The sequence below is a fragment of the Podarcis liolepis genome (assembly GCF_965112155.1).
Source record: "Podarcis liolepis genome assembly, chromosome: 16".
NCBI lineage: Eukaryota > Metazoa > Chordata > Lepidosauria > Squamata > Lacertidae > Podarcis > Podarcis liolepis.
In genome coordinates this window covers 10789889-10852180 of record NC_139567.1, presented here as the reverse complement: position 1 = coordinate 10852180, position 62292 = coordinate 10789889, and the positions used below count along the sequence as shown (strand labels likewise).

At 46.2% G+C, this 62292-nt stretch overlaps 2 protein-coding genes and 1 long non-coding RNA gene across 7 annotated transcripts; 1 reads left to right on the top strand and 2 right to left on the bottom strand.

Annotated features, from left to right (window-relative positions):
• The first annotated feature begins 10896 nt into the window (after window positions 1-10896).
• LOC310695698 (matrix metalloproteinase-17-like) lies at window positions 10897-36097 on the top strand. 3 transcript variants are annotated; one of them, XM_083480526.1, is made up of 11 exons: window positions 10897-11088; window positions 13412-13865; window positions 15831-15963; window positions 18575-18752; window positions 19728-20011; window positions 21725-21901; window positions 25772-25862; window positions 27893-27975; window positions 29981-30133; window positions 31524-31781; window positions 33354-36097. In XM_083480526.1, exons 2-11 carry the CDS (start codon window positions 13674-13676, stop codon window positions 33650-33652), a joined length of 1848 nt encoding a protein of 615 aa, XP_083336652.1. In that variant the 5' UTR covers window positions 10897-11088; window positions 13412-13673; the 3' UTR covers window positions 33653-36097. The 3 variants fall into 3 exon arrangements, with proteins under 3 accessions (XP_083336652.1, XP_083336653.1, XP_083336654.1); XM_083480527.1 differs by having other exon boundaries at window positions 10897-11092; XM_083480528.1 differs by lacking the exon at window positions 10897-11088 and adding an exon at window positions 11477-11643.
• Window positions 12290-27304, bottom strand: LOC310695843. Of its 2 annotated transcripts, XR_014520276.1 has the most exons (4): window positions 26816-27304; window positions 26543-26592; window positions 25728-25890; window positions 12290-12578 (listed from the first exon to the last, which is right to left on the bottom strand). It is a non-coding gene; the product is annotated as an uncharacterized lncRNA (long non-coding RNA). The 2 variants fall into 2 exon arrangements; XR_014520277.1 differs by having other exon boundaries at window positions 26543-27302.
• Window positions 36098-36321: 224 nt separating the features above from the next.
• Window positions 36322-61735, bottom strand: CAPG (capping actin protein, gelsolin like). 2 transcript variants are annotated; one of them, XM_083480716.1, is made up of 10 exons: window positions 61444-61735; window positions 55340-55373; window positions 52717-52889; window positions 51866-52020; window positions 42594-42761; window positions 40229-40378; window positions 39304-39396; window positions 38631-38763; window positions 38234-38322; window positions 36322-36493 (listed from the first exon to the last, which is right to left on the bottom strand). In XM_083480716.1, exons 2-10 carry the CDS (start codon window positions 55360-55362, stop codon window positions 36428-36430), a joined length of 1050 nt encoding a protein of 349 aa, XP_083336842.1. In that variant the 5' UTR covers window positions 55363-55373; window positions 61444-61735; the 3' UTR covers window positions 36322-36427. The 2 variants fall into 2 exon arrangements, with proteins under 2 accessions (XP_083336842.1, XP_083336841.1); XM_083480715.1 differs by having other exon boundaries at window positions 61265-61721.
• Between the last annotated feature and the right edge of the window lie 557 nt (window positions 61736-62292).

Here is a 62292-nt window from a genome sequence, read left to right as displayed (position 1 = left end):
TTATATTGTTTTTCTAAGTGAGGTCTTCACTAAGGTAAACTCCCAGGAATTTAAAAGAAGAGACTCTCTCCACACAACTCCCCCGATATACAACAGGCTAGTTCCCCTCTCTTCCTCCGAAAGTCCAACACCATCTTCTTTGTCTTGCTAATATTTAGGTGCAAGTTATTCTCTAGGCACCATGCAAATACTTTTTGAACCTCCCCCTGTACGCTGATTCATCTCCACCTGTAATTAGACCCATTATGGTAGTATCATGTTAATACTGTAATGCATTGGGGTGCAGTGTGTCCGCCATTAATTATCTTTGGCTTTCTGGAGTCTAGTCTTTGTTTCTATCAATTGGAGGAATCGTCCCACTGTAATTGCTTCATCCCTCTCAAGTGCTTCTCTGAACAGGCTCTTCACATTTTTCTGCTACAAAATCAAGTCACCGCATAACAGACAGTGGGGTTACTTTGTGTAAGGACAGGCAAATCAAACTGTTGATTCTCCCCATTTTACATACCCTAAACTTAGCATTGTGTGTAAGCATTCTCCTTGTGATAGAATTCCCAAAGAATCTCATCTTGTGAATGGGTCTGCCATGCATTGGATTCCTAACCCACCGTGCAAAGGGTACTTGTCACAAAGTAACTGCTTGCATTTAGATCTTTTTCTCCCCCCTCCCTAATAAACACATGAAATTAAGTTTGCTTATTGTAAGGTGGTCCAGAATCCAAATGCAAATTGGATATATTTTCAATACTAACAGCCAGGTTGGCTGGAAAAATCACTTCGCTAGGCGATAGTTCAAAGCATCCTTCCACAACCTGCTGTCCCTTCAGATATTTGGACTACAGCTTCCATCACTGCTGACCTTTAGCTATGGCATGATGGGGCTGACAGAAGTTGCAGTCCAGAACATTTGGAGAGGACAGTGGTACCTTGGGTTAAGAACTTAATTCGTTCTGGAGGTCCATTCTTAACCTGAAACTGTTCTTAGCCTGAAGCACCAGTTTAGCTAATGGGGCCTCCCACTGCTGCCACACAATTTCTGTTCTCATCCTGAAGTAAAGTTCTTAATCCAAGGTACTACTTCTGGGTTAGCAGAGTCTGTAACCTGAAGCGTCTGTAACCCGAGGTACCACTGTACCAAGTTGCCTAAAGCAAATCCTCTGTGAGTGTTGTCTGCTTATATGTTCCTCTTATTCCTTGCCCCCAAAGACTGCCTGGACTTCCCTCAGCCTCATAACAGAGATCTGGGGAAACTGTTTGCCTTCTGGCATGTTGACCATACACGAGACCTCTTGCTGATAGCCAGAATGCAATCTTTTTTCCTTCAGAGAGTGGACCAGTTGATTACAAAGAAAAAAGGTTGTGCATGGGGATGGTAGCAGCTGTGATGCGGGATCGAGTTAACCGGGTCAGGCAGTCACTGGGAACAGTGGCAGAGACACGAGATGGATAATCGGATTGCAGTCTGGACCTCAAATTCATTTCCACTCTACCCCATTCCCTTAGCTCGTCTCCCCTGGGACCCTCTGCCACCAGCTGAGGAATCATTTGTCTTAAAATATAGCTGGCTTGGCATGTGCATCTCCACACAAGCTTTTCCCCCTTGCTTCTGAAGCATATTTAATGCTATTTGGAAAGATTTAGTAATGTTTCCCCGAGGGGGAGCAGTAATCTCTTACTTGTTCCAGGTCCCCTAGAGTGGAGGCAGCTCAGGGGCAAGTAGGCATTACACTGCATGGGCCAATCCTGACAGCTGCCCCTTGTTTTCCTTGCACTGTAGTATTTAGCCTGCATTTACAGTGGACGTCTTCTGACCTGGAAACGGGGACTTATTTTGAGGGCTGTTGACCGATGAAGGACTTAACTACAGTGCAATTCTAACCATGTCTCTTCAGAAGTAACTCCTGCTGAGTACATTGGGGCTCACTCCCGGAATAGGATTGCAAACTTAATTAACGGTAGTCCATCATTGCATACTGTAGGAGTAAAAACCAGTTATGAACCTGAAAAGCATACTTTATTTTTAGGTGCCTCTGTATTTTATTTATTTTTGCATTTCCGTTAGTTTGTTTATTTATTTATCCCACCTTTCCTCCAAAAATTCAAGGTGATTTACATGGTCCCCATCTCATTTTGTCCTCACGCAACTCTGAAAAGTAGTGACTAGTCCATGGTCACGTGGTGAGTTCTGTGGATGAGTGGAGCTTTGACCCTGAATCTCGCTGGTCCTTGTCCTGCATTAACAATCATGTTATACTTCTACTTACTCGGCAAGCCCATTGCACCCAGCATTCATCTTTATAAAAGGTAAAGGATCCCTGGAACGTTAAGTCCATCAAAGATGACTATGGAGTTGCAGCGCTCATCTTGCTTCCAGGCCGAGGGAGCCGGCGTTTGTCCACAGACAACTTTCCAGATCATGTGGCCAGCAGGACTAAACCACTTCTGGCACAGCGGAATACCATGACAGAAGCCAGAGCGCACGGAAACATCATTAACTTCTTCGCCACCTATTTATCTACTTGCACTGGTGTGCTTTCGAACTGCTAGATTGACAGAAGCTGGGACAGAGCAACGGGAGCTTACTCCATCCATCGTGGGGATTTAAACCGTGGGTGGTTCTATGGTCTAGACCACTGAGCCTCTTGGGCTTGCCAGTCAAAAAGTCATCTGTATGAGTGTCTGTTGAACCCACCTTGTAGGTATCTTAAATGGCATAAGAAGAACCTACTGAATCACCTAGCCAAGCATCCTACTCTCACAGAGGTCAACCATATGCCTATGGGAAATCTTCAAGGTGGGACCTGAGCACAGCAGATCTCTTCCCTGCTTGTGATATCCAGAAACAGGCATGCTGCAGATGTGGAACATAACCACTGTGCCTAGTTTTCTGGTAACTTAATGGCACACTTCAATCATCATCATCATCGTTGTTGTTGTTTATGTATTTATTTATACCCCGCTCATCTGGCTGGGTTTCCCCAGCCACTCTGGGAGGCTCCCAACAGAATATGAAAAACATGATAGAACATCAAACATTAAAAACTTCCCTAAACAGGGCTGACTTCAGATGTCTTCTAAAAGTAAAATAGTTTATTTCCTTGACATCCGATGGGAGGGCGTTCCACAGGGCGGGCACCACTTCTGAGAAGGCCCTCTGCCTGGTTCCCTGTAACCTCATTTTTCTCAGTGAGGGAACTGCCAGAAGGCCCTTGGCAGTGGACCTCAGTGTCCGGGCTGAACGATGGGGGTGGAGACGCTCCTTCAGGTATACTGGAATCTTCTGCTTTAAGATTATTGTTTTCGTCTGCTCCTGACTTTCAGCCACCCTGAAATTTTGCATTGAGGATGGATTTATAAACAACATAATAAATCACTTGCGACAACCTGTTCCTTTGTAGCTGGAGCTCTTGCAGAACGAACCTGGAAACCTTCTCTTGCAAAATACGTGCTCTGGGCTATGCTGTCTCTCCCCATCCCACCCCCAGTTTAAAGATTCATTGGTCAATGAGTGACACGTCCCCTCGGGAGTCTTCTGCCCTCCTGCTCAGCTGGGGCCAGGGCCTAATGAGCCTTTGCAGGAGGCGGCCGTGAAATCATGTATGTTGCGAGGCTTCCTGACACCGGCTCTAGAGCAATCCTCTTAAAGGGATGAAATGGCATAATCCGGCGGGGGCGGAGAGGGAGGGCAGTGCTCCTCAATTGTGGGGGCTCAAACATCTGGGATGAAATTGTAGTTGTGAGTCACACAGACCGGGCTATTTTTATTAGTAGGGGCAGAAGGGGGCACCTTTTTGCATTGAGTCTTTCTCAGCTGTCCGTCGAGAGAAGCCTCAGTCTCCGTCAGGCCCTCTGCAAGAAGATGGTATGTCTCAAAGCTGCTACCATTGCTTCATTAATTGCGTTACTTACCTTTTGGGCTGATTTGAGTGGAAATCCAGAATGCCATCTACATCAGATACACCAGTTTTCACATCCCTCCTGTGGCCTTTCCTGTTTTCAGTCTATCCTTCCCCCTCTCATTTATTCTTTGCTCTCCCCCTCAACCACAAACAAGTGATTTGGATACCCAAATCTCCTGTCCCGGGAGGAACTCTGGGCTTAGAATCATAGAATCATAGAGTTGGAAGAGACCACAAGGGCCATCGAGTCCAACCCCCTGCCAAGCAGGAAACACCATCAGAGCACTCCTGACATATGGTTGTCAAGCCTCTGCTTAAAGACCTCCAAAGTAGGAGACTCCACCACACTCCTTGGCAGCAAATTCCACTGTCGAACAGCTCTTACTGTCAGGAAGTTCTTCCTAATGTTTAGGTGGAATCTTTAGCTTGAATGTTTAGCTTGTATCTAGGCTGCCTTATTTCCCTTTTCTCTGTGAGATAACCTGCCCCCCACCCCAGAAATTATATATATTTAGTGAACCACCTTTTGATATTCTGAATGGTCACAACCTTGTCTATCTGAGGTCAGTGTTCAGATAAACTCTTCTTCTCTGTGTGCAAATGGGCTCCTAATTTTCCCTTCTGTGACTCTTGCCACCATCCCATCTCCGACTTCTATGCTGGCAACTGTGACCACACAATCCTTCTCCGGCTGCCTCTTTCTTGAACTGTACATACTATATATTTAAAGCACATGGCTTCCTCTGAAGAATCCTGGGAACTGTAGTTTACCCCTCACCAAGCTGCAATTCCCAGCATCCTTAACAAAATCTACTTCCCAGAATTCTTTGGGGGGGGGGAGTCACGTGCCTTCAATGTCCGGTGCTTATGCACCATTGATTTCTTTTTTTAGGTATAAAGGTAAAGGGGCCCCTGACCATTAGGTCCAGTCGTGGCCGGCTCTGGGGTTGCGGCGCTCATCTCGCTTTATTGGCTGAGGGTGCCAGAGTACAGCTTCTGGGTCATGTGGCCAGCATGACTAAGCCGCTTCTGGCGAACCAGAGCAGCGCTCAGAAACGCCATTTACCTTCCCACTGGAAGGATACCTATTTATCTACTTGCACTTCGTGCTTTCAAACTGCTAGGTTGGCAGGAGCAGGGACCAAGCAACAAGAGCTCACCCCTTTGCGGGGATTCGAACCACCAACCTTCTGATCAGCAAGTTCTAGGCTCTGTGGTTTAACCCAAAGCACCACCCGCGTCCCTTTTTTTTTTTTAGCCGTCATATAAAAATGCAATATAATTCAAAACAAAACTGATTGATTTAAATAGCAACAGTAGAAATGTTTAAAGAGAGAGGCTACCTGTTAGTTAGAACGGAGACTTCCATAACGTGTTGGTTTTCTTCTTTGTTGTTTTATTCATATGAAAGCGAGGTCACGCCATTGTGGTTAGTGTCAGACTGGGACCTTGGAGACCAAGATTCAAATCCCCACTGGGTCATGAAGATCACTGGGGAATCCTTGGGCCAGTCACCATCTCTTAGCATGTCCTACTTCATAGGGTTGTGAGGATGAAATGAGGAAGAGGAGAACCATGTACATCACCCTGAAATCCTTGGAAGATAAAGGTAGTATATAAACGTAATAACTAAGTAAAAATAAATTAAGAGTTGAGGTCCATCTACCCTTCTGTGGAGCAGGTGTTCCATTCTCTGGGGGCCACCACATAAAAGGTCCAGTCTCTATTGCCTGCCAACTGAATCGACCTTATAGGCAGGCACTGAATTGACCTTCTGACCTTCATTTTTCCACAGATGCTCTCTCTTTCTCCCTCCATCACTTCTTCAACTTTTGTGCTTGCTTGCTGTAGGGCAAGAGCAAATGTATTTCCTTACTCAGCGCAAGAAGCAACTGCAAAACACTGTTCTTTTGGGATAGCCATGGCCCCATCCACGGTATCCAAATTCCGAGTGAGCAGTGTCATAAATGCACACACATAAACACACATCCTGCTTTGGTGGTTTGTGCCTCCTCTTCCCAAAACATCAAAGGACGTTCCTTAGGTTGTGCTACAGCTATAGTAGTTTATTTGAAAGCAGTGCCAACTGGTGCTCCGTCAGTACAATGAGATTCGAGAAATTTGGAGGCATTTCCAAACACAGGCCAGATGTACCGTATATTTTCCACTACATCCTCACCCCCCTCCCCATGAGCTTGGCTTCTGCCTTTGTTAATAGCACTCTGCTAACATTGGCATGCTATGCTGTAGCAAAATATGGGTACGATGGAAGTGACTCATATGCCGCTTATGTCCTGGGCATTTTGCCACTTCCTTGTCCATTCAGTTTTCTCTCCTGCAGCTCCTTGAGCAATGCACAAGGCGTAATAAGGAGACGGAAAAGAATTTGCTGTAAATCTAGTCAAGTGCTCTGTTTTCCTACAGCAACTACCTTCAGAGCGCTTGCACAAGATGAAAGGTGGTCTGTTGGTCATCTCAAGGAATTGTGCGCTCCTCGATATGGCATGCTAAAAATGTCATAATTTTGGCGATTTACTGATCATATACTCTTCGTCTTTGACTTCTTACCCAAAACAGGAGCAATATGGCATCACTCAGGGCTCTGTGTTCCTGCATAAAGTGTTCAAGGTTGTCAAAGTATGAGGCATTTAGTTTGGCATTTCACGATCCAGTGAGATGAGATGCTGGGAGATATTTTTTCTTTTAATGAGAATGATTAAGAATAAATTTTAAAATCCAGAAACAGAAAAGTCCAGGAAGGGGCCCAAGACCCCTAACCCATGGCTATACAGTGGTACCTCGGGTTAAGAACTTAATTCGTTCTGAAAGCCCGTTCTTAACCTGAAACTGTTCTTAACCTGAGGTACCACTTTAGCTAATGGGGCCTCCTGCTGCCGCCGCATGATTTCTGTTCTCATCCTGAAGCAAAGTTCTTAACCCGAGGTACTATTTCTGGGTTAGCAGAGTCTGTAACCTGAAGCATCTGTAACCTGAGGTACCACTGTATCCCTGCCTACTGTGGTCCTTCAGTCAGTCTCCCTCAAAAGACCACCCAGTTTACCACAATCTGGTACCACCCAGTCTGATGGTACCCAGAGGCAAAAAGCAAGCCCCCATTTCATCGCTTCCTCAACAATCTGCTTTAAGAATTATTTGGTGGTGGGTTTTGTGTCTGCCCCTTCCCCGCGCTGTCGAGAGCCCAGTGAGAAATAAGAGCCCCATAGTCTCGGTAACCATGGCCACGACCCCCAGTCTAGCTTTGCAGAGCAAGCCATCGAGCAGATTAATGGCTGCTTTGTCAGTCAGCATTGTTCTGCGGCCGAGCTTAGCGAGGCCCCGGCTGACCCTGTCACCCAAAATAGCAGCACCGGCCCCATCACTTCCTAAATAATCTCGCACACCCCAGCCGAGTCTCACTACCAGGGCACCCGAAAGGCGTCTGCTCAGTTGCCATGGCATCCTTGGGGATTAATGTGTGTAGCCAGTAATGGAAGGGAAGGAGACAGGACAAGATGATGGAATTTGTGTAGCTGGCTGATCTCACCGGGAGAATCCGCAACCAGAAAGAAGAGGACTACCAAGAAGACTGGAAGAAATTTAAAGACTATTTGAACAAATACTCTAATATTAAAGATATGTAACCACTTGAAAGAACCAATCAGGCCTAGGATTAAATTAGATTTAAATATATAAATAAGAAAATGTACTGTAAGAAAGGTAAAGAAACTGGAATACGACTGTAATATTGTTTTATGAAATAATGATATTGGAAACGGCTACATTCAAATTAAGAGGAAATTCAGATGGAGGAGATTAGAGGAAGTCAACTAAAATGTTTATGAAAATGGATTTTAATTAATTGAGTTTCTTTTTTTCTGTTTAGGTATTTTAAGTTTCTTATTCTTTTCTCTTCTTTTTTACTTCTTTATTGTGTTGTTGCATATTTTCTTTTTTGTTATGTCATGGGAAATTAATAAATATTATTGTCAAAACAAACAAAAAAAGGAGACAGGACAAAAGGGACACCAAAGTGCTCTTCCTGTAACAACCGATTCTGAGGTTGCATGTTCAGAATGACAACTCCAAGCACTGAGGAAACTGTCTGGACATCCAGCCAGTGGCTTAATTTTCAGACGGGGCAGAGGAGGAGAAAAGGAACGAGAAATGATATACGTGGATTGGAAATCAATACAGCTTTTTATTTTTAGGTGGTGGTGATGATGGTGGGGGAACTCAGATCATTTTAGAACAAAGATTGCCGATTTAGGAAGCTAATATAATTCATCACAATCATCTCTCTTTGTGAACATAATCAGCATGGAAATTTAAAGGAATTTGACATGCACATGTTCTGTCACTGAAAGAGCATGAATGAAGCATTTTCTCTTTCCTCTCTTCCTTCAAATAGGCAGATTCCTAGAACAGATTGTGGTACCAGATTGTGATAAACTGGGTGGTCTTTTGAGGGAGACTGACTGAAGGACCACAGTAGGCAGGGATACAGTGGTACCTCAGGTTACAGATGCTTCAGGTTACAGACTCTGCTAACCCAGAAATAGTACCTCGGGTTAAGAACTTTGCTTCAGGATGAGAACAGATTCCCAAGCTGTGGCCTTACAGATGAGCTTCATCCAGGTGGAGTGTATGTTAGGAACACTTACAATTTGAGCACTATGGAGTTCACAGTGTAATACAAAATACAATATAAGAAATTAAAGAAGCAGTTAAAAATAACACAGCATCTTACACAGTGTGTTACAATGGTTACAACAGGCAGAAAAAGATCGTTATGTGGCCCGCCAAAACTGCTTGCAATTTTGAAGGGGTCCATGCAGGGGGAGTTTAAGAACCACCATAAGACCCTAAGGGCAGTATATAAATAATAATAATAATAATAATAATAATAATAATAATAATAATAATAATATGCACTGTCCTAGAAGACAGCAACATCTAGGTTCGAGGATGTTGATATCTAGGTAATTGTAGTGGTTGGGAGTTACTCGTCCGTAATCCTGCTCCGTTTGAGCATCGGATTGCCTGGTTAAACCCTCCAGACTGCGCAGCCCATATTAGCGTGGCTGCCCTTAGTCACTCGTAGAATCTGTCTGTGGGTGTTTCTTAAAGCGTTGCCAACATAAGAGTTGTTTGACGCCCAATCATCTCCGCCTCTCACTGCGCGGGAGTCTCCTGCGCAGGGTGGGCGTGGGCAGCGGGGTGCTTGGGCTCTCCTCGCTAACTTCCAACGAAGAGTCCTCGAGCCCCTGCAGCTCCCTGTCCCGTTGCTCTCCTGGATCCCTGGTGTTACACTCATTCTCTTCCCCTTCTTCCCAGCTGAGTCTCCCTCTTGCGCTTGGACCTTACCCTGCAGAATCAGAGACCCTCTCCTTCTCCCGTGCCTCTGATGGCAGTTCCCTGACAGTAATACACCCAAAGCATCCATCCTAATGCTCAGGGTGTGTCTAATATCTTAATCCAGGAACGACCAACTGCCCCCCTTTCCGATTCTGTACAGCTTGTGTCCCAAATTCACCCAGGAAATGATGTCACCGCAGGCTGCATCTGACTTAGCCAGTGCAACTCCTCATATGATGTAAGAGCACATCTTAGATTGGAATCAGTGCACCCGTTCTCTTGTATGGTCAATATCTCATTCGCAGATACATTATTTCCTCTCTTTCCAATGTTCAGAGGTGATTGCGGTTTCCTGTGTAGACAAAACAGTACCATTTGTGCACAAGGAGGAAGTATGAGCAGATTTGGGGGAAATCCAAAGTATACAGAATATTTAGAAAATATTTAGAAGAGGAAGAACCTAAGGAAGACATGCTCCGTGGCCATGCAATATTGACTGACTGTGTGGCTGTATACCTGGAGAAGGGCACGTCTGACCGACTGAAGTGCTGAACTGAGCACTCTGCTGCAACATTTTGTTACAGGCCCAGTGCTTTTTTTTCTTGGTGTACTCAAGAATACGCAGTACCAGCACCATTGTGGTTTTTTAAATTAAAACAAAAAGGTTAAAAGTGTGGCATTTATTGCAACAACTTCATGGTGAGTACCGGCACCCTTTTCTCTCTTTTTCTTTTTTAAATAAAATCTCTGTCTTTTTTTTTTATATATATAGAAAGAGCACTGGAGAGGCCCCACTTATTCTAGTGTAAAGTCCAAGTTCAGTCCTCAGTATCTCCAGCTGAAGGGATGAGAAGGCCTCTCTGTTCAACCACCTCTGCAATCATGGTCATGTTAAATGTTTATTGCGACCCTGCATAATATTTCATACAATTCAGTTAGTTTCTAATGCTTAGCCTAGGGATGGGAAACCAGTTAGCCTTCTCAAGGATGCTGGACTCCCATCAGCCTAAGCCAGCATGCCCAGTGGTTAGGCCTGAGGGAGGTTGTAGTCACACCCCCCCCATCAGCCCTAACCATTGCTTTACACTGTGATTGGGATCTGCTTTCTCATCTGAGTTTCCAAATGAGTGGGGGGTGTTTTGGGAGAGAGGCTTCCTATTTCTCAAGGTTTGAGGATCAGCAAATGTGGGACTGAGTAGCTTTTCCGAACAAAAACCTCAACAAGATCACAGAGGATCTTTTTCTTTTTTCTTTTTAATGATTAACTGCATCCTTTCAGGATGAAGAGCTGGTGCTTTCTGATGCTTTCAGAATACTCACCCCTCTCTCTGTGTCCATTCATTTCCATTCATAAAATACTTGACCATTTAAATAACCACAAGGAACAGAACATGAAAATAGCCCCTGACAATATTAATCTGAAATACGCTTCCTCTGAAATCTTCCAGCATCCCATCTCTAGGCTATTAAGGAAGCATAAAAAAAAACCCCGAACGAGGGCGAGGGAGGGAGTCAGCAGCCAGAGGCAATAATAGTTAAGTGCAAAGGCAGGAGATGCTTGCAGCTGTTTATTAAGTTGTGCAAAGCAGATTACAGCCGCCGCCAGAGTCTCTGCAGAGCTAGCTGGGCTTGGCTTGGATGGAGTGGGATTGGATGGGGAGGGGTCTCAGCTGCTGAGATTTAGCCCCACGCTAGGAATGGGTGGTTTGAGCAGCCCTGTTCCAGAGAGCATCAGCCGGCAGATTCCCTCCACTGAAGGCAGAGCAGAATTGGAGCAAAGTTCTTCTTGGGGGACCAGTCAGGAGGAGGGGAGCGTGTTGGCACTTCTGAACACGTGAGTAACAGCTCCCGTTTTAGGATCTTAAGATGGTAACTCCTGCGAATCCCCAAGTGCTTCCAGTTGGAAGAGGCGAATTGGAAGCCGGAGAAGACAGAAAGAGAGGAAAGCTAATTCTGTGGGGATGAGGGAAGGGGGTTGATGAGCCTGAATGGCAGTTTTGCTTCTTGGGAAATGATAGTCACACACCCAATAGCAGGAGTGATATTTCTGGTCAAGGTGGAGGGGAAACATCCCTCTCTAATAGACAGTTCCTTAAGAGTATTGGCAGGGTGTGTACCAATCTCTAATGAATGAGGCGAGCCCCTGTGTATATTAAAAACAACAACTACTATATATGTAAAAGTCTCAATAGGTTTGCCTTTGCAACAAGCCTGTGAAATCAGCCATGTTGCTGTTTTTCAGATAGGAAACAGAGGCAGACAGATAGCGACAGGGACTCCTCTTTAGATCTCCTAGATGCATGGTCCATGAATCTGCACTGGAATTTCTGGCCTTTATGAACAGGGATGATTGTTTCAGAATGGTGATGACCCATTGAAACAACAGCAGGTACCTGTAATCCCAGAGAGGGAAAAACCAGGGGCAGCTAGAGGAGAGCTGTTCAGATATTGTTGCCTTACTCTAGCTCCCATTAGCCCCACTCTGCACTGCCAGTGGTCAGAGATGATGGCAGCTGTGGTCCAACAACATCTTGAGGACTCCATGCTGGCTGCCCCAGTGCTCAGTGCTTTGCCCACCCATTGCTAAAAGCTACAGGGCCAAACTAGGTGTCTTTGTGTGGCCTCTAGTTCTGTTTTCTTGTAGTTGGGGAGCAGAAATGGCAAGGATTGGTAGGCGGGCAAACAGTTTCTGCCAAGGATCAATTCACCTGTTTTTTGGGACTGGCATAGACTGTGCAGAGTTGGCCCTAACAATTCATTCACTCATAATCTTTAAGTGTTTGTGTAGTTGTGTGTGCACGACTCTGCGGACACAGTGTGGGCACTTTCAGACTTTCGCTTATTTGTCGTGGGATTCAATTACATCCTAGCAAATTCAAATTGCTCGGTTTTTGGATTGTGCAACAAATGTGCTTCGCATAAGACGGGCCTTTTTAACACTTAAGAAAGGTGTTGGGGAAATGCGCAGGACTGTGTTGGAAACCACTTCCTTTGACGCAATCTCATCTAACCTCCCCACAAACAAATCAGAGCAATTGCTCCCTGACTATTTAATGCCATCTAATCTCTCTGCAAACAAATCAGGATGAATGCTCAGTAAACAGGTTGTCTGGGAGCATGTGGGCACGCAGATAGGAAGGGGTCTCAGCTTCCCTGCCCACCACACCCTGAATCTCATGGCTCCAGCCTCAGTCTGTTTGCCTTGTCTCCGGCTTTCTCTTTGTCCATCTTTGCTGGTGCGACGGCAGCAACAGGCAGAACAGGACAAAAGCAAATCGCTCTTTCTTCATACGGTCCTTGTTGACTGTGGACCTTCCCCAAACTCTAAAAACAAAACAAAATAAAACCAAAAGTGAAGGTTTATTGGCAGTTCTTTTTTGCAACCTAAAAAAAAAATTTTTTTTAAGGGGCACATTGTTGCTTTGTAAAATAAGCTAGTTCTAACAACATTTAGTAGACATAAGAGAGTGTGAAAAGCACAAAGGATTTTGTTGTAACCGAGTCCTGATATTTTATCATGTGTTGTTACTCGATGCTGTGAAAAGTCCCAGTGCTGCTGGATAATATGCTAAGAGCTGTGCTGGCACCTCTGACTAAAATTTCCTTGCAGTTCAGCAGCTTTCTCTCTTGTAGTTTTCTTCCCTTATAAATCTCCCCTTTCTCTACACGCTACCCAGTCCAAGCCAAACTAAGCACTCTGCTCTCAAAACGCACAAGGCCTTTCATGAAGATCATTTTGATTTAAGGTTCATCCACACTGGTCCTGTACCTAAAAATCATAGGTCTGAGTGGTTTTGTGTTTGCCTCTTTGCTTCCCCTGGGAAAACCCACTCTATAGCTACTGCTGAACCAGAGCAAATATCAATTTGCTCAGATTCAGAGGTAAGGAGCAGGTTTTTCCAGGGGAAAATGATGGAAAAAACGGGAGTGTGGACAAGCCTTTTTTTACTTTGCATTCCACACTTCCTCACGCCACTAGTTGTGAAGATAAAGGTGAGAATCATGTATTTGCTGCCCTGGGCTCCTTTGAGAAAGGATGGGGATGCAGGGATGAGTTTGGAAATGTTGATGTTAACTGCTAGAAAGAAGTACATTGCCAAGTTTGGTTTACTTGTTGAACGATTCCATAGGAAGACTCTGACCTCTTTCTGTTTCAGCCATTTCCACCATTGAGGCTCTGGCGTGGGAGGTGATGTTTGCAACTGCAGAAATGCATTTTTGCCCACGTCCCACCCCCAGGAACAAAACGGCAGCTTTCCTAGATCCCCAGCCTGGAATCGGAGCTGACGGCAAGGCCTTTCAAACAAAATCAGCAAGATTGGCTGGATTGTGAAGGCTGCTTTTGGAGCTGTTCATTTTAGACTTGGGAGAATTGGAGAGCGGGGGAGCCTACTCAAAGCAGCGTGTTTTGCTAACTGGATGGAGACTGGGAAAGGGCATTTGCCCAAGAAACGTCCCATGAAGCAACGCTGTCAGCTGGAGTGCAGGCAGGAGACAAAGCTGTTACCTTTCCCTGGGTTCTTGGTTCTGCTCCTGCTGCTGCTGCTTCTGGCTTTGCCATCCTTTGCCCATCCCGGGCCCACTCCCACTGATGAGAGCGGAGAGATTGTGGTAAGTTGTTCCTGGAGTATGGTACCCCAGATCCAATCATTCTGCCAGCTAGCGTGAGTTTTAAGGTTGTGCAGCAACCGAAGAATCCAATGCAACATTTGCTCGAACGGAAATTTGTGCAACAGACTGAAAGCCGATTGATTACTGATTATTTTAAAACATGCACTCCCTGCTTTTCCAAGTAAACCCTCTCAAGGTAGGTGTTAGGTTGTGGGTGAACATATCAGACGACACAGCGATTCTTCAAACAGCTCTTGTTTATTCTCAGGCCCAGAACAGAACTGAACTAAAGGGTTCAGCCAACCTGCTTATATAGAGCTCCACTACAAAGCAACAGTAACCACTTTCTGTAACTATCCAATCACTGAACGTCACTTTCAATTCCTTATTTGCATATGCGGACCTGAGTGAAAACTATCTACAGTATCCCCCTGCTGGCCCAGGGTGAGAACTTCAGTACATAACCGTAGGGTTCCAATAATCCGGAGTCCCAAAACCCGGACAAGTTTGGGGCACCTCCCCGCCACCCTGCAGCCCCCTTGCTTGCCCCCTCCCTGCCAATGACCCCTCCCTCTCGCCCGCCTGCTCACCACCTCCTCCCCTCCCCTCTCTTTGGTCTCCTGCCCTCTGAAAGATGGGAGGCTGAGCGGCCCCAGGAAGACTGTGCCAGGAAAGCCCTCTAGAGACTCCACTGGGCCTAGCATTGCCCACGGAGGGCTGTGGAAGGCCTGGTGGTCGCCGAAAATACTACTGGCCACCCCTCTCCCCACCCAAAAATTTTACAAATAAAAATAATTACAAAATACAAAAATCCATTGGGAGAGGCATGCTGGCCACCCAAAAGAGGACATGTCCGGGAAAACCCGGATGTATGGCAGCCCTATCTCAAGGTGACTTACGTAGTAGTTTATGAATCAAAATACAGTGGTGCCCCGCAAGACGAATGCCTCGCAAGACGAAAAGCTCGCTAGATGAAAGGGTTTTGCGGTTTTTGAGCTGCTTCGCAAGACGAATTTCCCTATGAGCTTGCTTCGCAAGACAAAAACGTCTTGCAAGTTTGTTTCCATTTTCTTCACACCGTTAATAAGTTGCGACTTGACTTCGAGGAGCAACTCATAGAACGCGGTGTGGTAGCCTTTTTTGAGGTTTTTGGTGATTTTTGAAGCTTTTCCAAAACTTTTCCGACACCGTGCTTCGCAAGATGAAAAATTCGGTATACGAAAAAACTCGCGGAACGAATTAATTTCGTCTTGTGAGGCACCACTGTACATCAGTGTTTATATACATATATATGACAAGATTATGATTATGGTTTATTATATGCTCTGCTGCTGCCACCCAGGAGTAATAAAATACACATTCAGCAGATACTATGAAATTTATTTTCCACAAATCCAACTCTTGTCAAAGGGCATCATAGCAAAATAGGTATCAATGGGCAGAACCACTTGAAACAGAGAAGTCTTCAAAGCCTTCCTAAAAGACAGGAATGTGGTACTTTTTGGGCTTCCCATAGCTGGCCGCTTTGAGAACTGGATGCTCGATTTGACAGGTCTTCTTTTTTTTTTTTTTGCCTGGTGTATTCTAGCCTTTTCTGACTTGGTCCCCTCCAGATATTTGGGACTACAACTCCCATCAGCCTCGGCCTTCTTGGCCAATGGGCAGGGATGACATGACTATTGATTTCAGCTCCCGGCAAATGAATCCGTGAATCAGACAACTAACACAAAGGGACAGGACTTTGGCACGCAGTGGTTCTCAACCTGCGCGTCCCCAGATGTTGTTGGACTACAACTCCCATCATCCCTGAGCTCTGGCCTTGCTAGCTAGTGATGGGAGTTGTAGTTCAAGAACATCTGGGGACCCACAGGTTGAGAAAGGCTGGTTAGAGGATTTGAGATCTTGGAAAGAAAGGTGAGAAAGCTACATTGACCAGAGATCTTTACCTGTTGTGTTTTCCCCTAGGAGTGGCTGACCCAGTATGGATACCTTCCTCCAGCGGATCCCATAACAGGCCAGTTGCAGACTTGGGAGGCAGTAACCAGTGCCATTCGTGTAATGCAACGTTTTGCAGGCATTGCGGAGACTGGGATTCCAGGTATAGTTCTATTTTTAAAAAGCAACTCTTAAGAATTCTAGTTCCTGTTATTTCTCACCGGCTATGTTCACACCAGACTTGTATTGAAGCACTAACCTTGTAGCTCGTACCAGCATGCTGGCCAGTATGTGAAGTTTCAGTAGAGACTCTTGGTTATGAATCCCCCCTCGGTTGTTCGAACCCCGCATTGGGTAAAAGATTTCTGTGTTGCACAGACTTGGACTGGCTCCTTCTTTGGCACCTACTTTATGGTCTTTCGGGTAGGAGATTAAGACCTCCCTCCCAGCCCAGCCCTTTTAAATTCCTAATTTTAAAATCTAAAATCAGTTTTCATTGTTTCCTGGGGTTGCTGTGTGATTTCGTTACCCTGATTTTATTCTCTGCTTTATAGTTTGTTATTTATAGTCATTGATTGATTGATTGATCGATCTCCCAACTGGGATAGCTCAGTCAGTGGAGCATGAGACTTTTAATTCCAGGGTTGTGTGTTCAAGCCCCACATTGGACAAAATATTTGAGCATTGGATTTGATGACCCTTGTGGTCCCTTCCAACTCTAGAATTCTATTCAATCATTCTGTTCTATTATGTAGCTAAATAGTTGCCCAGAAAACTTTTCTGTTGTTTATAAACAAACAGATAGATAATGAACAGCTCTAAAGCTGGATTCCCAAAATCTCCAGTTGTATCCCGTATAAGTGAGCTCTGCAGATGTAATCTCTTGAGTCTGGAATTGATCCAAGTACAGATAAGACCAGGATTTATGCTCAGAAAGGCTAGACTAAAGTAGAATTCCAGGGGGTGGGGGTCAGAATATGCACCTCCCAAAAAAACAAAACCTCTAATCTTCTAAGGCAGGCGTAAATGTGATTCCTGGCCCACCAACTTTTGGGACTACAGCTTCCATCATCCCTGACCATTGGCCTTCTGTCTGGGGCTGGTGGGAATTGTAGTCCCAAACCATACTGCCTAACCCTGTTTGAATAAAACTACACATAGTTTTCCACTGTTATTCCAAGTCTGAGGCCAAGTTGAATTGATGAGTTTCAGAGGGCTTTCAGAGATGACCAGAATCTTAAATATCATGGCATCCAAATCCAGACTTGTGGTCTGTTCCCCTCCAAACAAACCATGGCTGGAACGCAAGTTTTGTTCTTGGCTTATTGCTTGCGGTTTGTTTGGAGGAAACAAGCCCAGATTTGGATACCAGAAGACACCAGACTATGGGAGCAAAATGAGCTGTGTTTGAGCACACTGTATGAGCACACCCGTAATTTGCCTTAAACCACAGTTTGTGTTTTAATTATGGTTCAACGTCTGCATGCAAGCCAACTCTGTGCCCGGGTTGAGCCACTTCAGATTTTACATGGGTGTGCACACAACAAATACTCATCGGTCCCAAAATGTAACTGTGAGCATTCGCTTGCAGTCTGATGTGGTACCGTAAGTCTCAGGCACTGATTCACTACCTTGGCAAAAACTAGGCTCAGGCAGGCAGCATGGAGAACTCCTGATGAGTGCATTCCCAACTGCCCCAGCCATATGTACATATGCATGATGGGAGCTGTAGTCTATTAACATCTGGATGGCACCATATTGGTGACCCCTAAACTTGAGGGAGGCAAGATTCTGGACTAGGAACATAGGAAGCTTCTACTGCTGGGCCCAGGGGTAACCCGTGAAACGTGGTCCAGGACCGGAACAGAATCCGAAGCTTCCGCTAGGAGTTAGTCCGACAGAGCCAAGGCAGGACACGAGGCAGGAAACCAGGCAAGGACAGGTACAGGATCTCAGGGAGCATCTAGCATACAGCAATGTTGCTCCCGCAACCTGGGGCAGGGTCCGACAGTCTTTTATCTTTATCAGGGTAGCAGCCGGTCCTGATCCCCCGGCGACTCACCTCCCTGTTTCGCCCGAAGGCGAGCACTCCTCCTGTGAGTACTCAGGTCTCTCCTTGTCTCAGACCTTAGTCTCTGCAGCTCGGGAGACGTCGGTGAGTTACTAGACCCAGGGGCCGCCTCAGCCTCCCCTGACCCAACTGGTAGTGGAGCAGCTGTAAGTGATGGCCTAGCTGAAGGCAACAAGGTAATCCCCGCATCTGGAGCCAGGGCAGGCTCAGGCTGGTGTTTGTTGCAGGAGAACCTGTGCAGACTGGAACTCTTCAGGACCAGGCCCCAGACTTGGTTCAGATGATGCCTGAGGCAAAGGATCTGGTGCAGACTGAGTCTCCTCTGGTTCTGAGTCCAAGCCCGAGTCCTAGGCCACCACAGTCAGACTATTGGTCCATCTAACTTGTCTATACTGACTGACAGCAACTATCCAGGATTCCAGACAGAAGTCTCTCCTAGCCCTGCCTGGAGATTGACCCTTGGACCTTCTGCATGCACTGCAGATGTCCTACACTCTGAGCTACATTTCGATCAGCGCCGGATTTAGGGTGGCATGGGTGATTCCCCCACACAGGGCACCAAGCCCAGGGGGCACAAAACAACAGCAACCATCTATATTTATATTGGTACCTACTCAAAGTTTTTTTGTGTGTGTGTTGTCCTCGTTCATGGCACCATATTACAAAGCCCTCCCTTGTTTCTATTTCCCTTGAACTCAAACAGATGATGCCACGTTGGCTCTGATCCGAATGCCCCGCTGTTCGCTTCCCGACGTTATCAGCACCTTCCCAGAAAAGCTTCCTCTGCGGAGGAGCAGGAGCAGGAAAAGGCGGAAGAGAAGGAAGAGTCGGAGCAAGCGGAGCGCAGGCTCGGTTTGGACGAAGCGGAACATTTCCTGGAAGTAGGTATCGGCATTCTTGTTTCCAATGTATTTATTTGCTCCATTTCCCACTAGTAATTGTTGTTGCACTGTGTCTCCCATCAGCCCTGGCAGAGGCTGATAGAAACCCAGCAATATCTGGAAGGCTTCAAGGTCCCCATCCTCGTTTCGGTATGCCTGAAAGATGAAGCAAGCTGGTGGTGCATGACAAACGTGAAAACAAAGAAAGGGTTTCTGCATGCTAGATAGTCTACCTGTTGGGCTGAACTGAGGAGAAATGGTGGGGACCGCCTCCCCCTTCTCCTGAACCTTCCTGAGAACAGGAGGACAGTATAGATTTAGAATAGTGGTTTGCAGAAGGGCATACTGTAGTTCAGAAGCTGGGAAATGTTGGAAGAGGAACAGCAGGAAGAAGAAGCACCAGGGGAGAGACAGCTGACAGTCTCAGTGTCTTTGGAAAGTATTCCTGACCCCCTTCTCCCAAGACCTGGTGGGCATTGAGGGCAGTGGGAGGGATCTAACTCTCCAAAGCCTGACACTATCAGGTCGCTATGTGGGCCTTCACTTGTAACTTGTAACTAGCCTTTATTGGCTGAAGTTAAAACAGCAAAATCATAAAATCATACAAAGTCATCCAAATTCATTAATAATCCAAATACATGCAATATATCAAAGACTAAATAGCAACCATTGAATAAATCAGGCAACTTTAGCTTTTCAAGATCTCGGCTAAGTACTCCAAAACAATCTTGGTAGTTTCGGAAGTATCATCCCTCAACAAATAGTGGATTACAGACTCCTTGCAAATCATTTTTTTTGAGCTGTGAGGGGGTCAGGAGGAGATCTCTGCGATGGGCCTTCACCAATGGACCTTCCCTTAGACGAGTTTTTGATTTGATCCAAGAAGGGTCTCCTCACCTTCCATTCTGTGTCTGGTCCAGGCCAAAGAGGTGAGGGATCTGGTTGCTTCCCATCTGTACATTGTCTCCAACATAGAGTGAAGACCTACCCACGGGAAGCCCACCTCAGCCGAGAGACCATGCGAGTATTGATGTATTATGCCTTGAAGGTATGGAGTGAAGCTACACCCTTGAACTTTCACGAGGTGGGCAGCCACACGGCTGACATCTCTGTGGAGTTCCTCCGCCTGGACCACCGCGATGGCTACCCTTTCGATGGGCCGGGTGGAATGGTCGCTCATGCCTTCTTTCCTGGAGACCCTCAGAGGGCTGGCAACGTCCACTTTGATGGCGACGAGGAATGGACGTTCCGTTCACCAGGTGACTTGGCTTTCTTTGCATGGTGGGTTGGGGATGGAAGAGTCAAGGTGTATTTCACCATAAAGAGAAGGGAAACAGTGGCAGTGGAGGCAGGGCCACTGCCACAACTAGAAGAGGGATTTGTCTTCCCAATTTCCTTTTGGGATATTTAGTCACTATCCACTTGATGGTTGAGGCTTACAAAGTGCTTTGCACTCGGCTTTGCCAGCACTGATCATCAGTGGACATCATCGTAACATCATGAGACGGGCCTTCTTTGCAGTGGCTCCCTGTCTGTGGAATGCTCTCCCCAGGGAAGTTCGCCTGGCGCCTTCATTATACGCCTTTAGGCACCAGGCAAAAACGTTCCTCTTTAACCAGGCCTTTGGTTGATCTTATTGACATCCAGCACCCTTTTAGAATGTGGCCCTAGAGCTGGCGAAATAGTCATCCGCTTAGAATCACTTAAACTGCCTGGGTATTTAATTCGGTGCTGAAGTGATTGCAGAGTTTGGTGTCTGTTGCACTGGGAAGGTTGATGAAGGCTTCCTTGCACCATTTGCTCTGTAGGCACATTTTCAGCAGTTCATCTGCTCTTGGTTGTTTTGCACCTGTCTGGGACCCTTCAGGTCTTCCACTGGTGCTTGTGAGGACTCTGAGCCCCTTCCCCACCACCCTCTTAGCAGTGACGGTTACCTTTTCCTTCCTCAAAATCACAGAGAGCTTCCTCTTTCAGCCCTATGTGCTTTTCAAGGCTCAGATTCCTTCTAGCACAGGGGAAGTTAGTCTCTATGGGCATGCTTTCTCTCCTCCTGTTTTTCAGGGGTGGGGGGCTGCTCTGGGGTTAGGGAGCGGAGAAGTAACCACATGGGGTGGTGCCTATGACACTCATTCAAAAATCTAAATGTGCCCACGGAGCTGAAAAGGTTGGTGACCCCAGCCATGGTTGGATTGATACTGAATGGACATGTATGCCTTGTGCAAGCCATTGGGCTAAATGGACTTCCTTCCTTCCTTCCTTCCTTCCTTCCTTCCTTCCTTCCTTCCTTCCTTCCTTCCTTCCTTCCTCCCTCCCTCCCTCCCTCCCTCCCTCCCTCTCTTTCTTTCTTTCTTTCTTTCTTTCTTTCTTTCTTCCATTTTTTTATTTATGCTTTTCAAGTTTATACATTTCACTAATTTTATACATTTCACTAATTTTACAATCATTCTGACATTTCAAAACTTGACTTCCTTCCCCCTCTTTCTGCAGTTCCTCAAATTTATTTTTAATATCTTCTGCATATCCAAATTAACTTATTTACTCATTTATTCATCTTCTTTAAATATATACTCTTAGGAACCTGCAGGGTAATACAATAATCCTGCCAATGTCCTTATCTGTTTACAGTTTGTTTGTAAATATTCAATAAACCATTTCCATTCTTTTATAAAAAGTTTGTTATCTTGATTTCTTATTCTTCCAGTAAGTTTTGCGATTTCTGAATATTCCATAAGTTTTTGTATCCATTCTTCCTTTGCTGGGACTTCTGCTTCTTTCCATATTTGGGCAAGTAACATTATTGCCGCTGTAGTTGCATACAGTATATGAATAGGTTTCTATACATTTTAGGTAGTTCTGTCCCTATAATTCCTCAAAGAATGGGTTGTTGTTTTTTACAAATGTTATTCTGTGGTTGGTTTGCCCTGGCAATGTGTTTGTGATTCTCCCGATAAGCCATGCTCTTCTTTTGGCAGACGACTTTGGCACCGACCTATTTGCTGTGGCAGTTCACGAGTTTGGCCATAGCCTCGGGCTGGCACATTCACCCTCCAAGCATTCGATCATGCGCCCCTACTACCAGGGACCAGTGGGAGACCCATTGCAATACCAGCTGCAAGCGGATGACCGGACTGAGATACAGAAGCTTTATGGTATGTGCAGTGGCTGGATTGCTGAGCAGCATGGACCTACTCTAGGGAGGACTTTATCTAAGCCTCTCTAGATCATTGGGACCTACTGAGAGGTCTCTGGGTGATTTGTAGTAGATCGGCAAGGATTCCTGACTTCCGGTTGCTGAGCATTTTGTGACAAAGGCCACATTTGCACCACACATTTAAAACACTATGATACTGCTTTAACAGCCGTAGCTTCTTCCAAAGAATCATGGGAACTGTAGTTTGTTAAGGGTACTGAGAGTTGTTCCCCTCGCAGAGCTGCAATTTCCAAAGTGGTTTAACAATCAATCTCTGGGACTTGTGTAGGCAAGGGTCTCCTAACATCTCTGTAATGATAACTAGAAGTATACAAAGGTACAGTTAATTTTCACGATCTTTACCTTTAACTAGATAACAAGCTTACCCAAATTGATCAAAACAGATGTCTTCATCTGCCTGTTCTGGATAGGGTCGCCATATTTTTTAAAAAGTAAAAACAACCAGGACACCCTAAAAGTTTTTTAAAGTTTTTTTTTAATTTTTGAAAACTCGAAGGTTGTTCAGCTTTTTTTTGACAAACCCCTAAGTTGTTCACAAAAATGCCACAAAACCGTGATTTTTCAGTTTACTTGCCAAAGATCCAGCCCTCTTTCTGGAGGATGAGGCTGGATCTAGACAAATCAAAGAAGCATTTCAGTTAAACACGTTGTAAACTTCGTAGGGGAAATCGAGTTAGCAAAAACAGACCTCCACAGCGCCATCTGGTGTCACAGTGTTAGAATGCATAAACAGAGCATATAAAGCGTTTTTTCTTTGCCATTGTAGCTGAGTCCTGACTTCTTCTTCATCCTTTACTGCCAGCACTGGAGCAAATCTTCCCACTGCTGCTTGCAGAAGCAGACAGAGACAGAAGCTATAGATCCATTCCAGCCTTTTTATTCTGCCTGCGTCTCTCTCATGTCTGCTTCCTTCCTCCTCCCTTCATCTCTCCCCCACCGCTGCTTCCCTGCAGGTCACGACCACTGATGGGGGTGGGTTGCCCTTTGACAGTATCTCCTCCTTGCCATGACCCCTGGCTTTTTGAAACATTATGGTGTGTCTGGGTACCCCCAGCACTCACCAATGCATGTCTATGTACACCACTTAGAGTCTGTTAGAATTCCTGCTCTGTGATTGCAGTCATGGGATTGTTGTCTTTCACATGATTATATTTGTTTTGACTCCACAGAGTGGGAAGTGACAGAGACAGGATGTTTGTGTTACTGTGTTCCGTGAAGTGGGACAATTGTCCTTTGTTTTTTCTCTTTACTGTCTGACTCTAGAGAAAGAGGGAGCCATGTTTAAGTGCTCCGTGTATGTTTATATGTAAATAAAGTAAATTAGCCAGAATGCTGAGTTGCTGAGTTCTGTTACACAAGCTGCACAAACTCTGTGGATCCCTAAGTGTGCCGGTGTCTGTTGGCATCGGTCGCTGTGATGTTCGGGCAGAAGAAAGCTTTTGAAGCTCCCGAACAATCGACCAGGAGGGAGGGAACATGCCAGTCGGGCATGTGTCTCTGCCGGGGTCCTACTCGAGTGTAGGACAAACTCCTGACAGAGACTTCAGTAACTGAGCAGTATATTTACCTAAAATAAATACAGTACATCTTGGGGTTCTGGGAAGAAACAAAACAGATCTCACTGGACTGAAGCCTGTCCTCCCCTTCTCTAGATAACATATTGTAGCAGGTCAAATAGGCCTGTTAAAGAGGATTAGGGCCAAAGAGTGTTAATCTTGCACATCTCTGATCCGTCAAACTGTATGCCCATATTTGCTCCAGCTGGGCAAATTCTTAACAGAGCCGCACTTAGATTAATAGACTTACCGTTTTTTCCTAAGATCCATGGAAAGGCCTGTTAGGATTGCCCAGTCTGTCCTTCTATAGTCAGAGAATCCTGACAGCTCCTTCGGTGAGTTGCAGAAAAACACGTGCAGGCTGGGAAAAACTAGTCCCGAATCTGGTTTGGAAAATGAAATCCTTGGGATTTTGCAAAGACGTCTTTAGGGATGTGAAAAAGCAGAGCCGTGCTTGTATTCCAGAGTCAACTTCTCGTACTCTGGCAGATGAAATGGGATATTTTTACTTTGGCTGTATCTTCTTCTTCTTTGGCGATCATTCGTAGTCGAGTAAAATTGTCTTCCATAAACACGGCCTTAACAGTGAGTCCGTAAGTGATTGTGGAGGCCAATTCTGGATCCACATGTCCTTCCACAGTGGGGACATAGGTTTCCAGGCAGGAGTTGATCATGGTGTGGATTTGCCAAGTGTGCCTTCCTCCTAGCACGTTTATCCCTTTTGTCCTGAGTTTGAGCATCTTCAAAGCCCATGACACCTTTGGTAAAGGCTGTTCTCCAACTGGAGCACTTGCAGGCCACTGTTTCCTAGTTGTCGGTGTTTATACTACATTTTTAAAAATTTGCCTTGAGAGAGTCTTTAAACCTCTTTTGTTGTCTACCAGCATTACACTTTCCATTTTTATTTTTTATTTAATAAATATTTTTTTTATTAGTTTTACACATATTTTTCCAGCATAACATCCTTTTAAACATCATTTTGAATTTTTTGGCTATTACAGAATGGGGCTGTGTACCAGCAGATAATACGCGCTTTGGGTGTGCCTGGTAAAAGCACCTCTGAAACCACCCTGTGATAAATTCATAACTGTTAATGCTGCAACCAGCCTTATATTCCCAAACAAAACAAAGCGATCCCTCACATTTTGAGATGCAGACTGAAAGCAGTCTGAGTTTGGACAATAAATAAGCAAATCACGAGCCATAGCCGATGATGAGCAGTGCTAGAGCAGGTGATATTTAAAGCTCCGCAGAACTGCAGAATTCAACCTTTGCCAACCTGATGCCCTCTAAAGCAGGCTTCCTCCATCTCGGCCCTCTAGATGTTTTTGGCCTACAACTCCCATGATCCCTAACTAGCAGGATCAGTGTCAGGAATGATGGGAATTGTAGTCGCAAAACATCTGGAGGGCCGAGGTTGAGGAAGCCTGATCTAAAGGTTTCTGCATGTTTTCCAGTGCTGTGCTGATGGGACTTGTTGTCCAAAACATCTGGAGGGTGCCAGATCACATGATATTAGGCCAAGGGCCTGCACGCAGCTCAGGATGTGGGCTACCCACTCCAGATACCCCTCACTCCAGTTTGGTGTAGTGGTAAGCTTGGCTATGAAGCTCGCTGGGTGCCAGCAGGCCAGCTGCCAACACTCAGCCCAAACTAACTCACAGTGTTGTTGTGAAGATCATATGGAGCTGGTGGGGGGGGGGGATGCATGGCACTCTGACCCCCCTTGGAGTAAAGGTGGGATAGAAGATGCCATAATAAAAAAATAAAATAAAATAAAATAATTTATTATTTGTACCCCGCCCATCTGGCTGGGCTTCCTCAGCCACTCTGGGCAGCGTCCAACAAAATATTAAAATAGAGTAATGCATCAAACATTAAAAGCTTCCCTAAACAGGGCTGCCTTCAGATATCTTCTAAAAGTCTGGTGGTTGTTCTTCTCTTTGACATCTGGTGGGAGAGCATCCACAGGGTGGGCGCCACTACCGAGAAGGCCCTCTGCCTGGTTCCCTGTAACTTGGCTTCTCACAGCAAGGGAACCGCCAGAAGGCCCTTGGCACTGGACCTCAGTGTCCAGGCAGAACGATGGGGGTGGAGACGCTCCTTCAGATATACTGGACCAAGGACGCTTAGGGCTTTAAAGGTCAGCACCAACACTTTGAATTGTGCTGGGAAATAAATAAGCAAGCAAGCAAATTGTGTATTTACGTTTGCGCATCCATGTTATCTTTCTCTTTCTTTCTCTCTTTCAGGAAGTCGAGTTCTTCATTCTACGGAGAAGCCAGAGGTAACCTCGCTGCTCCCAGATCTTCTCTCCTTGCCGCACGACTTCCCTGCCCTCAGGTTAGAAAGGGCCCTTTCTACCACATACCTTGGGGAAAGGGATAGACAAAGGGTTCTTTACCGCATATGCATGCACTGGACCCCACTCGACGCCGGAGTTGTTGTTCCCAGCAGCTATACATCTGCAGTATCGAGTATGATGCTGCAAATGATGGCACAGAGCAGGTGTGGGGAGCCTTTGCCCCCCCCAGATGTGGCTGAGTTGCAGTGTCCATCATTCTTGGCCATTGGCCGTGCTTGCAGGCACTGAGTTGTATTTCAGCAACATGAACTACATATAAAACATGTATGGCTAACTTGCAACCCAAGTATAGCTCCCTAATTAATTTCTGGCCCTCATTCACACACTATAATTCAGCTGCTGTGCTGGCGACACACACACACACACACACACACACACAACACACACACAGTGGAACCTCACGCCGTAAACCCAGAAGTAAATGCTTCCATTTTTGATAGCGCTTCGGAAATCGAACTTCCGAGGCGGCTTCCGTATTGGGTTTTTCGTGTTAATTTTTCTGTTTTGAGGCTTCCATATTGAGTTTTCGAATGTTTCGGAACTCCAATGGTCTTCTGGAACGGATTACGTTAGAAAACCGAGGTTCCACTCTACACACACACACACACACACACACACACACACACACACCAATCCTTTGTACAAAAGTTAAACTCACATTTGTTGCTCTGCCCACTAGGTTTACTGTGTGAAATGTCGGACTGCTGTCTGTTGAGCACATGGCATATAAAAATAAAAATAGGCATTGCAATGTTTTTCATTGAGTAAGCATCTTCCTGTTTCTTGTGTTAACAGAGAATTCTGCATCATAAATCTTCCTCCTGTCTGAGGGTTTTATGCAGCTCAAAATCATACCCATTAACAAAAGAGGACCCAGGCTTTTTACTTGTTTTTTGTTTTTTTGTTTTTGTTTTTTTGTTTCGAAAATCACCTTAATAGTCTGTAGCTTTCCCCAGTGGAATAATTCTTGTTTCCTACAGTATGGTGCTGTGTACGGGCAACTTCCTAGGCTCCTCTCAGTAGGTCTGGGAAGATGATCAACTGGGCACCTTTCAAATTCTGGATTTGTCCATATGTGCCATTGCAGCTTTATGCCTTTTGCACATGCTCTGCAGCCCCTGTGTTGATCCCATGGTCACTGCTAACTTTGGTGTAAACAGGCATGGCAGAGTCATCAGTACATCTGGACTGTGGGAGGGTGCAAATCTATCCTCTTCCTGCTGTATTGATTCACTGACTGGCTTGCTTCGGTAGATCAGCATTCCTTTCATAGCTCTGCGGTTTGGAAGATCAAGATGTTGCTGCATCCCTTTTTATTGCCCCAAATTCTTTCTTGGCCTGATTTTTTTTTAAAAAAAAAATTAAGTGTGCGGGGTGAAATAGCTTCCTCCATGTGGGGATCACTTTCTGTCAGCCTAACCTCCCTTGTAGGGTTATTGTGAGGATAATAAGTATATCTGAAGGAGTATATCTGAAGGAGCGTCTCCACCCCCATCGTTCTGCCCGGACACTGAGGTCCAGGTCCGAGGGCCTTCTGGCGGTTCCCTCACCGCGAGAAGCCAAGTTACAGGGAACCAAGCAGAGGGCCTTCTCGGTAGTGGCGCCCGCCCTGTGGAACACCCTCCCATCAGATGTCAAAGCGATAAACAACTACCTGACATTCAGAAGACATCTGAAGGCAGCCCTGTTCAGGGAAGTTTTTAATATGTGACATTTTAGTGTATTTTTCTTCTTTGTTGGAAGCCGCCCAGAGTGGCTGGGGAAACCCAGCCAGATGGGCGGGGTACAAATAAATTATTATTATTATTATTATTATTATTATTATTATTATTATTATTTATTATAAAACGGGGAAGAACAATGTATACCCCTTGAGGTCCTATTGCCCACTGGAGGGATGTGAACATGAATGGATAAGGAGTGGCCAACTTTTCCTCCTTGAAGATAAACTTAAAGACACCGCACTGAGGAGTCACATCTCTGCCTTTCCCCCACTTCTTCGTTTCAGGTCCGGGAAGGAATTCCCCGATCGCTGTGCCTCCAACATTGACGCTGTCACTCAGATCAGAGGTGAAACGTTCTTTTTCAAAGGTCTGTGGCGTTTTCTGTGATCTTGTTCTGTCAAGCCATTTCTTCCAGCAGTAGATGAGTGGTATCAGAACATGCTTGCTTTGCATGCAAAAGAAGAAGAAGAAAGCCCCAAATTCAAAACCTGGCAACGTCAGGGCCGGCAGGAAAAGAACCCTGTCTGAAATCTTTGAGAGCCAACCTCAGTCAGCAAACTCTGGAGCCAATGTGATGTTGCTGGACTCCGGTGCCCAGCAGCCCCTATGAGTATGGCCTTTGAAGGGACATGGGTGGCGCTGTGGGTTAAACCACAGAGCCGAGGACTTGCCGATCAGAAGGTCAGCGGTTTGAATCCCTGTGACGGGGTGAGCTCCCGTTGCTCGGTCCCTGCTCCTGCCAACCTAGCGGTTCGAAAGCACACCAGTGCAAGTAGATAAATAGGTACCACTGTGGCGGGAAGATAAATGGCGTTTCTGTGCGCTCTGGCTTCCGTCATGGTGTCTCGTTGCGTCAGAAGCAGTTTAGTCATGCTGGCCACATGACCCGGAAAACTGTCTGCGGACAAATGCCGGCTCCCTCGGCCTGAAAGCGAGATGAGCGCCACAACTCCATAGTGCCTTTGACTGGACTTAACTGCCCAGGGGTCCTTTACATTTACCTTACCTACTTGTGCACACTATGTGGCAGGCATGCTCTTGTGTTGCATGGGTGCTCCATAGCTTGCGTGCATGACGTGAGCATGCCCTGTGCCATGTGTGTATGGCTGGCATGGGACTTTGAGGGGGCCTGGCCCCTTCAATGAATTTTATTTTTTGGGGGTCTGCCCCATCTCTTACTTGGCATGCCTGTTGCAACTTCTGGGAGCGTGTGACCAATAGCTCAACAACAGGCCTTGCAAATGGGCCCTTCCAGCTCTACGATTCTATGATATGGAGGGCATCTTTTATGGCTACCCCAGAGATAGGTGGAACTAAGCTAAATGGACCAATGTATGCAAGGTGCATTCTGATGCTCCTCCTCTTTATGAAAAGCATGGATGGGTCGTGCCTTTCCTTGCCCTGGGCACATCGAATCATCGAGTTGGAACAAGAGACTCTTCTCCCAGTAAAGATGTGTACTGTATGTCATGTAATTCAACTCAATATGATCCAGAGCAGAACTCCAACATATAGTTAGCAGAATAAAAACTTAAACACGTTGCATGACCAGAGGCAGTTGTACTGTATTTCATCCAGCAGAGCTTTACTGCTACTGAAGGCAAATGAGCATAATGGTCACAAATCCAATACATTCAGGATTGGCACTGTCCATAAGAAATCCAGTTGCAGCAGACTTAACTTAAACGTAAATAACTTATAATAAGACTAAAACTTAACACTAAGCATACTATATGCAGAACACCACACCAGAAAGGAAAAGAGGTAGAAAGAGAAAAGTGAAAACCAGGCTTCTTCTGGCCTTACTATTATAGTCAGCATGACTTAGACCAGCCTTTCTCAACCTGTGGGTCCCCAGGTGTTGTTGGACCACAACTCCCATCACCCCTAGCTAGCAAGGCCAGAGCTCAGGGGTGATGGGAGTTGTAGTCCAACAATATCTGGGGACCCACAGGTTGAGACCGCTGACAGACAGAAGAGATAACAGAACCAGTTTAAGCCAGCGGTACTCAGCTTCTTAGAAGGAATAACCCAAACATCATGAACCTTCTGCTTGTTTCTGCCACACACAGAAGCTTCCAGAACCCTCTTGAATTAATTAGAATAGGAAAGACCTCTACACATCAGATCAATAATTTCTGCACTAAGAAATGCAAACTGACAGTGTGTTATGTCAGAGGAAATCATACCTGCTCTCTCGCAATCTGTAGCAGTGAGAATGGTGTGTGTTTATGACAGAGTGCTTGGAATAGTGGTAGGTCAGCTCGCAACATTCTGTCATGTTGCAGAGTGACCAAGAGATATCAAGCTGCTTCTCCTAGCTGGGATGTGACGTTGTATTTTTCCTACACCCCCCCCCCACCATATGGCAGGTCAGTACTTCTGGCGCCTGACTCAAGGTCGTCACCTCACTTCTCTGCGCCCAGCCTTGATCAGCGGCTTCTGGCGAGGCCTCCCTTCCACGCTGCGCAAAGTAGACGCCGTTTATGAGAGACACATAGATCATCGCATCCTCTTCTTCAGCGGTAAGGGGTGGGTGTTCCTGTGTGCGAGGCAAGTGGGCTGGCTTGCATAAGAAAGTCCAAACTAGGTCCATCTCCTAGAGCAGGGACGTCCATCTCCCAATAGACTGCGATCTATTCACAATGTAAAAAAACTGGCAGTGATCTACTCATTGTCGTAAAAAAACTGGCAGTGATTTTAGGAAGCCAAAGTTGTGGAGATTTGGGTTTTTTCCCTTTTCTGCTTTTCTGTAACGAAATTGCTGAGGGGCCGGAGCTCAACCGGGATCTATCAGGAACACCCCGCAATCTACCGGTAGATCGCGATCTACCTGTTGGACATGCCTGTCCTAGAGCAAGTAATTCTTTGAAGGAGAACTACCTGAACATGATTGACAGGTGGTATTTGACTCCAAGTAGGCTTACTAAGATTTACAAGACAGAATCAGATAAGTGCTGGAAGTGTAGAGCGGTGGAGGGAACATTCCTTCATATGTGGTGGATGTGTAAAAGGGTAAAAGAGTATTGGGAAATGATTTATAATGAATTGAGAAAAATGTTTAAAAGTATTTTCTCAAAAAAACCCAGAGTCCTTTCTGCTGGGGATAACTCAGACTGAAATTCCCAGGTGTCAGATAAGATTATTTATGTATGCAACAACTGCGGCCCATGTTTTGTTATCCCCAAAATGGAAAATGAGCAAGGTCCCAACCAAAGAAGACTGGCAAGTTAAGTTGACAGAATATGCACAAATTGCAAACTTAACATATAGAGTAAGAGACCAAGAAGAACATACATTTAGAGAAGATTGGAAAAGGTTTATGGCATATGTGGGGAAAAATTGCGTACAGCTGAAAACGCTGGCATCATTAAGATAATTCAACAGTATAAATAAGTTTTGATGGATGCAATAATGGAAAACCAATTGGTATAGTTTTTGTAAAATATTCAGGGATATGAGATATGTAAAATGATCAATGGAAAGAGGAGAAGGGAAGTCATTGATATCTTAAGATGTAAAATATTTATCTGTAATTGTAAAACAGAAAATTTAATAGAAAACCATTAAAAAAACCTAGGTCCATCTCACATCCTGTTTCCAACTGATGAGAGCTGGGTTTGCCATAACAAAATTGTTAGTTTTTGAGACACTACAACTTGTTGTGTTTGCTGGGACATTCAAAAAAAATTTTATTTATGTATTCCCTTTACATCCCATGCTTTCGTCAAGTAGCTCAAGGTGCTGCATGTGGTTCTCCTCTCTCCATCCTCACAACAACCCTGTGGCTCAAACTCACTCCATGAGCTTCATGGGTAGGTGGGGATTTAAGCCCTTGTCCCCTAGGTCAACACACTAGCCGCTACACAACACTGCCTTGCTATTGATGTCCTCTCTTTCTCTCCCCTGCTGAAGGACCTCTGTACTGGGTATTTAAGGACAACGGTGTGGAAGAGGGCTATCCCCGCCCTGTCACAGACTTTGGGCTGCCCCAGGGGGGCATCGATGGTGCTTTCTCGTGGCCTGTTGACAGGAAAACCTATTTCTTCAAGGGAGATCTGCACTGGTGCTATGATGAAGCCACAGCGCATATGGAAGAAGAATTCCCCGTCCACAGAGAACCCTGGGAACACTTCCCCGCCTCCGTAGATGCTGTGCTGAGTGAGAACGATGGTGAGCTTGTACTTAATTTATATATATATATACTGTACTTTTCCGTGTATAAGATTAGGTTTTTTTCTTTTAAAGTTATGCTAAAAAGTGGGGAGGCCGTCTTATACATAGTGTGGGTGTTTGATTGCTTGCTGCCATGGCTGTCAGCAGATATTGTGCGTGTTATTGGTTGCTGCGTCAATGGCTGGTGTTGCTTGGCTGATGCTGCAGCAATTGGGCGGGTGATTGGCAGCTTTTGCTGGCGATGGGACAGATGAGAGGCGGATTTTGCAACGCATGCAGGGAAGCGATTTTCGGCAATCCTCCCCAAAAGAAGCTCAACAACTCTGTGCCATCTCCCCCCCCTTTTCTTAAATTTGAGTCTGCCAAAATAAGGGGTGTCTTATACATGGGGGAGTCTTATACACGGGAAAATACGGTAATTTTTATTAAATTTTCTGTTTTACAATTTAGAATACTCATTTACACTTCCTTAAAATATAAATGACTTCCCTTCTTCTCTTTCCATGGTTCATTCTGCATAATCACAAATCCCTGCATATTTTACATAAACTAAACCATTCAGTATTCCATTATTACATCCAGCAAAGCTTATTTACACTGTTGAATTTATCTTAATTCCCAATGTTTCCAAGTGTGCACAAATTCCTCCCATATATTCAATAAACATTTTCCAATCTTCTCTAAACGTATGTTCTTCTTGTTCTCCTTTTCTATATTCTGCGTATATTCCATCAGCTTAAGTTGCCATTCTTCTTTAGTCGGGACCTTGCCTGTTTTCCATTTTTGGGCTAACAAAACACGGGCCACAGCAGTGGCATACATAAATAACTTTTTCTGACACCTGCGAATTTCAGTCTGTATTATCCACATCAGAAAAGACTCTGGGATTGTTTTTTTGGAAAGTACTAGCTTGTACTTAATTTTTCTCTGCATTTGACTGGAGTTGCCTGCAGTCCTGTCTAGTGGCTCCCAAATGGTGGAAACACGTTCCGATAATAATGCAATAGCATTGCCAAAGCAGCGCAGAACAACTAAGGAAGTGGAATGATCAATCCGCTGCTAATGCATTATTATCGCGTCAATGACATGTTGCAGAATAGGTAAAGGTAAAGGGACCCCTGACCATTAGGTCCAGTCGTGGCCGACTCTGGGGTTGCGGCGCTCATCTCGCTTTATTGGCCGAGGGAGCCGGCGTATAGCTTCCGGGTCATGTGGCCAGCATGGCTAAGCCGCTTCTGGCGAACCAGAGCAGCGCACGGAAATGCCATTTACCTTCCTGCCGGAGTGGTACCTATTTATCTACTTGCACTTTGACGTGCTTTCGAACTGCTAGGTTGGCAGGAGCAGGGACCGAGCAACGGGAGCTCACCCCATCGTGGGGATTCGAACTGCCGACCTTCTGATTGGCAAGCCCTAGGCTCTGTGGTTTAACTCACAGTGCCACCCGTATCCCTATGTTGCAGAATACAACCCACAAAAAACAGAAACCCTGTCTGGCAGGACCCTTTGTCCTGTCCTCTTAAATATCCCACTTATTTGTTGCTGATGCCCCTTTTTGTCTTGTTGCAGGAACACTGTATGCCTTTAAGGGCAGGGAGTACTGGAAGTTTGAGCCACACAACCTCAAGCCCCAGACTGGCTACCCTCGATCCATAGCTAAGGACTGGCTGGATTGCACAGGAGAACTGTACCCTCCCCGGAGCCTGCCTACCAGCCCTGCATCAGGAGCCGAACACCGGCCGGATTTGCGGGGTCCACAGCTCGAGGTGGAACGATGTGTGTGCTTTTGCTCCGCCTTTCGTGCAATGTCGTGGGGCTTGCTCAGCTGCCTGGTGGTGGCTCTCCTGGCACTGCAAGGATTTGCCTAGGAAGGACACAGAACCTTGCCTGGCCATCACTTTGCTCCACAAGGATCCTCGGCAGCACCAACCCCAATTGCCACATTGCACGTCCGTGGGAGGGAAGGAGAAGAATAGGAAGAAAGAGAGGAAAGGGAGAGACATCCCCAGCGAAGCACAATGCGGGGAAGCGATTTGGGTGCAAGGATGAGATCACAGTCCTTCAGTGATAGGGGCAGTGGCTCTGCCTATGGTTAAAGGAAATTCTTCAAACAGGAATCCTTTGGTGCAAATGCAGCAGGAAAGGGGACACAGTGCAAAAGGTTTTTCAGGATCCAGGAGTGTCCTATGTGGAACGCCTGCAGTGTTGACATCTGTCTGTCTCAAGAGACAGCGGAGTGTGCTTCCAGGGTGAAGTCAAACCTCTATGTTAGCAGCACCAAAGTGACCTCCCCAGGGCACAAGTCAGGGCAGTATGTATGGAGGTCCTGGGCTGTCCCAGATGAGAAGGCCCCACCCCAGCCTAGCTGATGTGGTCCAAAGGAAAGCAGAGCAATATGTTAGGCACCAGTTTGGCTGCGGGAGTTGCCGAAAGGAGGCATGCAAGACGCCATGCAGCCATCTTTGGGACTCCACTCTGTATTTGTGTAGGGTTTACTCTCAAGCCTTTTTTCCCCTCCCAAAGATGTCCCCCAAGGCAGTGGAGGTTTAGGACCAGAGTTCTCCTAGATGGGCTACCTTCCCAGGCTGACCCCTGTAGACTGTCAATATTTTGCTGGGGACGGGGATTCAAGAGCATAACTGGGAAATTTAAGTTTGCTCAAATAAACTGGATTAAAGTTTGCTCTGTTGCCTGTCTGCAACATATCCGCTTTAAAACAACACATCAAAGCAGTTTGGAAAGCAGTTGGGAAAGGGGGGTGAAAAAATAATTAATGGGAAGACTTTTAAACATCCCGTGAGCAAAACGGGGTGAATACAGGGCGAATGCTTATTGACATATTAACGCCCCATAAGCAAATCAGAACAAATACTCAATAAAGATTGGCTATAGAAGCTTTGTGAAAGCAAACCAGGTTGTGTGGAGGAGCCCTTAGAGCTTGAAGCTGACCACCCCTAGCTAGTCTTTCGCAGAATTTTTTTGTATGTCAGAAGACAAAAAGGTGGCCTCCTTCTCTGATGATGCCTTCGCCCCCAAGTGCTTCACTGTGAGCCACTGGCACCAGGGACAGAATTTGTTGTTTTGGAAAGGAAACCGTGAGTCACTTTTCACTCCAAGGAGCAGCTTGTCGGCAGCCTCTTCCTGTGGTTGGGCCATTAGCGCAGCTGTGGAATGATTCAGAACCGCTTGCCGGGGCCTGCCGGGCTGACTGACAAAGCGTCATTGTAGGCTGAAAACCACAGAGACTCTGTTGAAAAGAATAGGGCTGCCTAAGGCGAGGAGGGGTGAGGGGAGTGTGTGTGCAGGATTTGCTGTTTTTGAAACAGGAATCCCAAAGGGAGGGAAGGCCATTCAGCACCCGAGTCGCTAGGCGTTCCAGACTCTGTTGTAAATTGAGACTTTTAAGAACCGCTTTTAAGAGGATGCAGATCTGGTGTCCAATCCCCTCCACCTGAAACACACAGAGACGTGCTCTCTGTAGATACCCCCAGCTTGCCCGTTGCTCACCTTTCTTGTACAGTGGTACCTCGGGTTACAGATGCTTCAGGTTCCATTCGCTTCAGGTTACAGACTCCGCTAACCCAGAAATAGTACCTTGGGTTAAGAACTTTGCTTCGGGATGAGAACAGAAATCGTGCTCCGGTGGCACAGTGGCAGCGGGAGGCCCCATGAGCTAAAGTGGTACCTCAGGTTAAAAACAGTTTCAGGTTAAGAACGGACCTCCAGAATGAATTAGGTTCTTAGCCCGAGGTACCGCTGTATTGGATGGGCAATAGGGGCACCTAACCCAGTTTCCGCCTTGCCAGAGGCACAAAATGGGCACAAAGAGCCTTGGACATTTATCAGCAGTAATTAAAATTAATATCAAATCATGCTGTTGTGGGGTTTGTTTGGTTTTTTGGTTATTGTTCATTTCAGTTCTGGAACAATCTAAGCCTGTTTTCATGGTATTTTATGAAAAAAACATTTGACACTCCTGGAAAGCAGCAGGGGGTGGGGTGGGGGGAAACAACCTCAGGACATTAGTGTGAATTTCTGCTATTTTGGTATGCCTTTTTACCTAATATGCACAGTTTAGCAAAGTGATTTCCCCCAACGCCATTCATTTTGTATGCTGTCCTCTTACACTTCCCCTGACTATATATGCATTCTTGTACACATTATTTGTCTGGACAGCTGCGTTGCAAAATTCAGAGAAGGGCAACTTTTGAAGGCTTGCCATGTTTCAGTTCCTACATTGCTTCAGGAAGTGTGGGTTAGAATGATTCATCCTCAAATGCAAAGTGAAATAAAATTTCCCCCCATTCCCAGCAGAGTCAGACCATTGCCCCAATATTATTTACTCTGACCAGCAGATGCTCTCCAGGGTCTTGGGCAAGTGGAGGTCTATCACTTCTCCTTCAGAAGAGATGCCAGGCACTGAACATGAGATGTTCTGCATGCAGAGCGTGTGTCCGGCCACCGAGCAACAGCCGCTCCCCCTTTTCTGTGCCTGGAATGCTGTGAACGAGCTAAAACATAACTTCAGCCCAAAGAAGAAGGTTAGGCCACAGTGGCTCCGTTTTAATAAGGCATAATGGTCGATAACAGGATATGAAAGGCACATGCACCAAATATTTCCAGCTCACGATGTCGACTCGGTTTCACTTCCAGTTTACGAAAAATTGTTTGAAGAGAGGGCTTTCACGGCCTTGGGGCAAGATTTCCACCTGGAAACAAGATAAAGGTGCATGAGAAAAGGACACCCATGGCAGTCACCCATCTATTATGGGTCTCCCACTCCTTCATCCCTGAGCACTGGCCATACTGGCTGGGGCTGATGGGAGCTGGAGTTCGAAACATCTGGAGGGGACCAAGTTTGACAGCCCTGGTGTAATGGTACACATAGGGACACGGGTGGCGCTGTGGGTTAAACCACAGAGCCTAGGACTTGCCAATCAGAAGGTAGGCGGTTTGAATCCCCACGACAGGGTGAGCTCGTGTTGCTCGGTCCCTGCTCCTGCCAACCTAGCAGTTCGAAAGCATGTCAAAGTGCAAGTAGATAAATAGGTACCGCTCCAGCAGAAAGGTAAACGGCATTTCCGTGCGCTGCTCTGGTACGCCAGAAGCGGAAGCCATGCTGGCCACATGACCCGGAAGCTGTATGCCGGCTCCCTCGGGCAATAAAGCGAGATGAGCGCCGCAACCCCAGAGTCAGTCATGACTGGACCTAATGGTCAGGGGTCCCTTTACCTTTAATGGCACACAAGCATTAGCTTTATTCCAACCCTTCCCTCTTTTCCCCGGCAATGCCAAAGAAATGGGCCAAGCTGGTTCTAGGTTTGAGGGGGCCAGGGCAAGTTGCCCTTTGCTGGGCTCCCTCCTCTGGCCCTGGCAGTCTTACCTTCTTGCAGTGGACAGCTGCAAGGCTCTAAGCAGTGCCAACTTGTGGCATCTTGCCACTATTTATATTTCCCACAATGGCTCTTCTGTAGCCTCTAATATTATGAGAAAAAAACTCTTACTATACCCATTCTCTCTACATTACAGATGATTTTGCTCAGCCTCAGGTGGGTGTGGGCGCTGCAGTCCAACCCGGGTGTCATCCTTGAGGGTGTGTGTGACAAAATGGCATACCATGGGCGGTGGCACTTACCGCGGGGCCTGGCCTGCAGCGCGCCTGAGCCACGCCTCTCTCCTGGGAGTTACACGGTGGCTCAGAGCCCTGCGCTGCTGGAAACGGCAGTGTGGGGCCTGGGCAGATCACTGGGGGCCACGATGCCTCCATGGGCAGCTCGCCCCCCGCCACTCCAGCTGCCAGAGCAGCTAGCTATGCCCCCGTGGCTGGGCACTGTGCGAACCAGGCTCCCTTGCTAGATGGGCATTTGGTCTGTTCCATCAGGGCTGCTCTTAAGTTTTTAACAGCTTCACCAATGATCAAGCACAATGAAACATTCCCAGGTCTCATTTGGTCAACCTAAGGGCTTGAAGTGCAGCTAATTTATTTTACCCCCACTGCATTTCAGGTTGTATTTGCACACTGCTGTGCACACCAGAGGGGGGGAAGGGGGGTCTTCACCTGAAGCACATTGCATGTTTTGTTTCCCCACATCTGCAACACACACACCCCCGCAGCTCCTATTCACAAAGATGTGGCCTGCACATGTGCAAAAGCTGTCTCAAATGTGCACACCTCAAGCTTAACGACGGCTTTCGTTTTCAAATCAGATAGAAGGAGGTTTGAGGCTAAATGCATCCAGCAGCAGCATTCCTCAATAAACTACAGGATAGATGTGGGTTGTGACTAACGTCATGTGTGCATGGCCTCAAATACCCGTGGTGGGAGTGCACTGGAATCAGAGTAAATGGCAATGAAATTGCCAATCATTGCCTAAGTTTGGGGATATTTCCTTCATTTAGTAGAGCCTTCTGGAAACTCTGCTAAGGCTGCCCAGCCTCTGCTTGCTTACCTGTGTGTTCAGGGGATACTTCATCTGAGTGATGAAGTCCTCAGCTACCTTCAGGGCTGCCTGTTGTTCTTGCTCATTTGCTCGGAGGCCTGTTCGAGGAAAGATGGAAAAGGACAGGTCAGAAGAGCTGAGAGAGAGCATGTCTAAAGCTGAGCAAGCAGAGAAGAGCTGGTGTTTACTGGGAAGGATGGGGGGGACTAATATTCTTAGGAAGAAAGAAAACCTCCTCCTAAATCTGAACCATCTGTCATTAAACCATCATGGCTTCCTCCAAAGACTTCTAGGAACTGTGGTTTGTTAAAGGTGTTGAGAATTGTTAGGAGACCCCTTTCCGACTCACAGAGTCCCAACACCAAGTGTTGAGGCTGTTCTCATAGCAGTGCGTTGCGTGTCTCACCTTTCCAAACGTAGATTTTCCCACATAGCCCGTTGTCCAGGATGAAACAATCATCTGTGATGAGCTGGTCCTGATGGAATGGACTGGACTCCGAGACCTTAGTCAGGCTCATTTTCCCCGTCATGTCCGATACCTGGGAGATGAGAAGAAAAGAAGAGGAAGTGCCTTCGTTGACATGAGACCATCCATGTGCGGCAAGACTTCGAGATGGTTGGACCTACTTGGTTTATTACTGGAACCCTAGGACCCACCAAACAGAGCCAAGTGCCCAATGGCAGCTGGAATGGTGGTGGAGCTAGATACAAAATGGCAGCTGGGAAGTAATGGGATAGCCAGAGCACCAGTGGACTGACACGTCGTCATTAGAAAGCATTCCAGACCCTCCGTCTCCCAGAACCCAGTGAGCCTTAAAAGTAGGAGAGCAAAGAGCTCAAAGACAGAAGGCACATAGCAGCACACATAGAGGAGATGATGAGAATGACGAATGAGGAAGTGGGAGAGACGGGAAGGTAGAGATTCACTTGGGACAACGCCATTATCCAAGAGACTGGGTTCTATAGCCTCTCTCTGTAAAGTTTGAAATAAAAAAGGACAGTAAGAAACTTTCTCTTGTCTTTATACTTTCCTGGGCTACTAGCCAGGAGCTGCTGACAGCTGCCTAACAGGTTGTTACCTTATAAAGCACAGCGGCAATTGCATTTTTCCGATCAGCCATTACATCTTCCTCTGGACTGCCCTCTTTCAGAGCTGGTTTAGGACCCAGGACCTAGAAAAAGACAGCGGCAGGTAATGCTGATACCCAGCTTCCAGACGTTTCATTTCTGGGCTCAGAACCCCACCTCTGTGCTTTGCTTGACAATTACAAAAGGATGAGTCGCAGTGGCAGAGAGGTGGTCTTCTGTTCAATCCCTAGCAGGAGAGAAGGATTGGTGGGATCCTGGAGACAGTACTAAACTAGACGGACCAATGGGCTGATCTAGTATAAGGCAGCTTCCTAAAGTTGGGGAGAACATTGTTTGCACACAGAAGGTTTGGGTCTAATCCAGTGCATCTCTAGTGTTGTTGTTTGTAAAGGATCTAACTCCCATCAGCCCCAACAAAGCATTGCCAATGAGGAGGAGTGATGAGAGTTGTAAACCAAACATATCTGGAGGGCCACCAGCTCCCCACCCATGAAATAGCAGATAATAAGAAAGGCCCTGCTCTGCTTCAGATGTTGGAAAGATGCTACCAGCCAAAGTAGACAATATTGAGCTGGGTGGACAGACAAAGCAGCTTCTTATCTCCTATGTCCACACATGAAAGTCATTGCCAGATGTTGCAGTAATGAGGTGTTCAATAGACTCTTAGGGTACCTCAATACCTGTTTGGTGCGCCCTATTGGGAGACCACTTCCTTGATCCTTTCAGTATGAAATTAAGAAGCCAAAACACGACTCATATCTCAGACCCTCCTCTGGCAGGGGCTTTTATGTCCCACCAAACCAAAACAGGTCCCAGCTCCAGCTTGATGCCAAGAACTTAGTCAATGCCCATCTGCTTCCTAGACACCAACCCACAGCTTCCCCAAAACGTTTGCCTCTCTTGCAAGGAACTTACCGCTATCATCTCAGCCGGCTCTTCGCCATCTGCAATTATCTCCACTTTGGCTTTCCCCTTCCTCTCGCTATCCCGAATTGCCGTTGCTAAATCCCGGGCTTTGTTGCGCTCTAGGATGTTGGATTTGCTGCCACACCAAGTGAAGATGTTCTGAAAGGAGAGGCCAAGAGGAGAAACCTTCTCAATCCATGTGCGGCCAGAACACCTTGCCCCATGCAGCTCATCCATGCGCTTCCCCCATCCACCCCACATCCAGAACACCCACTGTGATCCTACACAAAGGAGCACATTTATTTCCGCCCAGTGTACGTAGTTGTGCACTCTCCCAACTAGGGATGTTTGAGAATTCTGTTGGAAATGGAAACAGGAGCGAGACTTGCTGCAATTCTCATTTTTGTCAGGGGTCAGTAATGAAAATGACCCAAGTGAGTAGGAGCATATGCTATTCTTTTCTTAGTTTGTAAACATAAATAAATACATTGTTTTCTGCATCGTCTTTGATGCTTCCCTTCTACTCAAATTGATTATGCAATTAATTGCATCAGTTTCAGATACAGTGATACCTCGGGTTAAGTTTGAGGTCCGTTCTTAACCTGAAACTGTTCTTAACCTGAGGTGCCACTTTAGCTAATGGGGCTTCCTACCGCCACCGTGCGATTAATGTTCTCATCCTGAAGCAAAGTTCTTAACCCGAGGTACTATTTCTGGGTTAGCGGAGTCTGTAACCTGAAGCGTCTGTAACCCGAGGTACCACTGTATAGCAAATAGCTAGACAAACTATGTAGGTCTTAGGGGAGGCTGAATTGCAGTGGAAAGAGGGCTGACATTGATGAACACAGAACTGGGGTGCAAAGAGCTGCCTCCTTCCATCCCTATTCACAGGGCATTAGCAGAACATGCTAGCCCATATTCCAAACTTGTATGTTCCCCCTCTCTTCCCTACAGCACCATCAACATTGTCCATGATGGAGGCAATAGTGTTTCATAGAATCATAGAAGCATAGAGTTGGAAGAGACCACAAGGGCCATCGAGTCCAACCCCCTGCCAAGCAGGAAACACCATCAGAGCACTCCTGACATATGGTTGTCAAGCCTCTGCTTCAAGACCTCCAAAGGAGGAGACTCCACCACATTCCTTGGCAGCAAATTCCACTGTCGAACAGCTCTTACTGTCAGGAAGTTCTTCCTAATGTTTAGGTGGAATCTTCTTTCTTGTAGTTTGGATCCATTGCTCCGTGTCCGCTTCTCTGGAGCAGCAGAAAACAACCTTTCTCCCTCCTCTATGTGACATCCTTTTATATATTTGAACATGGCTATCATATCACCCCTTAACCTCCTCTTCTCCAGGCTAAACATGCCCAGCTCCCTTAGCCGTTCCTCATAAGGCATCGTTTCCAGGCCTTTGACCATATTGGTTGCCCTCCTCTGGACACGTTCCAGTTTGTCAGTGTCCTTCTTGAATTGTGGTGCCCAGAACTGGACACAGTACTCCAGGTGAGGTCTGACCAGAGCAGAATACAGTGACACTATTACTATTACTTTCTGAAAACCAGTTGCTGGAAACTGCAGCAGGAGAGATTGTTCTTGCACTCCGGTCCACCTTGTGGGTTTGCCAGGGGCATCTGGTTGTGAGAACAGGATTCTGGACTAGATGGGCGCTTGGCCTGATCCAGCAGCCTCCTCTTATGCTCTTAACATTATTTAATTTATTTGCCACTGAAATGCCAAAATAGTGGTTTGTGTGCGAAAAACAAATGGAGCAAACATTAAAAGATAAGCAACCGTATTTAACACCCACCCACACACTCACACCCCATAAAAATGTTAAAACATAAACGTTTATAATTAAAATACAGTGGTACCTCGGGTTATGAAGTGTCCTACTTACGAACGCTTCGATTATGAACTGGGCAAGTAATAATAATAATAATAATAATAATAATAATAATAATAATAATAATAATTAATATTTATATCCCACCCTCCCCAGCCGAAGCCGGGCTCAGAGTGGCTAACAACAATAAAAGTAACACAATCTACATAAAATCACAATCAATTAATTGAAATGCATTCTAAAATCAACTCATTCTAAAATCAATTCATAGTCGGTGCTCAGGGTTGCAAACTTTGCTCCAGGATACGAACGTAATCTGCTTCCAGGGCCATGGGAGGCCTATGTAGGGAATGCGTGTTGCGGGTTAAGAACCCTTTAGGTTAAGAACGACTTCCGGAACGAATTAACCCGAGGTACCACTGTATGCAACCCCCCCCCCCACCAAAACCACACATTAAAAACAACACAGCAATTATAAATAGGAGACACAGGTCGAGAGAGGCTCCCCCCCCCTCCTCTTTTCAGGCTCACCTCTCCTAGATCCAGGATGAAGCAGTCGCCGGTGTTAAAACTAGCCCAGCTCAGTTCTTTTTCAGTGGCCCGGATGTTCTTTTTCCCCTTCACCTGGTAGAGTTTGCGAATAGGACTGGGTTGCTGGCTGGCCTGGGTTCTGTTAAAGGCAGATTCCACACCCCCTTCCTGTGAAGCACAGACAAAAGAGGTTTGAGGTCTACAAGGAAGCAGGAGGATGCTGGAGTTTGGGGTGGTGAAGGGGATAAGTTCCTTGAGATAAGCTGTTTACTTGTTTATCGCAAGAGGCAGTGACTGGCCTGAGGTCACCCAGGGAGCAAGCAGGGATCCAAACCCTGGTCTACAAGGTCCAACACTCTAACCACTACACCACGCTATTTTATATCTTTTAAATTCCAAATTATCTTGAAGCCTTATTTACCTAGGGATCCATTAGCCACGCCATCCCTTTGGACCCCGGAGGGAACAAAAGTACCAGGAAAGCAAAATCTTCTTTGGAGAAAAAGAGTTTATTGAGATCTGAGCACAGAGTCACGGTCTGTACTCAGAGACAGCCAACTGGATAGTTCCTAAAAATATTCTGGCTGTAAAGCAAGTCACTTCAACAGACTTTCTTATACCCGCCGGACTTCCCCAATCGACTAGCAAATATTGCTTGCTAAATCATTCCTGTCTTTCTGCTAAGCCAGCACTCCCTCCCACCTCCTTGTACACGTGTCTTCTTTTGCTAGTTAAGCATTTCCTTCGTATCTCTTCCTATCTTGCATTACTTAAAAGCAGAAGTAAAGCAGGAAACATCTTGCTAGTGGTTTTCTTCTTGCATTACTAAGCAGAAGTAAAACAGGAAACTTCTTGCTAGTGGTTGCTAGTGGTTTTTCAGTTAACAGCTAAGAGCAGAAGCAAAACAGGAAACATCTTGCTAGTGGTTTTTTCAGTTAACCGCAGTTAACAGCAGTTTCTGGCTGGGCAGGAAGCGACCTTCTGACCTGTAGCTAACATCAGCAGTTCCAAGTAGCTGGTTTAAGCTTTTGCAAGCTACTGCAGTTTTGAGCTGTTTTTTAACCATCCTAGCAGAGTGCAGGAATGTACTATGTGTAGATAATATTTGAGAGCAACAGAATAAAATATTGAGATAAACCTTTCCCATCTCCCTTTACTCCGTCCTCTTCTTTTGAACAATCTATTACTTAGATTCGTTCTGGGGTAGGGGTCTATATTCTCTCATTACAGCAATCACGCGAGGTCCCATCATGCGAGACATCATCTTTCCCATCATATGTTGCAGGCATTGCATTGAGCAGGGTATACAGAAGCAGAAAAGCAATAGAAGCATTATTGGGCCTATTCTTCCCACAAATACGATACCGTTCATGCCAACAGAAATACGAGAGCATCCATATGACAAGAGCGGTACATATCACTCCTACCCACCAAACCCAATATCTCCATGGTTCCTCCCACCAATATTCAGGGGGTGTGCTCATTGTTGAAGAGCCCACTGATATTTGTGCCCGACTACCTGTTGAGCCTCAAGGATGAGAGCCCACCGGTGAGCTGATGCTCCCACTATGTGGGTCAATTTTTCTATTAACCCTGTTGGGTGGATTGAACTCTCGTGCTGCCTCCCCAGTGACCAGAGCATATGGAAGCTGAAATCCTGGGGTGGCAATTCTTACTGGCACTTGTTTAGTAATTTCAATGCACACCTGGCTAAGGCTCCCACCCCTGCAATACTTGCATTAAGATAGGTTCTGTCCCATCTATGACCTGGGTTAAGAGTAGGACCTGTTCTATCAAATGAGGTTGGTACAGTGCTCTACCTTCCGGATAACAGTTGACTACCCTCCCACAACAGCAAGAGCGGTACAGAACTAGATAGATTTCGATTGTCTCTGCAGCTTCCCGTAAGAGCACTGTCCACGCGTGCTGGTCAGTGGTGTGGGAGAGGAGCCACAACGGGGTAGTGGGGTGTCTCAATACGGTAATCTCATCAAACCCCAGTTTCCAATAGCCAAGGAGCACGCCATCTCTTACCACCGGCAAGACGAACCAGTCGTAGCAGAGGTCAGCAGGCCAATAAGGGCGGTATGGTTCGGTAGGGTCAGGGCAATAAGACATAGAGCAAGTCAATAAAGAAAATAAGAGAGAAAAGAGAAAGTCTTTGTAACTGTCCTTGTGATGATTAGTCGCAGGATCGCGTTGCCCGTGGCCTAACGCTTTTTCTCCTGGTAGCGTCAGACACAAGGTGTTGATCAACTTCAGAGGGTCAGCAGGATTTCTCTTGCAAGTCCAGACACCCTTCTTCAGATGCGTGTGATGTACCCAGGGGATCACCTCGACTACTTTCACTGCAGTTGGGGATGAGGGGGTCGCCAGACACTGTCACTCAGAGGAACTGGTGAACCGGCTCAGCGAGACTGCCGCGGGACTGCAGGTGTACGCTCGAGGGAATACCTGGAAAGGAAGCAAACACACACAACAAACACAGGGATTGCACTTGTTCTTGGGTGATGTGATCTCCCATCTGCCCCAAACTGGCGGGGATGCCTCGGACGAAAGGGGTTGGCCTGCCATATAGAAGTTCAAAGGGTGATAGTTCTCAGTCTCTTGGTTGGCGCACAGGGCACATTTTGGGATATAGCAGCAGTTAGTTATAGCAGCAGTTAGTTGAGGTAGAATATTCTCCCAAGGTGTGCTTTAGCAGCTGGGCCTCCCAAATGGGTGGACTCGTGGTAATTCTTTACAATTGTGCTGGCCAGATGTTGGGGCACAAAAACACGGCTGTCTGGTCCTTCCTGGAGCGTTGTTCCTTCTTGGCTGGTCCACTGCTGTTCATCAAGGGTGTAACGTGGTTCCACATCATCTGGAGTGAGTTCTGGTACCAATATCAAAAGTTCTGGTGGTGCCTCTAAACTGGCTGGAGAACAAATGTCTACGTTGGGGGCGCTGCCTGTGGGCGCCCCTCCCATCCAATTCTTCACCGTGCGTAGAGATATCAGCCTCTGGAGTGATATCAGCAAGGCAGTCGTCACAGGAGGGGATCTTCAGGATGCTGAGACACAGTCCAATCTGAAGCAGCTTTCCCCACTTGAATGTGGTGGACCCAAGGGGTGGTGCCAGCGATCTTCACAGCTGCGGGTGTGGAGAGCAGATGGGCCCTTCCAGCACGGTTGCAGTGGTGCCTGGGACCAGTCTTATCCACACCTCGTCACTTGGCTCAAACTGGTCACGCAAGGAGTTCGGGCCTGGGCTGAGAGAGAGAATCTCGAGAGAGACACTGTACATAATTGTTCAATTCCACATCTTGAGCAGGGATAGGTGAAAGCATGCACACATAAGGAACCGGTCTCCCAAACATCACTTCAAAAGGGTGACAAGTGAATACGTTTCAATGGGAGGCTATAAACTCTAAGCAAAGTCAAGGGCAACATGAACACCCAATTAGACCCTGTTTCTTGGGTCAATGGTTTTTCAAAGTCCTGTTCTTCCTTTCCTATTTTCCAGAACTTTGGGGCCTATATGCAGTACCCACCATCTTCCTTCTTCACTGGCAACAGTGGGGTGTTTCACTGTGATTGGCATTGTTTCAAGATTCCATGTTGAAGCAATCGCTTCAAATGCACCCACACTCTTTCAGCTGCCTGTCGTGGGATGGGGTATTGGTTTTTTTATCTTCCGCCCATAGTCCAGGGTCAACATCATGAAGCAGGCTAACAGGGAGGATTCCCTCCTCTTCTTTTACCATCATCAATGGTCTCTCAGGGGCACTTCTAAAGAAAACTCTCCTGCTGGTCCAGTTGTCATCATTACTTCCCCCACTGGTTGGAAGGAAATCTGGGCTTGCAATTTTGTTAACAAGTCTCGGCCCAATAAAGAATGGGACACTCTGGTATATACAAAAATTTTGTGCTGGACTACTTGGCCACCTAAAAACGGGGCCTTTTGTGATTTACCTGTGGCTCCAATTATATTAACCACTTGGTTTGTGGGTTTTGTTACAGGCACAGGTAAGACTGAGTGGGCAGCTCCCTTGTTCACCTTCTCCTACCTGTAATAAGGTAGCTAGGTTAAGGGCTGTGGCAACCTGAAACTTCAGGCGTGAATGTAATAACAGCATCTGGCACTTCCTCTTGGAGTTACACAGCTGGTGTCCTGTCCAAACGTGAATTTATCTGCCTTTTTGAGTAGGGTGGCCACTGCCACAATCACTCTCATACGGGGGGGGGGCAACCTCTGTTCTGTTGGGGTTAGCTTCTCTGACAAGTATGCGACAGGTTGCTGCCAATTTTCCAGTTTCTGGCATGAGACTCCCTTGGCTACCCCCCTGGTCTTCATCTGTGAACAGGGTAAAAAGCTTCTCGGGGTTTGGATGCCAAGCACTGGGGCTTGTTGTAATGTCACTTTGAGATCCTGAAAAGCCTGCTGCTGTTCCCTGCCCCATATAAAAGGATCCTTCTCTATTCCCCTAGTTGACTCATGCAGGGGCCAAGTAATGCTTCTGTAGTTAGTAGTGAGTCCAGGGGATATTGTTCATCATCATAAGTGGGATTATAGGTTTTTAAAAAAATCCCTTCAAACAATTTTACAATCTTTGCTGGATTCTCCTCAAAAGAGGGGTTCTGATTTCTTCAATTACAAACATCTGCACTTGAAAAGGGTATATGCTGGACCATGCCTCCGCTTGTCCAGCTGGGACAGGGGCTGGTGGATCATAAAACCCTCTGAAGGGGCATTTCTCCAGCTGCCTGATCCTTCCTGGTTTTCTCATACTGTCTGTGAGACATAACTCTCTTCGCCGCCTGTCCCCACTTACGTTGCCATCTCTTCCTCTTTTCAGGGGTGCAGTATTCTGCTGTCTCAACTAACAAGGGGCTTACATCCAACTTTTTCCTCAAATGGCTTTACAAACTCCTTTTAGTCTCTTTTTCTGTCTTTCTGTCCACATTTTCTTTCCTTGATTCATATCATCTAGTGTTTTCCTAAACTCTTCGTTATCTTCCTCATCTTCCTCTTCTTCCGTCTCACTATCTTCCTTCGCAGGTCCTCCTCCCCCTACACCAGCACCTCCCTGTGCTTCTTGATTTTGGCCTGGGGGGGGGTTGGAGGGGCTGTTGTTGGAGTGTAAGGTGGTGGCTTAATCACTCCCCCTCCTCATCTTCTGGGTCTTTTAACACCAGAGGCTTCACTGTACAAATCCTGTTCTGTGTGTTGCTGTCACAGCAAGACTTTAGCCATGGTAGATTCTTTTTTTTTACATTGGTCTTCCATGTAGAGATATAGGGGATCTGGTCTGGGTGGACATTTAATATATTTTGCCACAGGGGGTTGATTTGCCACAGGGGGTTGATTAATTGCAAATCAAAGCCACACAGTTCCCTGGGTTGGCAAGTCCACCTCACATAAAGTTTTGAGTCTCTGTTTTTCAATTTGAATCCCCAAATCATCACTCTTCGTGGCTGTTTTCCAGTTATTTAAAAAGCATTCCAGAGGAATACATTGGTTTGCTCCAGACCCTATTTTTTCAGATACTACCGCTCCTAACTGGGTTTTCAAAATTCTCTCACACTCCACATGCTACATATTGTCAGAAAATGCACAATCCTACAATCGCTCGGCCAAGGTGACACTAAGCCTTGGCCCTCATTCAACAATTCATCCACTGGAGTATCTGACACACAACATGCCAACAAAACACTCAATTCCCTCTGCCCCATTCCCTTTCCCAAACCTTTACCAATTCCTTTCCTGGTGGCATTCTTACTGCCGGGCACCCTACTGCCAACTACCAGGTGAGGCTGATCAGACCTCTGGCCCTTTCCCTCGGGCCCCTAGCCCTTTCCCTCGGGCCCCTAGCCCTTTCCCTCGGGCTTACCTTCTCCGCTGCGGACCTGTCCCCTCGGCGCCGTTCTGTCTTCTTATTCTCCCTCAACCAGATGTCTCTGCTCCAGGACGGTGTGGCAATCTCCCCCTACAAACTGGCAGGGTGTGCACCGGAAATGCGAACGCCGATTGGAGCTGTTCACCTTGGTTGAGCCTGGCCCTCCGGTCCGTATTTGGGAAGGGGGCTGATCCCGGACGAGCCCCCAGAGAGATGAAGCCTTATTTACCTAGGGATCCATTAGCCACGCCATCCCTTTGGACCCCGGAGGGAACAAAAGTACCAGGAAAGCAAAATCTTCTTTGGAGAAAAAGAGTTTATTGAGATCTGAGCACAGAGTCACGGTCTGTACTCAGAGACAGCCAACTGGATAGTTCCTAAAAATATTCTGGCTGTAAAGCAAGTCACTTCAACAGACTTTCTTATACCCGCCGGACTTCCCCAATCGACTAGCAAATATTGCTTGCTAAATCATTCCTGTCTTTCTGCTAAGCCAGCACTCCCTCCCACCTCCTTGTACACGTGTCTTCTTTTGCTAGTTAAGCATTTCCTTCGTATCTCTTCCTATCTTGCATTACTTAAAAGCAGAAGTAAAGCAGGAAACATCTTGCTAGTGGTTTTCTTCTTGCATTACTAAGCAGAAGTAAAACAGGAAACTTCTTGCTAGTGGTTGCTAGTGGTTTTTCAGTTAACAGCTAAGAGCAGAAGCAAAACAGGAAACATCTTGCTAGTGGTTTTTTCAGTTAACCGCAGTTAACAGCAGTTTCTGGCTGGGCAGGAAGCGACCTTCTGACCTGTAGCTAACATCAGCAGTTCCAAGTAGCTGGTTTAAGCTTTTGCAAGCTACTGCAGTTTTGAGCTGTTTTTTAACCATCCTAGCAGAGTGCAGGAATGTACTATGTGTAGATAATATTTGAGAGCAACAGAATAAAATATTGAGATAAACCTTTCCCATCTCCCTTTAATCTAATGGCACATTCTAGCCTTTTTAAAGAGGCAATTTCTGAGTCGTTTACAGGTGGCACTGCTGTTACACTATTCCATCTGCCCTGAATTTGGCAGATTTGGCTAGAATAAGGGTACTGCTTTCCATAGTTTTGTACGTTGTGGTTTTTGTGATATTACATTTTTTTAAAATATATTTATTAAGTTTTAAAAGAAAACACACATAACTACCACAAAAGTGAAAAGAAACGAAACATAATCAAAGATACATATAAGACAAATCAGAACAATAGAATACAAAAAAATAAGATTCCACCCAACAAAATACAAAACATAAAAACTCCAACTTTTAAAATCATATTTAATTAGCTTCCTTTCTTGACTTCCTCACACCTCCCTTTTTTGTGTTCCTCTTTACCCAATCAGATACAGCAAATCCTTACCCTCTTTCAAATCTCATTTCTAATTATTAAATTCAATCTATTATGTCTCCAATCTTTCCTCCTTATACTTAAACATCTTTAAAATGTTATTGACTTTTGACATAAAATCAATGGTTTTTGTGATAAAGTCAATGGTTTTTGTGATATTACAAGACCACAGAAGAAGACCAGTTCCTGGTCAAAATGCATTGGTTGTTTGTCATTTCTTCTAGAGAAGCATTTCCCAATGCTGGGTCTTCAGCTGTTTTTGGACTACAACTCCCATCATCCCTAGCTAGCAAGACCGGTAGTCAGGGACGATGGGAATTGTAGTCTGAAAAACAGCTGAAGACCCAAGGTTGGGAAACATTGCTCGAGAGCAGCCTTTGCCCTCTTGGACCCCACCAGGTGTTTGGACTTGAAATATGCTCTGAGTCGAGTGTGGATTTCATGCTCTTTATTCAGCTCATAGTAGTGAGGAATGAATGTTCCCCCAAAATATCTGCTTAATATACATTATTTACACAATGGGCCGCACGTGATTGGCTAATTCTGGGATTCTCCTGTAGGCCAACCAGGTTGCGGATTCACTTCTACCTGGAGCTGGATTGGGTGGCTCCTGCGGACCAATCATACTGCTGCATTGTTCTAGGACCAATCAGACTGCTGCCTTTTGGATCCTATTCAACTCAGTACATAACAGGACTACAACTCCCGTCAGCCCCAGCCAGTGTAGGGAGTTGTAGTCTGAAACATCTGGATGGTGCCAGGGTGGCAAAAGGCTGCTGTAGAGACACAAGAAGCTGCTTGCTTTTAAGGTTTGCGATTGTAAGCTTTGCCATATGAGTTTGTGCGGTGTTTGTGAAATTCGTTATTTACTTATTTTGATTTCGCACACCCAGTGCTCCCCCCAGGGACACTCAAGGCTATGCAGTACTGGCACATTCCCCCCCCCCCGGAAGAAAAGCACTGCGCACACCCAAACTTTTCTGTTTCTCTTGAGCATCTTTATAGTCTGCCTGCCCTCCAAAGATGTCAAGGTGGCAGATGTGGGTTTCTTACCCTCTTCATTTCATCCTCACAACATCCCTGGGAGGTAGGTTAGACTGAATTACTGCTTCTCATATGCCTGGCTTTCAATCTGAACTTAGTCTGATCTTTTATTGCCCTTCCTTCCCTCCCCCTCCCCTTTTTATGAAGATTACCCGCTCTGGGATCCCACAGCTAATTCTCCCCTGGTCTCCTTGCTGGCCCAAATAGGACTAATTTAGATAGCTAGCCCTGGTGATCATCTAATGTTTATTGGATGGATTTCCCCCCTAAATTGATTTTTGAATTCTGAATTTATTGTTATTCACATTTTATACTGTATTTTATAGGGACGTGGGTGGCGCTGTGGGTTAAACCACAGAGCCTAGGACTTGCCGATCAGAAGGTCGGTGGTTCGAATCCCCGCGATGGGGAGAGCTCCCATTGCTTGGTCCCTGCTCCTGCCAACCTAGCAGTCTGAAAGCACATCAAAGTGCAAGTAGATAAAAAGGTACCGCTCCGGTGGGAAGGTAAACGGTGTTTCCGTGTGCTGCTCTGGTTCGCCAGAAGTGGCTTAGTCATGCTGTACGCCGGCTCCCTCGGCCAGTAAAGCAAGATGAGCGCCACAACCTCAGAGTCGGTCACGACTGGACCTAATGGTCAGGGATCCCTTTACCTTTACCTTACAGTATTTTATGCTGTTTTTTGTTGCATCAATTAAGTGTTTTAAATTTGTTGTTAGCCACCCTGAGCCTGGTTTTCTGAACTGGGAAGGGTGGGGTATAAAGATTATTATTATTATTATTATTATTATTATTATTATTATTATTATTATTATTATATTTATCTGGCCCGGGCAGATAAATGTGGAACAAAGGAGCACATGATTTGTTGCCTAAGCTTTCTTTCATAAGGTGACTGTGCTCACGATTGGCAACGGTGCTCCCAGGTGATCGAAGCAGCAACCTGAAAAACTGGTTAGGTCGGGCCTGCCTTACCTGGTATTTGATGCCGTGGGGGAAGTACTCCATGAAAATGTCGGACTCATTGCCCTGCACCTCCCGGTACTGGATAGGTTTTTCTTTCAGGAAGAAGTTGAGGTTGGTGGAGAGCAGAGCACAGGCTCCCTGCTCATCTCGGGAGGAGTTCTGGCCTGGGTGACAGGGAAAGAGCAGTTATTTGATAGGAATTGTTCCAGCTCCACTTCTGATGGATATTCCCAGGATAATTCTCGTGTATACCACTCCCTCAAATAGCAAACTTGGGTGTTGAGCACTGACAGAAATGAGACCAAAATAGGGCCACTGGAAAACAAGAGGGTAGCATGAGCATGCTCAGCTAAACCTTCAGGACTGCAGAAGTTCACAAGGAGCATTTGAAAAACCCCAAGGGGGAGGCAACAGCTCATTGAGAACTAAGAAGGAGTTGGAGGAAAAAGTCCTGTTACACAAGCATAAATCCTTGTGCTGACAGGACATGTTGGTTGGACGCTGCCTAATAATAATAATAATAATAATAATAATAATAATAATAATAACATGGGAGAGAGATTTCCCTAAACTCCAATAGGTACAACCTGTGTCACACATGTAAAAGTGCCTTAAGCTCTAGTGTTGCCAAAAACAAAACAAAACAAAAAAAACAGCTCAGCAACTTTTTGGACGATCTTGAAATATGGCAACCCTATAAGATCACTTTTTTTCATATCCTGATGTGTGTCACTTCCTCATGTTTTAATATTTGGCTCAAGAGAAAGTGCGGATGGAGGCTGCTTTCCTACTGAATCAGCCCACAGATGGGTTCTGCATATGGATAATTCGTCTCATCTCTGCCAAGCCTTGCTGCTTACCAATCCAGATGTGCACACTGGACTGCTCATCAGGTCCATTGTGAAGAACCAGGTAAGAATCCCCAGAGTAGAAGATGCCTTTCATCTCTTCTGGTACAGACACAGGCTTCATCTTCTCCACTCGCCAGATGTGGAGGCCTGGCTCCTTTACCGAAGCATCGAAGGGCGAGCCACTGCCATGCAAAAAAGGAAGAAAACAATGGATTGCAAGACAGAAGGGCCAGGATAGGATGAGACCAAAGGAACAGGCAGTAAGATGCAAGTAGAGAAGGAGAAGCGAAAAGGAAGAGAGACTTCAAAGAGGATAGATGAAAAGGGATGGATCAGCTTTGGGGAAGCTGTGCTCCTCCAGATGTTGTTGGACTACAACTACCCATCATTCTTTATCATTGACCATGATAGCTGGGACAGATGATGTTGGACGTAGAACAGCAGAGATTATTCAGTTTGTCACTTAAGGGTTAATTCTGTTGACAGTCTGGCAGATGAAGATGATGGACTATATGGAACTTGCCGAACTGACTGGGAGACACCAAGACTGGAGAGAAGAGACGGTGGAAGAAGATTGAAAGAAATCTAAGGAATATTTGAAAAAAATGTTAATATTTAAATCTTAGAATAGTGTTGGAAGTGGATATAGGCTATAGGGTTAGAGGTAGAAGATAGTGTATTATTTGTAAGTGATAAAATGTGAAGATTTTTATGGTTAAAGTAAGCGTGATAAAAAAATGGATAGAAATTATGATATATGTAAACTGCTAAAGATGAGATAAAATTAAAATCACATAGTGGGGGCTTGGGGAAGCCCACCTAACAATGTTTAGAAAAAATAAGGATAAGACAAGAATTTGTTTGTATTGTTTGTTTTTCTGTTTGTGATGTTTATTTGTGTTATAAAATGAATAAAAAAAATTGGGGAAAAAATAATTCTGTTGACAGTCAGCCGACCAGGGGGTGATGGAGGAAATGTTGCCTTGCAACTAGTCAGAATGGCATGATCCTTGCTGAGGTCATTTGTGCTCTGTCTGTGTAGTTCTGAGGGAGTATGTGCTGAGGAATGTCTAGCCCTACTCTGAACAAGGCCTGTAAATAAGACAAGAAATCTCTGTTTATTTCTTCCCATATTATTTACTGCTTTTTTGTTGTTTACCCAATAAAGTATCATCAGTTTCTTTTCTCTCTGGACTCCAACTGCATTGTTCAAGTAACTCTGATACCAGATGAGAGCTGGAGTCAAACCATGGCTGGATCAAGACACATAAAAAAACCCAAAAAACGTTTCAGGAAAACCTCCTAATGGGAAATCAGGTTGGAGAAAGACAGAACTCCACAGCTCCATCAGGTGTCACAGTGTTACAAAGCATTTAAAACGCTTTTTCTTTACTAATGTAGCTGAATCACAGGTCTGGAGAAGCACCTTTTCTCTGCCCTTGAGATACAAGGTGAATCCAGGTGAGGAGAGAGGATGAGGGAGGAAAGAGGGAAACCAGACTGTTTACACGATGCATGTTGGGATCTACTTTGTTGTTTGCTTAATTACAACAACAACAACAGCAATCTTTATTATGGTCCAGAGACCCAACAAATCGTTACAAAGCAGTACACAATTCATACAGCCTACCTCCAAGTTAAACAAGCATTTTGTTCAGAATAATAGGGATCAGTGGTTCTTGCAACCACCGATAAAAACTTTGCCACTGCTAATGTTCTAGCATTTGTCCGGTCTTCCAATAGGAACCTGACATAGTGAGCCTCTGATTTTCCCGGGAAAGGTACCAGCAAGGGTAGTATCAGTTCAGCCCTGGCTTGCTCATATTTTGCACAGTGCAACAAAATATGTTGTATGGAATCGATGTCTTGAGCACACGAGCAAAGTCTGTCCTGGTAGGGAACTCCTCTCAACCTGCCATCCAACACTGCAGAAGGAAAGACGTTTAGTCTGGCTTTGGTGAAAAGCCTTTGATAGTTTGGTACTGTCAGGTTTTTAATGTAAGATGTTAACTTAAAGACGTGCCCATATTGTACTCCTACTGCCAGCGGACTACAGACTGTGTGTGATCGAGATCGCAAGTGTTTAATTAGCATCTCAAGGTCGTTGAGCTGGAGTCAGATGCAAAATGGTAGCACAGTGGTAGTAGAGCCAATTACCTTCTGAACCTCAAACTGGGGAACCTTCCACTGAGGAACAAACTATGGGCGCTTCCTGACGACCTGTTTATTGAACATTCATCCCAATTTGTCTGCAGGAAGATTTGATTAGTATTTCTTCTGATTTGTTTGCAGGGAGGTTAGATGACATTGTGTCAAACATTCCACACTTTCCAGGGCATTTCCACATCATTTTCCTTATTGCAAAAAGTCCAGTATTTCGGAGGAGTGGGTTTGTTGCGCAAGACCTCCCAACTAATTATAAATGTGCAACTTAAATTTACCCAGTTCGTGATTCCATCCCACCCGAAAACAGCAACAGTCTGGGAGTGCCCTACATAGTAAACAAGCTTTTTAATATTATTATTATTTTAAAACGGCGTTTAAACTAGCCGATTTTACATTAAATAAAACACAGTTCCAGGGAGCCTGTCTGGAACATATTGTTGGATGGGCAGTGAAAAAAGTTCATTACCTTTTGGGGATTGCTGTGTACATGGTTCCAGGATCTGCAGAGAAAGAAACATTTCAGGGTTATCACGCTTGGAACAGAGCAGTCTATCCACAGATTGCTATCACCCTGATTGAGACAGAGGGGACATAGCTCAGTGAGAAGTGCATGCTTGTCAAGGAGAATGGTGAAGGTTGACTGTTGAATCAGTGGTGCGGTTAAGCAATTTTTGATTTTGGATCACATGTCTCTTTGGGTGTTTGGGGGCACTTGAGATGTGTATCAAATATCGGGGGGGGGGGAGACCCCACATCCTTCTCTACATTCCCTCTTGCATGTTAAGATTATCAGGGGGTACCTTCTCATAGTTCATTTGCCCTTGAAAGCTCAGGGATGGCCAACCTGGGACAGGGCCTTCCTTGTGGCAGCCCCTTAGCTGTGGAATTCCCTACCTACATAGTTGTGTCTGGTACCTTCACTATACAGCCTTTGTCAATTTCTGGAGATACAGCTCTCACACTGGCCTTTGACACCTAATAGATATGTGTGAGTGTAAACTGGTTGCAAATTGCTTCAACCGATACTACAGGTAAAGGTAAAGGGACCCCTGACCATTAGGTCCAGTCTCGGACGACTCTGGGGTTGCTGCGCTCATCTTGTTTTATTGGCCGAGGGAGCCGGCGTACAGCTTCCAGGTCATGTGGCCAGCATGACTAAGACGCTTCTGGCGAACCAGAGCAGTGCACAGAAATGTTGTTTACCTTCCTGCTGGAGCGGTACCTATTTATCTACTTGCACTTTGACATGCTTTCGTACTGCTAGGTTGGCAGGAGCAGGGACCGAGCAACGGGAGCTCACCCCGTCGCGGGGATTTGAATTGCTGACCTTCTGATCGGCAAGCCCTAGGGCTCTGTGGTTTAAACCACAGCGCCACCCACATCCCTAACTGATATATATATATATATATATATATAATTTCTGTTTGTTACAATATTGTAGCTTTATATTATTGTAATTGGGACCTATTAGTGAAGACCTGGTAAGAAATCCCGTTTGATGCTGATGATACAACTGGAACATCCCAGGTTCCCCAACCTTGGTCGAGTCTCTTTCTTGATCTTCCTTCCTTCCTCTGTTATGTAAAATATTCTGTGCAGCATGGAATACTTGGCTACTGATATAGAGACATTGCTGGCAAATAAATTTACGGAGAGTAGCGAGGGCCACTGGCTCAGAGGGCTTTCAGATGGGGATTAGACAACTTCCCGGAGTATTGGTTTACTTCAATTAATTACCGTATTTTTTTGCTCTAGAAGACTCACTTTTTCCCTCCTAAAAAGTAAGGGGAAATGTGTGTGCGTCTTATGGAGCGAATGCAGGCTGCGCAGCTATCCCAGAAGCCAGAACAGCAAGAGGGATTGCTGCTTTCACTGCGCAGTGATCTCTCTTGCTGTTCTGGCTTCTGAGATTCAGAATATTTTTTTTCTTGTTTTCCTCCTCCAAAAACTAGGTGCGTCTTGTGGTCTGGTGCGTCTTATAGAGTGAAAAATACAGTAATTCATCATTCATTCATGAATCGCTTCCCATGAAACACCCCAAAGCGATTCAACAATTAACCCCCCCCATCCACAATAAAAACATATATATAAATACAGTTCCTAGCCCGATGAAGAAAAAAGCTGGGATAATAAATCTTCACTGGTTGGAAAAGGTAGGTCCAAAAGGCACCAAAAAGACAAATATGGCCCTGTCTGAGATATAATGAGAGGGAGTTTTGAAGGGTGGGTTTCACCACACTAAAAGGTCCCATAACTATATCATACAGAACAGGCTTCCTGATATGATGGTATCTGAGGTGTCCTTCTCTCCTGCAGAGAACAGTGATCAGTTGGGTACACAGGGGATCAGGGGCGCCGACTTATAAAAAATATTGGGGGGGCCCATACCGGGGTCCTGCCGCTGGTTCGCTCGGGTAGCCGGGAGAACGCAGTTCGAGGTGGCGGTGTTGGGGAGAGACCCTCGCTCAGGGCGCCACTAGACTTGGCGGCCGGCGGCCTATCGGGGGGTTCTGGAGCGTATTTCGGCGGAGCGATTGGGGAGGAGGGGGCTTGTTGCCGGATTCTTCAGCTGAGCCGGAGATCCGCTGCTGGGGGTCCCTGGGCCGAGTTGTGAGCACGGCCTGCTGAAGGGAGATCCAGCCGATTGTGCGACGGGGACGGCCGGGGCTCTCCGGCTAGGGCGCGTGGCTGGCTGGCTGGCGAGGGAGCAGGTGGGGAGGAGGCGGGGGTCCTCACTCTCTTAGGAAACGCACCCGCGCGCCCGATTGCCACGAAGTCCGAAGGGTGCGTGTGTGGAATTAAAAAGCAAAAACGAGATACGGGCAGGGCAGGAAAAGAGTTTTCTGCAAGAGGATGGAGGGCAGGTTGAAGAGAAAATCACTCAGGATGAGACAGTCAAATCAGCCATGATAAAATGGGCTCAGGATATTGGGTATAACATCATGTTTGAGGACTGGGAAAGGTTATGGACCACCGGAATGAAATTCACGGCATGTAATGCCTTGAAGGAAAATATTATGAAAATGATTTATAGGTGGTACATGACCCCAGTCAAGCTTGCAAAAATATATCACCTGTCTGATAATAAATGTTGGAAATGTAAGGAGGGACATTCTTTCACCTCTGGTGGACTTGTCCAAAAGTGAAGGCCTTCTGGGAAATGATCTATAATGAGTTAAAAAAGGTATTTAAGTATACCTTTCCCAAGAAACCAGAGGCCTTCCTCTTGGGCATTGTTGGCCAGAAAGTGTTAAAGAAGGATAGAACTTTCTTTATGTATGCAACTACAGCAGCAAGAATACTCATCGCAAAACATTGGAAGACACAAGATCTTCCCACACTGGAAGAGTGGCAGATGCAATTGATGGACTACATGGAACTTGCTGAAATGACGGGCAGAATCCGAGATTTGGGAGAAGAAACAACGGAAGAGGACTGGAAAAAATTTAAGGACTATTTACAAAAACAATATAAGTTGTATGAATGTTAAAAATTTACACGATTCGGAAACTATAGCTTCAGCAATTAGATTTGGGAAACAGGAAATTATATTTTAAGTAAGAAAAGGTCAAAATCTAAGGTAATACTATGTTTAATTTAAGATATAAGTAACTGATGAAAACTATGTTAAATTTAGAGGTATAGTATTTGAAAAGTACAAAATAAGGTACGAAACAAGGTAATAATTTGCTGATATCTTTATTATAAAGAATGTAGGGTAAGGGAGATGTGAGGAAGTCCAGTTAGTTATATAAAAAATGTGTTGAATGGTTGATTTTCTTTTCTTCTTTTTCTTTTTTTCTTTTTCTTGTTCTTTTACTTTTTTCTTCAGTGTATGTTTCTAACTTTGTATTTGAAAACTTAATAAAATATTTATAAAAAAAAAGAAGAGAAAATCCTTTCGCTTTTCTGGGGCGCAGGGAAGTCTCAGAGCCGGAGGTTGGGGAAGGGACCCCCTTTGCTCTGCCCTCTTCTCCCGTCTTAGATTCGCATGGGGGTCCCCGCCCGAGCTTGCCTGGCCACCGGGCCACACAAGGGCCACGCTCTACGCGGCGCACCTTACTAGCTGCGCAGCTGTCCTCCGCGGCTGTGGAGTGGCCCTGCGCCGGTGCCCAGCCCCTCTGGGCGCCCGCTGCGCTGCCAATGACAAGCGGGCGACGTCGCGGGCGGGGAAGGCGTCGCTTTCTTTCCCGATCCTTCATCCTCCCAGTCTTCCAGCCCTTTTTTGGGTTGGAAGCTCGTCTCGTTCGCCCTTCTCCTTTCTTCACCCTGCGCGCAATTTTCCTCCCTCGTCTCCCTCCCCATTTCTCCTTCCTTCCTTCCTTCCTTCCTGACTGACTGACTGACGGGCTCGGGCTCAGGCTCAGGCTCGGGCTTCGGGTAGGGCTCGGGCTCAGGCTCGGGCTCCGGCAGCCACAGCGTCGGCGGTGTTGGCGATCGGCGGCGCGGGGGGATGGCCCTCCCGGGGAGCCGGCGCTGCTCAATGGGGTTGCCAAGGAGACAGGCCGGCCGCCCCCCTCCCCCGGCACGGCGCCCCCCGCCGCACCGGTGCCTGTTATTGAGCTGGTGCCCGCCGGGCGCCCTATAAAAGCCGCGGACGCGCCCACCGCCGCCCGAGATTATTGGGGGGGCTGAGCCCCCCCAAACGAATTTTTGAGGGGGCTCGGGCCCCCTCAAGCCCCATGGAGTCGGCGCCTATGCAGGGGATGGCATTTTAGGAATCCTGCTTCTGAGCTGTATAAGGCTTTGGGTACCAGCGTTACCACCTTGAACTTAGCCCAGCAAGAAATTGGCCGCCAGCGTGCTTTCAGCAGTGCTGCAATATTCTGCCCCAATGAGCAGTCAGAACACGCAATTTTGCACGAGGTGCAGCTTCTGGGTCAACCTAAGGGGCAGCCCCACATAGGGTGCACTGCAGTAGTCTAGCCTGGAGGTGGATGACAGTGGCCAGGTTTGTTTGTGATCACTGGCTACAATGGCTAAATGTCAACGTCAAGGGGAGCATTTTTGCACTCCATTGCGGGGGATGATCTTCATGCTACCCTTAGAATTTCCTTGAAGCATTTGACTGGTTGCTGTGGGAGGCAAGACGCTGGGCCAAAAAGACCTTGATCTAATTCAGCAGGGCTCATCTTCCTAAGTCCTTGTTTAAGTACTGCCTTTCAGCCTGCTGAAGCAATTTATTTGCAAAGTTAGCAGCCAGCTGTGGCTGATCATGTCCCAGGGGCATGGAAATGACTCAAGCAGCCAGCCTTGGGTTTCCTAATGCGCTTTAAGCTCGGAAAAGTATGCTTGAGTCACATGCCACCCATTGCCACATTGATAGCTTCTGATGGCTGTGTGTGTGTGTGTGTGTGTGTGGAATGCCAATCTGTTGCAATGGGGAAGGGCAGTTGGGCCAGTTGAGGCTAACTTCCCCATTTACTTACTTACTTACTTACTTACTTACTTACTTACTTACTTACTTACTTATTTTAAAGCAAGAAAGCTCTCAGCTGGAACAGACGCCTAGATCAGGGGCAGATCTCATGCTCTGCGCATTGTATTCAGGCAAAGACCCTCTTCACACCTAATAGGGGAAGGGTCTCTGGAGGCTGGCACATTAGGGCAAAACTCTTTCTCTTCATCTCCTACCTGATCCTTTTAATGCAGCCGGGAAAGGCAAAACTGGTCCCACTTGATCCCATCTGCAATGGGCTAAGAGGCTCCTTTTGTTCCAAGCTACTGCTTGGAACTGGGGATATACTGCAAATTGTTGCAGGTCCCCACTTGTTTCGATCTTTTCTGAAAACGGGGAAGCTGTGATGAATCAGCCAGCCACAAAAATGGAAATACAGATGGAGGTTATGCTAGTACTTGAATTACCAGGGGCAGAGAAATGATAGTCAGCCCCCTTTTTTGTGATGGTCCCATTAGCTACTCTTTTTTAGAAAGCTTAAAGGAGGGAGGAATGATTGACTACAACTGGAAGGAGTTGCAGGGTGGCTTGTGAATTCATTTGCTCCACCCTAGACACACACACACCCCTTTCCCCTCAGAATATTGACTGGAGATTTGCTGAAGGAGGGAGGCGTTGGACACACCAAACATTTAAAGTGCACCCCCTGCAATGAATCCTGGGAACTGTAGTTTACTCCCCCCAGAGGTACAATTCCAAGAATGCTTGACAAGCAACTGTTCCCAGGATTCTTGCGGAGGGATGTGCAAGGTGTTGAGAGACAAAACAAAGCGGCCAGAAACTGCTTGTGCAAATTCAGCCAGGCTGTTTGCAAATATCTTTGCCTGCAAGCCTAATCTTTTCCACAGCCACCCCGGCACAAGCAGCCTTCCAGCCCTAGCTTAAGTTTTAAACATCTGCACGGCACAGGAGACGAGGTTTGCATCCACTCACCAAGACGGGTCCACTCCCCGGCAGCCTCTGCTAAAGCAAAACTTTTCAGAAGAGGGGATGTAATGTTAGATTTCCTGGGCGGGGACTTTCCTGCCTATTGAAGCTTTTCATTGCCTCACTTCTTTCGTGGCTGCAGGGGAAAGGGGAAAAAAATGCGGTCGAGGAGATGAGTGACTCACTTCACTTCTGATCTGCCATCATTCTGCTCTTCCTGTCCTGCGTCCTCGGGCTTCGCTTGCTTTGCTGATGCCCTTTGACCCTGCCAGCATCACTTTGCCATAGGGCAGCCACGGACAGTGGTCAAGGTCGCCTCGAACGATGTCCAGACGCAAAGCCTTGTTGTTTGCTCGGGCAGAGACTGGGGCTCGCCTCTTTATGCAGGCCACCAAAGTGGAACAGTTACAAACATCCTGCAATTTTTATGCCTGGAAATGAGACACTTCTCCCTCGCAAAGCCAAGAGCGGAAACCCAATCGGCTCGCGTTTCAGGTCTCCTCTTTAAGCGTCATCACATTCCAGGGTTGTTGGTTTTTGGCACACCTATATTCCGAGCCGAGCCCCACCGTAGATAACATGAAAATATTTACAGAGAGCCCGTGGACATAGCCAAGAGGGGGAATATTTTATCGAAAATATTATTGAAAAAAGTGAAAGTACTCAATAATCTGAGGTTCTGTGTCCCCCCCCCAGCAGAAACCTGCTCCCCACAATGTCCTATTCATTTTTACCTGTGATTTCCCAGGAAAAACTCAACAACTTTGGCTGCCCCCCCCCAATCCCGTCTATGTCCATGAGAGAGCCTGGCCAAAGATACCACCAGGACTCATTCATCGCCTCGGGAAAGTTGACTTATGTTTCAGTAGTTCCTGCTCACACAATAAACTAGAGGTCCAGTAACAAGAACTGAGCCCACAGAAGGTATTGACTTACGTGTTTTGTTGTGTCTCTTATTTTCTGGGCTCAACACCACATCAGCATTTGCTGCCCAGGGCTGGTTCAAACTATTTTGCTGCCCAAAGCTAAAATAA

What these genes read in the sequence shown, in the direction of transcription:
- LOC310695698 (XM_083480526.1), top strand. Translation starts at nt 13,674, where the DNA reads ATGGAGACTGGGAAAGGGCATTTGCCCAAGAAACGTCCCATGAAGCAA. An exon ending in ATGAGAGCGGAGAGATTGTG is followed by an intron (nt 13,866 to 15,830) that starts GTAAGTTGTTCC and finishes GTTTTCCCCTAG; the next exon opens with GAGTGGCTGACCCAGTATGG. An exon ending in AAGCGGAACATTTCCTGGAA is followed by an intron (nt 18,753 to 19,727) that starts GTAGGTATCGGC and finishes TCTCCAACATAG; the next exon opens with AGTGAAGACCTACCCACGGG.
- CAPG (XM_083480716.1), bottom strand. Translation starts at nt 55,362, where the DNA reads ATGTACACAGCAATCCCCAAAAG. An exon ending in CAGTGTGCACATCTGGATTG is followed by an intron (nt 52,021 to 52,716) that starts GTAAGCAGCAAG and finishes CCTGTCACCCAG; the next exon opens with GCCAGAACTCCTCCCGAGAT. An exon ending in AGTATCCCCTGAACACACAG is followed by an intron (nt 36,494 to 38,233) that starts GTAAGCAAGCAG and finishes TCTTGTTTCCAG; the next exon opens with GTGGAAATCTTGCCCCAAGG.